Source organism: Amyelois transitella, chromosome 26 (genome assembly GCF_032362555.1).
Source record: "Amyelois transitella isolate CPQ chromosome 26, ilAmyTran1.1, whole genome shotgun sequence".
Classification (NCBI taxonomy): Eukaryota; Metazoa; Arthropoda; class Insecta; order Lepidoptera; family Pyralidae; genus Amyelois; species Amyelois transitella.
The window spans coordinates 4,378,825-4,450,913 of record NC_083529.1 but is presented as its reverse complement, the minus strand read 5'-3'; the positions used below and the strand labels follow the sequence as shown (position 1 = coordinate 4,450,913).

The following is a 72,089-nucleotide window of genomic DNA, read 5'->3' as shown; positions in this document are numbered from 1 at the left end:
CTAAATTTCATCTTTATCGGTTCAGTAGTTTTTGCATGAAAGAGTAACAAACATCCATACTGACATCCTGACATACAAACTTTCGCATTTAAATATTAGTAGGATTTATTATCGAGCAAAGATAATATATAAAATGTAAATGAAGTAGGTTCCTTACAAACACTGTCTTTCCCGTGTTTACATACTAATATAAAATCACGTCTTTATCCCTAACGCAGTAGACAGAGTCTTGAAAATACTCATGGGATCACAGGCAGTTGTATGAGCAAATGATTGAATTGAGATCCAAAAAAGTGACAGCTTGCAAGCCCATCGCCTACAAAAAGTATCTCAAGCTTATCAGTCTTTTCCTTAATCGCCTTTTACAACATCCTGAAAGATGTAGTAGTCCTATTGTAAAGTGCCGGAAACCACGCGGCACAAACAACAAAAATACCTACTATTTATCCCGAAATTCCCATGGAAGTAAGCCCCGGGATGCAGTTATTTATAAAAATAAAGGTACATACTTAAGGCGAGCAAAATAAACTTTATTATTACTATTATTTATTAGAAACGTTCCTTAGGAAGCCCTTAAATTATAATCTGTAGAATATATACATATATACATATGGTCAAGTCCATATCCCTTACGGGGTAGACAGAGCCAACAGTCTTGAAAAGACTGAATGACCACGTTCAGCTATTTGGCTTAACGATAGAATTGAGATCCAACTAGTGACAGGTTGCTAGCCTATCGCCTAAAAAAGAATCTCAAGTTTGTAAGCCTATCCCTTAGTCGCCTTTTACGACATCCATGGGAAAGAGATGGAGTGGTCCTATTCTTTTTTGTATTGGTGCCGGGAACCACACGGCCATAGAATACACTTGTTTCCATATCAACCCGCCTCCGCGGAGCACCACAGATCGTCGGCCTAAGGTCGTCTAGAGGTCTCATAAACTTAGGGTCTGTCCTCATTGAAGCTACGATCGATCAGTCACAATTAAATTACATGTATCTATATATGTACTTGATCTATACTTGAAAGATATTGGCCAAAATCAATAAAGAGGATTTATATATGAAAAGTAGCCAAAAATGTGTTTTTCAGAAATTCTGTCTGTCTGTGTTTTTACATTACATAACATACATATAATGACGTCTGTATCTCTTGCGGGGTAGACTGAGCCAACAGGTAGGTAGGTTGGTCTCGAAAAGACCAATAGGCCACGTTCAGCTGTTTTTGTTTGATTAAAAAGGTGGAAATTAAAAACAGACATACAAAAGTTCTCTCCGCACCCCTCTTAGGAAGTAATACAAGGTCAATATAATTTTCTTCTTTCAATTGACATTGTCAGTGAATTATTAATCACACAATTTTTTTATTAGTTGACAAATGAGCTGAATAACCATATCATCAGATTCAATATGAACGCACCCTTATGTTGAACCCCTATAAGGCTGTATATATGTACTGTAATTGCACTTCTAAAGTAATCTTGTACTTTGATCTTAGAAATTAATCGTACTTTCGATTAAAACGGCTTCAGAGTTATTAGCGTACGATTTCAGAAAATTATAAGCGTAAGTAATAGCGTAAGTTATGCCTTTTGAATTGTCTAAGCTAAGTACGTAGAATAAAAAATACATACCTATATACATAATTACGTCTACATCCCTCGCGGGGTAGATAGAGACAACAGTATTTTTAAAAACTGAATAGCTACGCTCAGCAGTATGGCTTAATGATGGAATTGAGATTCAAATAGAAAAATGTTTTCTAGCCGGTTTCCTCACGATGTTGTCCCTCGCCGTAAGAGCATCGGTTAGTTTTTAAACTAATGTAGGTACATTACTTCGAAAATAGTTATAGGTAAACATGGCCGGGGTGGAATTCGAATACGTGCTTTTTTGCGCCACACACATTTTAAAAGGGCACCTTACTATATACTATTCGATCACGGACGCTCCGATTGTTATACATACATATGTATATAGCCGAAATTTTCCATCACTTTATTCTCAAACTTAACTTAACATTACGAAGTTTAAAATTCATAGCCAATTTGGTTGAGTTTAAACAATAACCCGTGTCAAATAATAATAAAGGAAGCTCTTCATTGTACCTAATCCAACATCACAATATTTCGGATTCAAAACTTGGTTTTGCAACAATTTCACAAATTGAATAAAACGCTTAGCTTGTTGGGGCGAAGCGACTTTCAATTGTTTGGAATATATTTAGGTAACTAAAGGATGCCCGCTCCGCCCACGTTAAAGGAAAAATCACCATAATTCCCGTTCCCGAGGGAATTTCGGGAAATCCACTCTTACTGCACTCCTAGACCACATAAAGAACCTGCACGCCAAATTTGAAGTTTCTAGACCGAAATAAGAAAAAGGAATTGATCAACCCCCCGTAGCATCGCGCGACGCCGTTTTTATCGCGTAAAAAACGATTGCTTTGCCGTTTCACATTGCGCGATAAACACGACGTCGCGCGTGTTATGCTTTCAGTTGTATTTAATAATGGCTCTAGATCTATAGCAAATTTAGCTCTAATACTTTCTTTAAGTCTACCTGATTGACATAATTATGTATATATCAACACGCAACGCAATGATATGAATTCTCGCAATTCCCGTTGGAACGGGAATTAACGTATTTTTTCATTTTACACGGACGGAACCGCGGGCGTTCTTTGGTAATTAATTAATCAGCTCTATAGAGAAATTAGCTCGAACGCTTTCCTTGAGCTTAAAGATTAATATTGCAAATGAGATACTCATGAATATGCAGGTTTGTTTGGCCTTCTTACTTCGGTGATGAACCTTTGTCGGGAAAAATTATTGTTCCGGTAAATTTATGACCGGGATCGTGCCAAGTGAAAATATGGAGTCTGCCTACCCCTCTCAGAAAGAGGACGTGTGCAAACGTATGTATGTATGTATTAATTAAGTGCCGTGTTGTTCTCGGCACTATTAGAAAAGAGATATGATCACTCCATATTCTTCCAATGGATGTCGTAAAAGGCGACTAAGGGACAGGCTCACATACTTGGGATTTTTCTTTTAGCCAATGGGCTAGCAACCAACAAGACTGATATACCACGTAAAGCTGTTTGGCTTAATGATGGTATTGAGATTAAATTAGTGACAGGTTGTGAGCCCAACGCCTAAAATATTACCAAGTTTAAAGGTAAAAAATATAATGTTAAAAAAATGAAGCATTGTTATTATAGAGATGCTAGATGGTAAGTACCTGTGTCAATATTTTAATTTCTGTAAAATTTAAAAATATTAGATTTGACAATGTCATGGACTTTCCGTGATTTTTATTTTACAGTTGTAACCGCAGAATAAGAAGAAAAAAATAACAAAAACAAAAAACTGGTGGACGGATTAGATTGTAATCTTGAGATTCGTTTCTAAGGCGATGCCTTTCTCCATTATTAAGCTTATTAATATACCTATTGCCTGAAACTCCTGACTTTAGTACCTTTTTTCGTAAAACTCCCAAGAATTACTTTTTCTGAAATTTTCGCTTCAAAATAGGAAGAGATATTCAAAATAAGAACTCTAGTCGAAACTAATCAACATCAGCGCACCTGAACACACCCTGTATTCCTGCCTTAGTTCTACAATTTGCGTCTAACCCAACGGAGACCATTGTGCTATACGCTTGACTGCATACAAGTACTTGTAGTGATGTAACGCAGACCTGGATTAAGAAATGTCGACAAAATAGGTCGATGAGTTTACGGTTTTTGTATTGGATTATTTTTTTCTGACATATTCTAACAATGATGCTATTTAACACTAATACTTTGTAAATGGAAAGGCTAATAAACTTGAAGTACTTTTTTGAGGTTATTGGCTAGCAACATAGTTACTATCTAAATTCCATTATTGTGGCATCCAAGCAGACATTGATCTTTGCGATTTTTTCGAGACCACTGGCTCTGACTTCCTCATAAGGAATAAAAATAGGCTATACGTATGATTGTTATCTAAGTGTATCTACTTGTTGTAAGTACTTTGAGAAAATATTCGATTATAGATATCTGAAAGCGTTTGCAAGGGGTGGGTTAGTCAGGTAATTACAAGAAACAAATTTCATCAAATTTTCGTGACTTTCAACTTTAATCATGATTCTTCTTTATCTTATGCTTATTACAGAGCAGTCGTCGCCAGGCGTGTTGTTTGGAGGTTTGAAGAACGTTCTCGCCAGAATGATCATTCATTCATTACTCCCTTATTACTTCCTCTACTAAAATATCCACGGGAAAGATGGATGAAAGAGAATCACACGGCACAGTTTACTCGATATCGATAAACCTTTATCCACTTTACCCTATAGTCTTCATCCCGCAGACGACACGTTAATGGCGCGCCACTTCGCTCATTTTCCACTGCGCCCGCGTTATTTTATCTTCGTGTCAAGCGCCCTCCGCCATTGTGGTTTTATTTTTATTTTATCGTTGTCGCGTTCGAAATACAAAATTTATAGTACTGCCAACGCTATCATTCAGGTGTTGAAACTTCATAAATTTCCTCGGTTTCTTGATGGCCAGTATTTATTATCTTTCTGTTGCATTAATTTTACTTATGAATATGACAGACAAATAGTTTAACAGTATTTTTACCGATATGTTTTAAGTATTAGAGGTATAATTATATTCTATTTAAAATAATTCTTAAAACAGACAGAGGCTTACTTATTTGAAAAAACACATAGTACAAACAATAATAGTAATTATAACAATAATATCAAAATTAAAATGCAATTTATTAAATAAATTATGAACCGTAAAGTACAAATAATTATTTCATTCCGCTTATATTGACTGGAATAGCAAAGGGTAATTTTGTTACCACGATCATTTCGTCTCTCCCTTTGAAGTGCGGACCCCTAAATTTGAGAATAACCTTTCCTCAAAGACCATTATGTAGCCTTCGCACTGCAAATTGCTTTTATCCATCTCTTGATCTAATGACAATTTAATGGGACAAAACCGCTAAGAAATCGGATTAGTGGGCCGATTGGATTAGAAACAGATAAACCGAGATAATTATTACGAAGGAAATAAATCAGGTAACAAGCCTACCGGAAAACAGGTTGAAACATGACGACTTTTCAATTTATCGGGTCTTTATTTGAATAAGTGTACCATAATTATGTTTGATAGACTTTTGTTTAAATTTATTTTGAAACCTATACATACATTAATATAATGCCTTCTTTCACGTGAACTTGTCAGTTTAGGATACTCTTTTTAAACCGAGTGGGTTTAAAATTCAATTAGTCTATACACTCTTGTGTCTAATTTCTGAATAGTCCATTAACATTTTTAAGAGCAGTACCTTAACTTGCTTTTAGATTAATTATTATTGTTTTACATAAGTACTAGCGACCCGCCCCGGGTTCGAAATTGCAACCGAATCCATTGTGCATTAGTCTTAAAGATCCAAGCATACATAAATACAGACACACTTTGCATGTAGTGATAGTGATATTCACTACTTTAATTATCTTCAAATTAATTTCAATTACATCCTTAACCTGTCCATTTAAACGTAGTCTTCTGTTCTCTTCCCTTACTGGATAGAGACGTGATCCTTTATGTATAAAGTCCTCCAAAACTTACTAACAAACTCTTCCAACCCATTGCATACTGCATCTCTTGTATACTTCACAAGTACATTGGCGTGTCGCAATAGATATTTGTTTACAAAAAGTCATAAAGATATATCAAAAACAACCGTAAAACTGTTGTCCCAGTCTTTCACAGGTGAAGTAACGACGTTTATGCAAACTCACACAAAGGATGCACTGTTCGGTTAAATTGCATGGATTTAGACTAGGAGCTAAGTTAAAACTTGGGTTAAAATCAAAGGAAAGGTACCTCGGGATTCTTTAAGACGATGGGCTAGCAACCTGTCATTTTTTGTAATCTCAGTTTCTCAGCTGAAGGACCTTTCAGTATTTTTGAGACTCTAGACTGCGTCCCGTAAGATTTCTAAATTTAGGATTCTTCTTCAAGGCGATAGGCATACTGTAACAATTGCTGTTTCTAGATAAGAATCAATGTCATTAATGTGTGACTTTGTTCACCTCGTCAGACAGTCTTTATAACCGTCACGTTTTCATCCTATCAATGAGTATTCAAGGTTCCTTGTAAAACATCAACGGCAAGATAGCTAATAAACAAAATTTATGAATTTTTGAATTTTGTAACGAAATAAAATTCCAAGTAATATTGAATTATCGTGACATTTTCTTACAATGTTCTTACAAGGACGCGTGACGCGCACGCATTTCCTAATTTGATATTATTTGTTTTTTTTTTTTATTTACTCGAACTTTTAATTCCATTAGTTAATTTTGAAACGGAATGGATATTGGATAATGATACACAAGACGAAAAAAAAGAAGAAGTAAATATTTTTATTGTATTATTTTAATATTTTTTATAAAGCATAGAAACCCTGACCCTTTTGAGAGATAAAATATTAAATTAATTTTTGCCCGCCAAACAGAATTCCAAAATCGAGAATAAATTAACCTCAAGTGGCGAAATGAATTGCTAATTACAGAATCTGTCTCTTAGTCTATGCGTAGAGAAAGTTCTAGAACGAACGGCAGACGGGCGACGCAATTTGTTACGTTTTGTTTTTGAAGTATACCAAGTTTCTTGTGCTTAGCATATACATATCTAGGATAAACTTTTAGATGACCTACTATCTATATGTTTTGAAATAATTTCATGCTGTTGTAAGTCCTAGTTACATGCTTACTTTTATGGAGAGGAGATAGATTGGGTGAGTCAGGTTTCTTGATGAAGCGACTCCCGTTTTATCTATGGGGGGAAAAAGAGATATAATTACATACATACATATAATCATGTCTATATCCCTTGCGGGGTAGACAGAGCCAACAGTCTTGTAAAGACTGATAGGCCACGTTCAGCTATTTGGCTTTAAGATAGAATTGAGATTCAAATAGTGACAAGTTGCTAGCCCATCGCCTAAAAGAAGAATCCCAAGTTTATAAGCCTAACCCTCAGTCGCCTATTACGTCATCAATGGGAGAGAGGTGGAGTGGTCCTATTCTTTTTTCTATTGGTGCCGGGATAGACTAGATAGAATTACATGATTCAGTTTTTTTAAAGAGATACGAAAATTCAAGTACTTGTGGATAATAGTAGGACGTAGATATTGTAAGAATGATACAGATAAAAATTATGATATGAACATACACCTTATCTCTTCCTTGATGTAAATTAGAACTACAAACAAGTTAGATGAAAATATTCAAATAGAATCCGCGCTTTAAATTCATCATTCGGATAAGAATTAATTCTACGGAGATAGATTATTCTGGAACTTTTCAAAGGATGTTGCAAGGAAATTAGAGAAGTACCTGAGACTCATTTAAATTTCATATCGGACTTGCATCCGCTTTTATTCTCACAAACTTTCCGAGTTTGCCCAAGTCACTCTCTTTCTGCGAATGTTTTTGCATAGTAATTGGCTTTACGCCCGCGTCTTCGATGCATTTAGTATGAAATTATCGCGATTATGCGGAAACTATTTAAAAAGCGGGGAATGGCGCGTCAAGTTTCATTGGCGTTAATTTTGTAAGGTGTTGAAGGAAGAATTAAAAGAATGAGTTTCCGTCGACCATGTATTTTTTATTTACTGTTATTTTTTTATACTTTTTTGCATTGTGGTTCCCGGCACTATATAATTGGACCACTTCATCTCTTTCTTATGAATGTCGTCTACAAGAAGAATCCCAAGTTTATAAGTCTATTCCTTAGTCGCCTTTATAATCTCAAAGTTTCAAGTCAAATTTTGAAGCTAAAATGGAGCTATTGCGCAACTTCATAAATGCATTTTGGACATGGTCATTTTAGTGTCATAGACAAATAAACAAGTGACAGTTGAGTGGAATTAGCACAACGAGCGGGATAGTTGAATCCTGCTGGCTGTTAATAGCCAGTGTTCAATTACAGCTGGAACACTGGTGCGTTGTGTGGTACAATTTGTAAGATTACGGCGAGACTTTTCTATATAATGTACCGTCGACTAATCATTGTCATTGTAACAAAATTGGGGCAAAATTTCTCTGTATGCATCAAGCCTCTTTGTCAGGCAAAAAACTTTTTTACTTTTGACTTGCCATGATTCCTGTACACTTATTTTTTAGGATAACTCCAGCTGATACATACATACATAAAATCACGCCCTTTTCCCGGAGGGCTAAGCAAAGACTACCTCTTTCCACTTGCCACGATCTCTGCACTCCAGCTGATTGAAATAAAAATTCTGATAAATTCAATGTATGTTCCTCTATGTTTTCTCCACTTTACTGATAGCGAGTTACTTGACTTAGTGAGGGCTGAAGTATTTCAAAGGGGAAGCCCCGGGGCACGCGCGCCTTTATATAGGACTACCGGGCTGTGAAAAGGGGCGCAGGGGAGACCGTAGACTTCACAGTCTCTATCCCTTAAATGGTAGACAGAACGCGAGTCACGACGCTCAAAGGCCACGTTCAGTTTGTAAAATTTGGATTCCGAAATTGAAAGTCAAATTATGCTAACGTTTATAACTTGGACCACCGCCTACAGTCCAGCTTCTCTTCCATTAGTCGAATGCGCAGTATTGTTCATGAAAATAACAAGTTTGCATTGAAACAGCCCTATTGTTCTGCCTGCATATGGGAAAAAAATGACAATTAATCAGCATGTACTCGAGAAATGAGCGTAAAATAAGTGCAGTAGGGTCGTAATATATTTTTAACCGTCCGTGAAGAAAAAGGTGTTATGATTTAAGGATATTAAGAAATAAAACAACTTAGTGCTGTATGGTTACCGGCACTTTAGAATAGGACCACTCCATTCCTTTTCTATGGATGTCGTAAAAGGCGAATAAGGGAATTTGCATTCGTCTTGTGCAGTTGTTTCTCTTCCCATGCAGTTTTTAAATGTCAAAGATAAAATCATTAATTTAACGAATAAAAATATAGTTAGAAGTACCTATGTTGTTTCCAGCTGTATCACAAAAATCCGAAAAGCGACCTTTAGCAAATGGGTAGCCTGGTTTTGCTTTTGAACTTATTTTTGTTGAAAAGAGTTTACTTTCCGAAGTGGATTTTAAAGTGGAAAGTTTACGGATTTTTGCAGCGAATGAAAGTGTTAGATTCTTAGTTCCGTAAATAAAGATCTTGTTCCTTGTTTGTCCGAGTTTCCTTCATGATTTACGAGTATTGAATCTGTTTTCTTTCATGAAATTATATTTTATCGTCCTTTTATTTAATTTTATTTTAATATGAAAAGAATTCTTGAATGTTGTTATAAAATAAATCTAATTATTATAGAAAATTTTAGATAAAATATAAAGTAATTATGTATGAACTGATTCAATAGCAACAAATTGTAATCAATTTAATAGTTTTTGCAAAATGAGCGTATAAACGACAATACAAAGTTATTTATCAAAGTTAATTAAAAAAAATATCGTTTTACAGCTTCGGCGCGGAGCTAAGATATAATTCTAATAATAAATCTCTAGAAGATTTTTTCTGTCTTTGTAACAAATGTTATTAGTATTGGTCCTGCAGTTAATAAATTTATTTGTTACTTACGGCCCGCCACGGCAATAATACTTTATACAGTTACCTTTTTGTGATCAAATGTATGTATGTTTGTATAAATGAGTATAGACAAACAAACTATATACATACATTTTCTCTTGAATAATATTAGTATGGACTATCGATAATGTTTTGAGTGGTTAATTAGCTATATTAGCCAAATATTTGAACATCAAACGCATAATCACAAGCAATTTATTTTAATTAGCTTTTCGGATGTACAATCCGACATAAATTTATTTAATTAACAAATTTGCGAAATGGTAAATAAATAATATTGAAACTGCGGTAATTTTAATATGAATTTATTATTGATAATTTGTATGCAAATCAGAAATTATCACATCAGATTAAACATAACTAGTAATTATAAAAAAAAACGCTGCAGCGATGCATTGGGTTTATCTTACGCCAAGTTTTATAATTACCTTAAATAAAAAAAAAGATTAGTCATTTTTTTAAGTACCACGTATTTTGTCATTTCTGACATGAAAGCGTCATAAAAACGTAAAAAAAAAACATTTTCAAGTAATAAACATGACAATGCATGTATTATGTAGGGCTACCTATATATATAATAATGGAGGGCTATCGCATACACTGACTGACGCTCATTAATCCACTCATTTCCAATACGTTTTTTAATCCATGTAATGTACTGTGATTTTATTTCTATGAAAATTAACTTATTTAATTACATATTTTTGAGTACCTTTTTATTGAATAACTAATTAACAACACAACATTGAAGTTTTTGTTATGTTTATCAAAATAATAAAAAAAAATTGATAATAATGTAGGACTTTTTAAACATCACTTAATAATTGTCACGTCTATTGCTTTCGCTACATTGAAATTGATCTGAATCTTAATCTTAAATCGTACAAGCTAAACGTGGCTAAATTGTGGCTAGTTCTGTCTACCTCGTATGTGATAATGACGTGATATGAATATTATTTATTCCAATAGAATTCATTATACGTACAAGTAAACTTCAAGCATAAACTGCGCTGTCTCACTCAGTCTCACCATTTTTTGCGCTCACCCAGTGATCTGTGCCTGCGCAATATCTTCTCACGTCAATACATTGTTATTTTGCAATCACAATGCATTTTGTTTAATTCTAGTTTTTGTCATATTTTATGGGAATAAAGATCCATCAACACTCAATTAGGTCATTAGTTATGCATGCATATGCTATGCTTTGAGAGCAAATAAATACGTATTTTGATGTTAAAATATAAGTCAGTTGATTTTTCAATTTAAAACCATTGGCAGGTATATTGCATCCAGACCAAAGTATGTCTCAAAGATCAGACAAAGTCCTGACGTTGCATCAAAATAATTTTTCATATCAGTTGCTTTAAATCGTAAAAATTCGACGCGACATCTTATTATAATTCTTGTTTAGATGCATGGAGTCGACACCCCAGTCGGCAATCTGAATACCAGATCCGCAGATCTTTCGCTATTTATGACACAGATTATGGAAAAGGGCGATATGGTAAGATATTCTAAGTACTTGTTAGGTATTGAAACGACCATAAAAATATTTAAAAAATCGATATTCATCCAGCCGATAAGACAGTATTTTATTTTTCAGTAAGGTCTTTGATTTTATAGTGGCTGAAACGAGAGACGATGAGAGACTTCATACTAAATACTTACTATACATACATATAAACACATATGGCATCTTTTCTTATCTTTTGTTACAAGATTTTAATGACAAGTTTAGCATAGGATTCTGAAACACTCAAAGTGATATATATTTTCTATTTCAAATCTTACCATAACTTGCCAACCTTTTTTATTCCGGAGTGGCAAATTGGCGAATCCTGAATTAAATAAGCTCGTGTCACTCAATTAAGTGAACGGACACGTTTTTCAGTTAAATAAACTTTGCAAGCTTTAGAAGATACTGCAAAAAAATTGGAGTGTTCCATATAAAGACGTGTTCGACAGCAGATAAGCCACATCTTCCTATTTTCATTATCTCACACTTTTGCATAGTTTTACGACTCAAAATGCAATATTTTCAATACATCAGTACCTGATTTATGTGTGACTTGTTGCCTCTACATTGTTGTTTTATTTTTGGTGCTCACATTTTGTGGCGCGAGGTAAAACTGAATATAAAACTGGTTACCTAGATTTTGGTCCAATTCAGAAATATGTAAAAATAAATTGAATTAAATTTTACCAAACAAGCAGGAAGACAAGTTATTAGCTCATTAGCTCAGGTAGTTTCAGGTTGGAACTGGTTCATTAAAGGTGCTTAAACTTTGAAAGAGTAATACATCACTGTGTTTGAATATTTTTATAGACAATGTTATGATTTAGCAAAGGTTCAGGATTCGATATATCTCCCATTGCGCCAAAAAGAAAAAAAAATTTTTAGTTTGAACTTGTGTTGGTCTTGGACTCGTATTCGTATACTATGTATTTGTAAAATAAAAAAATTAAGGTAAGTTTTGAGTTTTGTTGATATTCGACTAAACTTTTCTAAACTTTGCTAGTTTTGATCTTACCAAATTCCTTAATTTACTGCTTCTACCATTCACCAAAAAAAAAAACAATAATTAGTTTCCACAATCCATGTACATGGACAGAAACAAAACCTCGGGAAACACCAAGTCGCATATAAAAGCTTTACTCAGTCGACATCAGTAAGTTCCCCATAACAGAGTTAAACTTTACAATTACGACTAACACAACAAACTCTAACATTGCTGATATTATTAAAATAAAGTGTTCATTAGTACTCTTCTGTGTATAAACTTATGCGGAAGCAATTTCATGTAAAAGTGTCTAGTGTACAGTGCGAAATAGGGACGTTTTAACGAAAACTGTGTAATATCCTTAGGGAATGATTGTGGGTGTACCACGGTAACTCGATCGTGTTTCGTCTGAAATGGCGTCGCAAATTTTTGTCAAATTTTAGTGAGTAACTTGTTATTTTAGTGAGAAATCAGCCTAATTTTTGATTTCGAACTCTTTTCCAAAAAGTTAGTGTCACAACTGATAGAAATTTACGTAATAAACATAAATTAAACATGCCGTATCATAGGCTTAGCAAAGTCAGTAAATCATTTATGGGGAACTTTATGCGATTTTATAATATGTTGTCGGAGTTGGTTCTTGATATGCCTGACCAAAAATTCAAGGAATATGTAAAGAAAGTATTTTGTTAGAAGGCATATTATAGAACCAATGATTATCAGAATGAAAACAAAATATCTGGCTTGAGCTTGGCGTAGCAAACTCGTAAAGAATTGTAGATTTTTATTTGATCCTGAATAAAAATTCAGTACACTGTGTAGACGAGTATGTTTGTTATATCATTCTTGTACCATTTTGTGAGTAACAAAACATAGATAGAGATTGTATTTCGAGTTGTTAGCGAGAACCAACAGTAGCCCATGTAATATTACGATTGTCAAGCAACCACACCGCATTGTCTCCATACAAACGTGCTGGAGCGAGTATCGCAGGTGTTGCAATAGTTGCAAGTTGAAGCGAATTGTAAACTAATAACATTACAAATTCAATATAACACATCTGGTACATTTTGAACTAGCTTTTTCTGTAGCTGAAAGTCTATTTAATGTCTGTGCTACATTAAATCGAAATCGGTCCAGTAAGTTTAGAGTTTATTCGTTACAAACAAAAATACAAATCTTCCCCCTTTAGAGTATTATATAGCAAAGTATTTAAATTATTCTCTAAGTGCCGTGTGGTTCCCGGCACAATTAGAAAAAGAATAGGACCTCTCCATCTCTTTCCCATGCATGTCGTTAAAGGCGACTAAGGGATAGGTTTATAAACTTGGGATTCTTCTTTTAGGCGACAGGCTAGCAATCTGTCACTATTGGAATCTCAATTCTATCATTAAGCCAAACAGCTGAACGTGGCCTATCAGTCTTTTTAAGACAGTTGGCTCTGTCTACCTTAAGGGATAATTCAAAAATTCAAATGCTGGGAACCACACGGCACTTTACTGTTGTTGTAGAATGTTGTTTAAAACCGGTTAAAATTAAATTGAGTGCAAACGGAATAATGAAATGCGTCCCAAACATCAAATTTGCATTGGTACATATGCAAACATTTTAATTACATGACTTATCACAGCTTTATTTAAAACACTGTTTTCGTTTTAATGAGTACTGCTATATTTACTGGTTGTATAAATTAAAGAAATTACAGAAGATGTAATTTGTGTGCCGTGCGGTTCCCGGCACCAATACAAAAAAGAATAGGACCACTCCATTTCTTTCCCATGGATGTCGTAAAAGGCGACTAAGGGATAGGCTTACATACTTGTGATTCTTTTTAGGCGATGGGCTAGCAACCTGTCACTATTTGGATCGCAATTCCATCATTAAGCCGAGCAGCTGAATGTGGCCATTCAGTCTTTTCGGGACTATTGGCTCTGTCTGCCCCGTAAGGGATATAGACGTGACTATATCTATGTATGTAATTTGTGCGGGTGGTGTGTTTATCAAGAGGAAGGCCAAGACTGACACGTTTGCTGATTAATTCGGGGACGTCCTGACTCCACATCTTTACCTTTCATACATACATATATATGATCACGTCTATATCCCTAGCGGGGTAGACAGAGCCACCAGTTTTTAAAAAAAAGACTGATAGGCTACGCTCAGCTGATTGGCTTTGTGATAGAATTGAGAATTGAGATTCTTCATCCTTCACTCCTCGAGATTGTGGGCTCTGTCTACCGCGTAAGGGATAAAGACGTGATCATATATATGTATGTATGTAAAATGTCAATTGATCAAATTAGGTCTAGAGTACCATAATCCTTGGCTTGGATGAAGCGACGGAAGTGTGCAGGGATTTGGCAAGAGGAAAAGTGTTGTTTCTGCCTATTCCTCCGGGATAGAGATTTTATTTCTCTCTCATCTCTGCGTGCCCGGTTGCACCCTCCAGAGAAGTGTTTCGTGGCCCGGGGTCCGCCTTCCGACTTTTCTCTCTCCACGTGTTTCGGTTTACGGCGTCCTCTGATTTCAGTCCATTGGCTCGCATATCATCTTAAGTAAGGCGTGAATTTATTTATTTCTTTTTTTTAAAAAGTTGAACGGGCCGAGGGTCTATTAGGTCGTGTCTAAATAAAAACAGAATTTCGGCTCGTTCAAGATGTCTTATCGTCGTCTCATCTTAGTCTCGATTGTCCTTTTTTTCATAAGTCTGTCAGTCGGTTTTGGTCATCTAAAAAGTTAAGTCAAAGAGTCTATTTGTCCATGGAGGCTGAACGGCCGCTACAATAGTCAATAATTTATATAATTTATTTAGTTTATTTCAAAGAAAATTATTTTTATAGTTTGATCTAAAAGGATTGATACTTAAATCTCAAGTTCAGACAAATAAATGTTACTCCTGCTCCATATCACGGCGCGTGCGACACCTTTTTTATTGCGCTATCTTAACTATCGCTGTTTCGCCTTTTATTATGACATGAAACGGGACAGCGATAGTTTTTCGCGCGATAAAAACGGCGTCGCGCTTGTTATGCTACGGGGCTGTCTCAATAGACACGTCTTTACGGTAAAATGCAAATTGAACCGTAGGACAAGTTTAGTACATCGCACTTGCATCAAATTTGAATGCAACTTACCTCAAATTGGAATTGTTGGGAAGCCAGACAAAATTAACTTGCACTTGCAACACGTCGCATTTCATTTCAAATTGACACTATCTCTATATAGTTCCGGCTAATATGAGTTTCCGTTTCATACTTATTTTCTATTTTGACTCAAAGTTACTTCACTTAACTAAAATATAGACAGCTGCTTCACTTTTCGTGCAGATTGCAAAAGCCAATCAAGGGAAAGGCTTATGAACTTGGGATTTTTAGGCTTTGCCAGGCGAGACGTCTAGCAAGTTGTCACTATAATGTTGGCAAGTGTGAGTCTCAATTCCATCCATAAATCTAAACATGGTTTTCGAGATTTTTGGCTCCGTCTAACCAGTTAGGGATAACACGTAGTAATAAAGTAAGACTAAGGGATAGAATTATACACTAAGGATTTCAATTGTAGGCCATGGGCTAGCAACCTGTCGCTATTTAAATCTCAATTAATCATCATAAAGCCATACAGCTGAACGTGTTCCATCAGTATTTTCAAGTCTCTTGGCTCTGCCTACCTCGCAAAGGATGTCGACCTGACTAAATGTACGTGTATTGTATATATTTACGGGGTCGACACAGTTAATAGTTCCCAAATCCCTATCCTATCTTATGTACAATAGGTAGATTACTCGTAATGCTATAAGGCATTTTCAAGTAAAATATGCGGTAAATAATTCACAAGTACAAAGTACTATATTTCGGCCTGACATAGATTTGAATAATGCATTTTTTGCTTTCAAAACGATACTCACTTTCAAAATGCGGACGTGATTGATACGGTCTAGTGGACGCAATTTCTAAAATTTTGATCTTGACGACAAGTCTTTCAGTCTTTTCAAGATCGTTGGCTGTGTCTACTTTGTAAGGGATATAGACGTAAAAACATGTATGCACCTGTAACGCATGGGATTACATGAAGAGAATGATACATGTTAATAAACTGAAAGAAGTATTAAGGCAAGTAAGAAGATGAAGTCTGCCTACTGTCCTCCACCGTGAGAGAGTATCAAGTTTTTGACAAAATTTTACAATAACCTAACTAGACTAAAAGACGGGGAATTCCATAGTGCTACATTTACTTGACCCTTTATTGTTATTTAGCAATCTTATATTGACATTAAACGAACATTTTGCAATAGTTATCTGCCTCGGATCTGTTTCTATATAAGCTAATGTTTACATTAGGACAATCGCTGGCTTAGTACGCCAATTATTTGGACCAGTATTGTTAGATCTCCAAAAATACTACTTCTTGCGCTCCCTTGCGGGGTAGATAGAATTGAGATTAGTGACAGGTTGCTAGCCCGTCGCCTTAAAGAAGAATCCCAAGTTTATAAGCCTTTCCCTTAGTCGCCTTTTACGACATCCACTGGAACGATATGGATAGATCCTATTCTTTTTTTTTGCTGGAAGCCACACGGCACTTTATTTAATTATTTATTTTGCAAAATAAATAATCTGTTAAAATGTAAGCGTCTACCTGTTACTGTTATTAATATTAAATAAAAAAATATGAACAAAACACATACAATTGTATGGATACCATATTATATTTTTATTTTTGCGTTTTGTTATAACAGCAACAACGGGCATATATGTTTATACATAATTTGTAAAAAAATTCGGCGTTCTAGCTATAACGGTTTATGAGATACTAGATATAGGTTTATGAGTCTGGTGTCATGCGGACGGACGGACAGACAGACTGGGTTGTCTTAGTAATAGGGTATTTATATTTTTGGTACGGAACCCTAAAAAGTTAATTCTAGATACACAATTACTAATTAATTTTTTTACTACCTTGTCATCTTCAGGTCTAGGGATCATTATAAGCTCAATCGTTTCGCCTAGCGATATACAACGTGTATATAGTGATATAATATTATGCTAGCTCTTACCCATATCTACTTCTACTTTCTAGCTCAATTCATTGGCTCAATATGTTGGCCCAATGCATTGGCCCAACATATCAACCAGTAATTGTCCGATTGTACAATGGCCTAATGCAGTTCCATTGCGGTGAAGAAATAATGGTGATTTATTATCACTTTGTCATTGTAAAGAATTACCTATTAGTATGGGGTTTAGTAATAAGTATTATTGTTATTGAACATCAAAGATTAAAACAATATAATATATTTTTCGTATAAAAAGAATTCGCCAAAATAAGTTAGTAAAAAAATGCCGTGTGGTTCCCGGCACCATTACAAAAGAATAGGACCACTCCATCTCTTTCCCACGGATGTCGTAAGAGCCGACTAAGGGATAGACTTGGGATTCCTCTTTAATGTAAATCCCTGCCAATCTAAGGTCTGCCGCGCCGATGGATGCATGGCTAGGGGCGAGCCTAGTCTCGAGCGTGCCACTTCCGCCATGGGGTTGGGCGACCCCCAGGTAATGGCTAGCCTTACCCTGGCATGCGGGGCTCTGCTGGGGCGGACAAAATTTTTCCCTAGCGTCTCGTGGGAATCGCATGGATGCAAATTTTTTGAAAGAGCACCTAGATGGCGGCGATGGTGTCCGCACCCCATCACGTCTCGTTCCCGGCGGGAGCGGTATGCGGTCTGCTGAAAGCCGCTTTGCGACGATGAATGTAAGAGGAGGAATGAAGGATAAGATTGAGGAAGTATGCCAGATGATGGATGAAAGACGTTTGGATGTGTTGTGCGTGAATGAAACGAAGCGGAAAGGATGCGACGCGACGCAGCACGGCCCTTACACGGCGTATTGGTCTGGAATTTCCAGTACCAGCCGAGGCTGTCAAGGGGTCGGTCTAATTCTTTCTGCACGAATGGCTGAGTGCGTGAATGAGTATGAGTGTGTCAGCCCTCGTCTTCTATGGATTAGGCTGAAAGTTGGAATCACTCGGATCTTCGTTCTAGGTGTTTATGCACCTTGGGATGTGGGTTCGAGGGGTACAACATCAGCAAAAAGCGAAAACGAGGAGTTCTGGAATAGTGTAAGAGAAGTATTGAAAGTTACCAAGCCAAATGAGAAGATTATTATGTTAGGTGATTTTAATGGATGGGTGGGTGTAAAGCGTGATGGATATGAAAAGGTGCTTGGTGCGTTTGGTGACGAAAAGGTGAATGATAATGGAAGAAGTGTATTAGAAATTTGTCTAGAGTGGGATCTTTTTGTGTCGAACTCAATGTTTCAACATAAAGAGATCCACACCTACACAAGAGTGGAAGGTATTTTAAAAAGTATGATAGACTTTGTGATTGTAGATGAAAGATTGAAGAACAAAGTGCTGGATACCCGTGCATATCGCGGTGCTGGCATTGACTCGGACCATTTACTGGTGATATCCCGGATAAGGGGTATCTTCAATCGCTGGCGGCACAGGGTAAGGGAGCAAACCAGCGCTTTGGAAAGAGTAAAAGTAGAAAATTTGCAAGATATGGATGTAGGTAAGAAGTATATTAATAGACTGAAGGATGAATTTGAAGATTTAGAGGAAATGAGCGATATTGAAGATGGATGGAAGGAATTTAAAGAAAGAATTGTGAAAGTAGCTGTTGAAGTGTGTGGTGTAAGTAGAAGAAGGAAAGGAAAAAATCACAAAAATGCGTGGATGAGTAAAGATGTGCAAGAACTTGTGCGATTAAAGAAGAAAGCATGGCTGGATTTGTTAGCAGCAAAAGCTAACTTAAGAATGCAAGAGGTTATAGATGAAGATGTGAATGAAGCACGTAAGGAATATAAGAAAATGAAAGATTTGGTTAAGAAAGCTGTGATTAGAAAGAAAGAAGAGTATAAAGAGGATTTTGATAAAAGGCTATCAGAAGACTTTCAGTCAAATCTGAAAGTATTCTGGAAATCCGTAAGGTCAGCCCGAGGAAATACTATAACCAGAGAGCTGACTAGGATCAGATGCCAGGATGGTAGCGTTGTGAAAGGAGAAGAATGTGTACTAAAGATATGGAAGGACTATTTTGAAAGTTTATTTGAAAAAAAGGAAGGAAATAAGAAAGATTTCTGCTATAGCGAAGAAAAAGAGAATGAGATGGAAGGCGAAATTGAAATGTTCGAAATTGTGGAAGCACTTAAGAGTATGAAAGCGGGAAAGGCTGCTGGGTGTGATAGAGTGTCGGTCGAGATGCTTAAAGCAGGAAAAGGCGTAGTAGCTAGTCAGTTGTACTGCCTTTTCAATTTGTGTTGGAGAAGCGGCCGAGTACCAAAAGATTGGTGTAAGGCTGTTATCGTGCCACTTTACAAAGGAAAAGGGTCACAGCTGGACTGCAAAAATTATCGTGGTATAAGCCTGCTTAGCGTCGTCGGCAAATTGTATGCTAAGGTATTGATTAATAGAGTCAGGAATGAAACTGATGACAAAATATGGGATGCTCAAGCGGGATTTCGAAAGGGAATGGGATGTACTGATCAGGTCTTTTCCTTGCGGTGCATAGCCGAAAAGTTTTTGGCCAAGAGTCAAAAAGTCTATTGCACATTCGTAGATCTGGAAAAGGCCTATGACAGAGTTGAGAGGAATGAATTGTGGTCAGCACTTTCTATGCATGGGGTGAGCAGTCTCTTAATACGAGCACTGAAATCCTTATATGAGGATTCGAGTGCTTGTGTCAGGATAAACGGAGCGCACACTGAGTGGTTTAAGATTGAGAAAGGCGTTAGGCAAGGATGTGTTGCGTCACCGTGGCTGTTCAACCTATTTATGGATAGCTGTTTGACAGATTTGAAAGAGTCTAAAAGTGGATTAAGGATGAATGAGTTACTCGTCAAATGTCTGCTCTATGCCGACGATCAGGTTATACTGGCGTCATCAGCGGAGGAGTTACAGGAGATGGTAAACTGTATGCATGAAGCTTTAAAAGAGAAAGGAATGAAAGTGAACGTAAGTAAAACTAAAACACTGGTTTTTGAAATGGAGAAAGAAATGACAGCATGTAATATTTTGATTGGAGGAGAAAAAGTGGAGCAAGTGAAAGAGTTTGTATATCTAGGATCAAAGTTTACATCAGATGGCAAGTATGATAGTGATATTGAAAGGAGAGTGAACGCGGGGAACATGGTGAATGGAGCTTTGCATGCCTTTATGAGCAGTCAGAAACTATCCAAAAAGGCTCGACTGGCTGTGCACAGGGGCGTGTTGGTCCCGACATTAATGTATGGGAGTGAAAGTTGGGTATGGCAAAAGAAGCATGAAAGCAGAATAAATGCAGTGGAAATGAGAGCGTTAAGGAGTATGATGGGTGTGAAATTGAGTGACAGGATAAGGAACAGCGTGATAAGGGAATGTTGTGATGTGAAAGAAGATGTAGTTACAGGAATAGAAAAGGTATGTTAAGATGGTTCGGTCATGTGGAGAGGATGAATGAAAGCAGGTTGACTAAGCAGATATACAAGGAGAGTGTGGAGGGAAAGGTCGGAGTGGGAAGACCTAGACGAACGTATCTTGATCAAATTAAGGACGTCCTGGTAAAGGGTCAGGTCAAAAGTACCCGAAACCGCCGAGCTTGTATGAAGAGAGTTATGAATGTGGACGAAGCGAAAGAAGTATGCAGAGATCGTGGCAAGTGGAAAGAGGTAGTCTCTGCCTACCCCTCCGGGAAAGAGGCGTGATTTTATGTATGTATGTATGTAAGTTAGTAAAAAAAAATATGTAAAATAGTTACACCTGTTTCAAAACAGGTATATGGACAGCAAAAATCATCGATATATTTTTTTTTGTCGCTATGTCGACAAATCCCATCACTACATCTCTAACTGCAAATGCTACGGTTACGTCCGGACTCGCTCAGTTAACCATGGTTATGGTCAAACTGTAATTGAATGCCGATGTTATTAGCGTTACGATAATTGATATAACTAGATAATACTTATGGTATAATTAGGTAAGGCTAAGCTGTTACTTATCTCGCAATTATTTTTAATATATTGAGGAATGTACAAGCGATTTTAATTTAAGGGTGGTCTGAACATCGCATCTTTTTAAAACCCATACAGCTGAACGTGGGCTTTAAGTCTTGTCATTATTGGCTCTGTCTACAACAAAGGAAAATAAAGACGGTTAGTTATTAAATCTATATAAATAAAAGCTTTTCCTATTTTTTGCCTTAAAACAGAGCCCTAATAATGAATAGTTCGTTTGTTTGTCTCTATGAAATAATCGGTTTACTTGGAGACTAAGCGCACCACAGATATAAAATTATTATGCGTACGATACAGGTAATAAGTCACTGCAAAACCTTTCAGTTCCTTGTTCTTATTTTGAAAAATTTTAATTACTTAGCGTAGTTCATACATTTAAATGAGGGAATATTTTTTTATTTATTGGTATCTATTGCCGCTTTATAATTTGTATTAAAGTAGTTAAAACAGTTTTTTACTCAATATTTTGCGAAAAATAGCAAAATGTCTAGTCTACGTCTTACTATTTACATGCAGTGAAAAATTGTTGGGAAAAAAATAGTTATAACAAATGAAACAAACTTATTAGCGTAAACAAAAGCAAATATGAGATAACTTTGGTGGAAAAAAAGTTATTATTTATTAAAACTTTATTGTACAAAATACAATTGTGTAGCACTATTTGCGGACTTAATGCTAGAAGCATTATCTACCAGTCAACCATTGGGTCTGACAGAGAACTATATTTGTTAAAATTTCGTTTTACTTCATGCGCGATTCAGAGTCACATTTGGGTAGGATATTTCCTTGTAAGAAAACATGATAACAATGTATTTATCGTTATATCATAACTGTTTATCTGTCTGCACGTTTTCTCCATTACACGCACGATCTCTCACGATGCATTATCGGCATTTGTTGAATATTCACGAGTACATCCGTGTAATGTAACTTGTTCATTCTTGTTGAAAAGGCGTGAAAGGTTATGTAAAAATGAAATTGGAAATCTGATTGATTATTTATAATCATGATGAGGAACTTAAAACTTGTGCCGCGTGGTTTAATCCATTCGATATCCTGAGTCATCTAATCCAGGGTAATGGTCAAAGGCTTTCCAGAAAGGTGAGGAATAACAGGGACTATAATCAGGTAAAAGAAGAAGAAGACTTACATACCTACCTATAATCACGTCTTTATCCCTGTCCCTTACGTGGTAGACAGAGCCAATAATACTAGCGCCTTTTTATTTTGTTTTATCCCAATTAGTATCATAAATGCAAAAGTAAGTTTGTTTATTTGTTTGACACCTCTACACGGATTATATACTAAAATAGTGTTCTGGAAATTTTGCGTCTATTATAATATTAAGAGTCTGTAGAACATTAGGGTACTTTTCATTGATTGTTGATAATGTGGATGAAGCGAACGAAGTACGTAGGTTCGTGATATCTCTGCCTACCCCTCTGAGATAGAGGCATGATTTTATGTATCTACGTTAACTTACACATGCAGGAGAGAATATAGAAATGCCTTGTATTCAACCTTGATACATTAAACTTGGGCAATAGGCATTCGAGTGTGACCTTATCGCAATTTTGATTAGACACTAAATGGTAACCTGGTCGATTAGTTATAATGAGACACCACAGAGCATCCTTCACAAAATACTAATTAAAACAGCCAAGTACCTAGCTTGTTACGAAGTAGGAAAAGTGGAGTAATGTTGTAATCGTTAAAAAAATATTTCGGTAAATTATTGCATATATGATCTTAATCCAAATAGCTGAACGTGGTCATTCAGTCCGTTCAAGACTGATGGCTCTGTCTACCCCGCAAGGGATATAGACGTGACCATATGTATGTATGTATGATCTTCTTCCTCTTGCTATTAGTCCCGGTTATATCATTGCACTCTGGAGAGGCCCAGGATTCGTCTTTTGACCTTGGATCGTGTATTGGTTTAGTAAGGTTTTTATACGAAGCGACTCCATATTGCATCATGGTTATTGTCAAAATAATACCATTAAAGACTGAACAAAAATTAAAACAGTTTATTGAAAAGTTAAGGTATACATTGGCGGGAAGGAGCGTAAGTAAAAAGTCGACGGGTGGCGCCACAATCGGGCCACAGATAAAATAGACTGGTACAGGCATGGGCGTTGTTTGCATTATTCCAACAGTTATACATCTAATTGCCTGAATGTGCAGGTTTCCTCGCGATGTTTTCTCTCAAATACCCGAAACCGCCGAGCTTGTATGAAGAGAGTTATGAATGTGGATGAAGCGAAGGAAGTATGCAGAGATCGTGGCAAGTGGAAAGAGGTAGTCTCTGCCTACCCCTCCGGGAAAGAGACGTGATTTTATGTATGTATGTATGTATGTTTTCTCTCACCGTAAGAGCATCGGTAAGGTGCCGGGTTGCGTGATGCACATTAAAGGTACAGGTTCATATCCCATCTCGGCCATGCACCAGTGACTATTTTCGAAGATATGTTCATTAGTTTGATATTAACTGACGCTATTAATATCGCGAGGAAACCTGCCCATTGCCATGCCTATGCCCAAATCCGATATTCTTTTTCTAAGCCTTCTTATTATAAAGCCACGCGATGAATTTTCACTGTATTTAAAAGATAATTTAAAAATTTCGTTTAAATCATGCGAAAATCTATCGCTGTCACGTTTCACGCCATAATAAAAAGCGAAACAGCGTTAGTTTTTCGCGCGATAAAAGCGGCGTCGCGCGTGGCATGTTACGAGGGCTGTAGAGTCATAAAGGGACATCGTGCGAAGCTGGGCTAAATCGCTAGTTTAGGATATATATAATAAAGAATATTGAATTATCATTCAACCATTGAACGAGAATCAGTAATTTGCGAAATAATTATAATTTTATTCGACGTTATTGCATGTGAAATTAATTAAAATTAATGATCGCAATGTTTATGATTTTAACAATGTAATTTATTATAGGATATAAAACAAAGTGCATATTTTTTATTTCATTTAATTTATTTTAGCAAGTAAAAAATGAGAAATAAAACCTATTTATCGTAGAATTTCGGATATCGTACAATTGTTTTGGATACTTCTGTTATTATTTTTTTTTTTATCTTTCGTACAATTTACAGAATGCTACAAAAAGGTTGATCTTTTTATTTAATCTGATGTTTCTAAATTGTTTTGTGTGATATCATTTTCTGTTTAAATCTATAAATAAGCAAGAATTTTTTCACAATGAAATATCACGGCAAAATTAAAATGCGTTTAAATTAGACGTGGTTAATTTTAAGATCTATTTAAAACCTTCATGGCTAGACCTTACAATTCGCAACAGTGTTAAATAAAAAAATCGGAACACTACAAAAGGCATTTATTCCGTTTTAATTGTATCTCTTGTACGTACGGAAACAATCACTTTTGAGCCATTGTTGTGGCGCAGCTCTGAAGTACAGCACGCTTGTAAGACAATGTTCGCGTAAAGTGCTCTGAAAAAAGTGGTCGAGTGCGGTTACCTAGTGATACCAGTGTACACAAGATGTCAACTACTTGGCTCCCCCCGGACATATCAGAAGCGTGTGCCAACCAAAACGCTCCCTTAACGCAATGTTCCCAAACGGGGCTCATGTATTTAGCGTTACTGACTCAGTTGTTCGGGAAATCAGTGGATAACAAATACTCTTTACCAACAAATCCGTACGTTCAAGATCAATTCAATGATTTCAGATTAAATTCAGGATACAACGGGGTTTTCAAAACACCTTTGGGACCGTTGGAACCGTTGCAAGATTTCAACCCTATATCGGCATTGGACACGAATATTGGTGAACCGGTCAAATTTGAAACTAAATTCCACAGTTTCGGACCAAAAGGCAGCGTTGGAGTGACGAAAACTTCATTCAGTATAAAACATGATCCGTTTAAACCTGATCATTCGAGTACTGTGCCGAAATTCGAAAGCGTTCCACCTGTTTTTGATTACAACTTTATAAACAGGAGAAGTTTATTCGACTCTGAAACTGCTGATTCTGAGAAAGTGACTGTGAAAGAGAAGAAGAAAGGTGTTAAGAGTAGAAAGAAGAGACAAGCGATAGAGGAATATGATTTTATTGTCGTTGGAGCGGGCTCGGCAGGATGCGTTGTTGCGAATCGACTTTCTGAAGTCAAAAAGTGGAAGGTAAGTTTTTCAATTATGATACAATAGATGTTAACTCGGGATTCTTTTTTTTGACGATTGGCTAGCAACCTGTCACTATTTGAATCTCAATTCTATCAGTAAGCCAAATAGCTGAACGTGGCCTATCAGTCTTTTTAAGACTGTTGGCTTTGTCTACCCCACAATATAGACGTGACCGTATGTATGTAGATGGAAGCACTATATCCGGAAAATTATTCAGGGAATAAATAAATTAGTTCAGACACCAGCTACCTACGGCATTCTGGTTAATTGTTTTTTAAGTTCTGTAATTAAAGATAACCGGCTGTAAAATAATTAGTATCTTAGAAGCTTCATTAAATATAGTTCAATATTATATTAATATTATATATAAAATTTTTTTTTAAACTTTAATCTGGGTTAAACAAGTTTCTGACTATTTTTAATGATTAGCGCTAGCGCGCGATCAAATACTCTTATAGTTAATGTAATGTGACGTGTATTTTATTCCTGACTGTTCAATTATTAATTTATTATGACACAAGTTTCTTTGTAAAAGTGGTAGCGGTCAGATGAGTGATGAATCCAGGACAACTTTACAAAGATAAAATTTACAGGATACCATTGAGATAATAATGTATTTAATATGTATATGATACCAATAAGTTTACGTCGAGTTATTATTTTAGGTACTTAACGTTAATACCTCTTATAACACTAATGAACAAGAAAATTGCCACATTCAATTTCCTCATAATTATTATGTAAAACCCATACACAACTAGACAATGGTATATATTTTCTTGTGAATTAGGTTCACAATGCATGGGAAACATAGTCTTTGGGTTTTAGTAAAAAGATAAAGTGTATCTGAGTAATTGTTAGGTGTTTTAGTGTAAGATACAGGTGACCTAACTCGATATTTTGTTAAGTTCTACATACATACAGCTGTTTGGCTTACTGATAGAATTGAGATTCAAATAGTGACAGGTTGCTAGCCTGTCGCCTAAAAGAAGAATCTCAAGTTTATAAGCCTTTTCTTAGTCTTAGTCGCCATGAGAAAGAGATGGAGTGGTTCTATTCTTTTTTCTAATGATGCCGGGAACCACACGGCACCAATAAAAAAGTTCTATTTGATTTTTATAATAAGATCGCGAGACCTCATGTGTAAAAGCAAAAATACGGTCGGAAATTTTAAATAAATAAACTAGCGACTCGTCCTGGCGTCGCACGGACAGCATTCATAGAAATAAACTTTTGCTCAGAAACGACATTTCAAACAAGAACAAAATCCGTCTGCATCTTTCTGAGATAAGCACAGATACAATAATTTGGGGATTTTATAATATGTAGTGATAGTGATGACGATCGTAATAAATATATACAATAACACATATTGGGTTAGTCTCAAAGTAAGTTCGAAACTTTTGTGTTGTTAGATTTTGAGAAAAGCTTCGAATGAATTTATCGTTATAATTTTATGCGTTTTAAAGCGTATTCTATATATCTATCTTAATTTCAGCTTCCCAAACCAAGTAGTCGTAATAAATGAAAATCATTTAAATATGTCAAAGATAAACAAAGGTACAAAAATTGTGTCAACAAAATTGTTTTCGCGGTTCAACGTTCTGACAAGGTCATGGACTCATGGTCCAAAATTGAGGACAATAAGAAATGATCGGTTGATTGAGTCTAAGATTAATTGTTTTGCGATAATAATATTTGCCCCTAAAATTGGTTCAAGGTTATGAATGCGATAACAGGTCAGCGAGAAAATAAAAAAATAAAAATGTGAAACTCTTTTCTGAATTTGAATTTAAACTTGAACTGCTTCCATGCTGATCCCGGGAATGCCGTTTCCATCGCGTAAAAAACTATCGCTGTCCCGTTTCACATCATGATAAAAAGCGAAATAGCAATAGTTTTTCAGCGCGATAAAAACGGCGTCGCGCGGCAGGTCTAGTAGGGAAGAAAAACATTGTATGTGCGAGCTGCATTTATTGCAGGAGTCAAAAATTCTTGTTTTAGGCGATTGGCTAGCAACCTGACTTTCTCTCATACGTCACTAAACCAACTAAACGTGGTAAAAAGGTAATGGTATATAAAAATCTAGATTCTAATAATTCGTGTCATGAAATCGATGTTAGTGACATTGACAAAGTTAGCAACTTCAGGTTATAGTAGAGACGGTAATCACATCAAAAATCCACCAAATTTAATGCTACCATATTGACTATAAAATGTGTTTTTAAGGGTACAATGTCGATGGATATTATCGACTATGCATCCTTTTAACACGCTTTATCATAAAATCACATCTGTTTCCTCTACGAGGTAGACAGAGTCAACGGTCTTGAAAAGACTGAAAAGGCACATTCTGCTTTATTGGTTTAGTAATTGAATAAATATTAATACAGACAGATAAATCAACTCTTACATAGTACTGCAATATTTGCATAGTAAGAACACAATAGCTATTTTTCATTGGGTCAACGATCCCAGAAGGTTACGAGTATCGGGGACAATTGAGAAATGTCAGGTTGATTGGCCCCAGGTCAGTCAGGTGACCTGGAAAAAAGGGTTCGTATTGAATTAGTCATTTTTACGTCTGCACAAAAATTTACAGTTTCTTTTGTACTGACATAATATGACGTTTCTTTTTTTTTGAGCAGACGAAATAAAATGACAGGAGTTTTGGCTACTGTACATACATATATACATAAAACCATGCCTCTTCCCCGAAGCGGTAGGCATAGACTATATTTTTTCACTTCTCACGATCCCTGAGTACTTTTTTCGCTGCATCTACATTTATAACTTTCTTCATACAAGCGCCTGTCTGCGCCTTAAAAGAAAAATCTTTAATTTATAGAATACCCTTGATTGATATTTAAATAGTTGAAATAAAAATTCATTGTCTTTTGTATTTAGACTTCACAAAACAACTTTATTTCCAACGGTGTATTATGCTTAGAATAAATTTATTATTAATAACTTTTGAGAATTGTTTTTTTTTCAAGTGATTAAAGTTAAGATTTTCTCGGAATACTAACTGATTGCTATTTATTATAGCCAACTAGTTTGTAAAGAAAATACAAGGGAACCGGCGAGTGCGATTGTGAAACTTTTTCGCTTTGGGAATTTCAGACTCATTGTTTTAGTTTTATGATAAAACATGGAACTATTAGGATCTAAAAGTGACACTTATCATTGTAATTTAGGGACGGCGTTATCTTAGAGAATACAAGAAATAAAGGAAAATATTTTTTCTTTCTATTATTCATTCTAAGTGTCCCTCTATCAATTTCAGTCAAAAATACGAAATGTACAGACAAAATATTTTTACGGTTTTATTATATGTATAGATAATAAAATTCGTTACTGACTGAATTTAGAGCAAAACTTGCGATATATTTACGTTTGTCAAAATGTCTTGTAAAATAACATAATCTTTGCTCGATGTTAAATGGATAGCCATAGATATAGACATAACGTTTTAACGTTGTGAAAACACATCATATTTAAGAATAAATAAACTTATTGAAACAATTAACGAAATAACTGAAACTAATGGTGTGTATGGAATCTTCCAAAAATGATGAGCAGAAATAATAAAAACATTCTTCTTTCCCGTAGAAAAGACGAAATTTCTTCTAGACTAGACTTTCCATGATTTTTGCCAACTTAGCTTCAACCACGTTCATAACTCCATTCATGCAATCTCATCAGTTTAGGTCTCTCTTGAGCTGACCTATCTATAGGACGTCACAGACCTATAAAGCGATTAATTCTTAATTAACATTTATAATCACTGTGACTCTTCCATTGGATTTTATACTAGCACTCTATGTATCGTCCATTTCAACTTTTTGTAAGGAGATACTAATTTAAGACGATCGTTGTAAGCGATATTCGTAGAGTACAATAGTTTTTCGCATAGATGTTATTTCTCTTTTATGGAACTTCTTAAAGTAGAGTTTTTTAAGGTTATCCCTAATGCTTTGCCGCGTGCTGGCGTTGCAATGAAAGTTTTTTATGTTTTCTCAATTGATAATAGAATGAGGGGTCTTTGTTTATTTCTATGTCTCTCGTTATTTTTGTTTGCATTTACAATGGTATCTGGTTATGCTAAGGGCATATATATTATCACGTCTTTATCCCTTACGGGGTTGTCAGAGCGAACAGTCTCGCAAAGATTGAAATGCCACGTTCAGCTGTATTACTAAATGATGGAATTGAGATCACTATTTCACAGGTTCCTAGCCTATAACAAGAATCTAAAGATTTTAGTTCATCCCTTAGTCGCCGTTGTTTGCTAAACACAGCATTGTTAAGTACAACATCAGCTGTGATGTGCAAATCATTTCGAGACGCTGTCTACCCCTTCAAAGTAAGCTACGCTTGTCAGAAAGTCGCTATTTTTTGTTCGAACCACGTGATTTTTGTATGAAACAAATTCTTCGAGAGGTAAATAATTAAAGCCTTAAAAAATCATTAACTTATTTAAGTTTATACATACACAAATAACGTCTATAAATTACGCAATTCACATCTCGATGAATTTGTTTCGTGCAAAAATGACGTGGCTCGAACAATAAAAAAGACACTTTCTGACAAGCGTGAAGAGTTTAAATCCGTTTACGCAACGTTTGATAATGAAAACTATTGTCGGTTATGTCAAGGGCAAGAGAGTAATTGATTTTGATTTATTCTGATCTGGTTCATTGTCCCATTTTATTTTCGATGCTAGGATTGGGCTGTTCATATAAAATAAAAAAGCCGGATATATTTTTTTTGACACAAATTTGTCGTACGCAAGTAGGAAGATGTAGTTTCTGTAGTTTCTGTCTACCCCTCTTGGAAATGTATGCATGTACTAGTAGCTCGCTAAAATATCTTCAGATAAGGTACTATATATTTTTAAGATAGACAACCCTAATAGATTTATTCTAAGCTTATGTTAAGGTAATGTACAAAAGGCGTCCTTATCGCATTATGCAATTTCTTCCAAAAACATTTTAAAAACAATACCAAGATTTTTTTCTGTTAAGGCTTCTACATACTTTATGCTTTCATCACACCTAGCCAAAGGTCAGGTCAAGAGTACCCGAAACCGACGAGCTTGCATGAAGAAAGTTATGAATGTGGATGAAGCGAAAGAAGTTTTCACGAAAGATGTAACCTTTTTCTATCAATCCTTTTGCATGGGAAGACTTCATCATCATGGTTATTAAATGAACTATATAGCTATTGCCCGGGGCTCCGCCCCCGTAAAGGTCGCTTTTCACTTTACCTATTGAAACTATAATTATGAATTATATAGATGTGACTTGTATCTATTTATTTAAATAATGATCAAATTGCGGGTAGATATTATAATAACGTCAACGGTTCACAACGTTCGATATTCGAAAATGATTTCCCGATAGGTTTACCGTCAAATTTGGAACTCCGAAGTTCCGGGGAATTTACAGGCGAACACCGCCTGAAATCGTCGAGACAAGTTTGACGGATAGTTGGCGATTGATAAGAGACCGGATAGAGTTTTGAATCAATGGTTTCCCTTCTATTACATAAGGACTATCATTTCTTGATTTTGTGTAAAATTTATATGAACGCATGTAATGTTAATTATAGTGTATATAAAACATAATGCCCAAACTTTTCAGTTATACAGGGTGACTTTTAATTCAACTGCATAAATTTAACTGTTAAGTGTACTCATCTAAAGGATATTTAAAAACGTTAAAAGAAAAATATCGGTTCATATTTCAGAAAGTACGAAAAAAAATAAAAGTATAAAAATCCACGATCCTAAATACGTAATATCACCCCGGCCGGCGGAAAAGCGACGCGTAAGATTCAGAGGTCAACGACACAATTCATTCAGCTGAGTGATCTCGACAACTCTGTACTTTACTTGATCTTGATACTAGAAAAATTATTTATTTTTCACACATTTATTTACAGGTTTAGTTTTAATTTCTTTTTGTAGTATTGGTCTTTAATAAAGCGTGTGACGAAGTTTTTGAGGGTTTTTAAATGTGAAAATGATGACGTTTAATTTAAATAAAAATAGGCTCAAACGGCTCAGAAGCATAGGTATAGTCTATGTTTAAAAGGATGCAGTTGTTTTAAATGTCACCCTGTATGTATTTGGATTACCTAGTATGTACTAGGACGCACGGGCAATATAACATATAATCCGCGCTGTTTCGACCACTCTTCAGCAATATCGAAAAATTATAGCCACTAGTTACCACCGAGCGCTGTAGAGGATTTCAGAAATAAATTTATCAGCTGTTTGACATCGACTTCTTAAAATACTAGACTTTTTGTTATAAATACACTATATAATATTCTATCTATCATATGGCCTGTCACCAATGAATAAAATAATAGGTCCACTCCTACTCTTTCCCAAGAATGTCGTAAAAGACGATTAAGGCATTAGGCTTATAAACTTGGGATTTTTCTTTTAGGCGATGGGTTAGCAATCTGCCACTATTTGAATCTCAATTCTTTCATTAAACCAAACAGCTTAACGTGGCTTTGTCTACCCCGCCAGGGATAAAGCTATCTTTTCACATGCCACGATCCCTGCATAAGTACTTCTCTTCATCTACATTAATTACTGATTACATTCTCACCTCTAAAAGGGGGTCTTTTGACCACAGATCCTGTATTGGAAAAGTCGGGTTTTTACTCGAAGCGACTTCCGTCTGACCTCCGCAATCTTTGCTGGGGAATAACTTATATTGGACCATGGTTTCTATATGAACATATATTTCATTATAGACCAAGCGGTTAGATACATAGTTTAAACAAATCTATTTTTAAATTGAAGTCTGTGAGCGTTTGCAAAGTTTCCGATTAATTTAAATCTGATAGTTTAGAGCCAATTAAACTTTGAGAGGATTTGATTTCCAACGGATTTTATGCTGCAATATTTTTTAGCTACATTTTGTTTATTTCATTGAATTTTCGTGTATAATAATGTATGTGATTGGTTTTATAATGATTTGTATAACTTTGTCATATTAACATAAATCTAATTTATGAACTTAATTGTTTCTTGTTACATCATTTTTAAATGTGTGTAGTTGAAATTTCTATAATTAAAAGAATATTAAATCAGTGTTGGGCTTAAAAAATGGGAGGGACCTGACTTTTATGATTCATACATTTAATCACGTCTCTATCCCTAATGAAGTAGACAGAGCCATCGTTTTCGAAAAGACTGAAAAACCACATTTTGCTGTGTGACTTAATGATGCTGTTGAGTTGAGTCTAGCTTTTATCATAATGAGTTTATTAAATTGTTGAAGTAATCATAACACCTGTGTTGATTATATTGCTTACAAGCTTACAAAATACTCTTGATACAAACAAAACATCAATGAGGAAAAACAATGAATTTGCATTAGCAAAATGTAAGGGCTGCTCTACGATTTTTAAAATGAGAGTTTCTTAATTTTCTTTTTACGAACACCAATCTAATCTGCCTGCTCTTATCCTGTTATATTCTAAGATACTAAATGAAGACCTAAATAATAATATTTTTAACTGTCACAGGTACTCCTTCTAGAAGCCGGTCCAGAGGAACCTGATGTCACCAGCGTGCCAGCCTTCGCCCCAACCCTGGCTGGCTCCTCAATAGACTGGATGTACAGGACCCAACCTGAAGAATTGTCTTGCCGGGCGCAAGTCGGCCAGACGTGCCGATGGGTGAGGTAAGTAATTAGTTTTAATAGTGAACTAGGTGTTCCTCGCGGCTCCGCGTGGTCATACCTTTTGTCTTCTTCCATAATCCACACTATATGTATGCAAATGTCATAAATATCAGTTCAGTGGTTTAACGGTAAAGAGGTAACAAATTTACTTTTGCATTAAATTTTTAATATAAAGAAAGATAAAAAATAAATAGGAATTCCAAACTTAGTTGAACTCTTGAAATGGAACAGACAGAGAAGGAAGATAGGACCTTCAATCAAGTTCAAGATCAAAAAGAAAAACAAAGAAATTAAAATTACTTAAGCGAAGCAAGTTATAAAAATAAGATCAGGAAAAAAAAGGTAGAAATGAACAGTTTGATAGTTATGTTAAAACGTAAACGCAAGAAGGTAGAAATTAACCATATTATGATAGTATTATTTAGTATTTATTTCCAAATTGTGCGAACCAATAAAGAGTCTAGCTTGACAAATGTGATCTTTTTAGTTATAAACTTAATATTGGCATAAAAATATCCAGTCTAGGTTTCTTATTTATTTATATTCCTTTCCATTAGCCGTCCAATTTCAACAAAAATCAATGGATATGTTTATTTATTTATGAATTGATAAATTTTTTTATATTACTTTGAATACAGTTTGCACAAAATTCTTATAAGGTTGACTTATCTATTTTACAGTGGAAGAGTTATGGGTGGTTCAAGTGCAATAAATTATATGGTGTACATGAGAGGGAATAAGAAAGACTACGATGGTTGGGCTGATCTTGGCAATTATGGCTGGAGTTACTCTGAAGTAATTATAACACCTTATCAATAAAATTCTTATTATTTCATTGTTGAATTATACATTTTATTTAACGTTATGTTACAGGTTCTACCATATTTTAAGAAATCTGAAAATAATAGAGATATTGAAGCAAAAGATATGTATTATCATGGAACTGGTGGCCCTCTTAACGTAGAAAGGTTTGAATATGTTGATAAGAATGCGTTAATGTTAATTGAGGCTTTCAAAGAAACTGGATTACCTCTAGTAGATTTTAATAGTAAAAATCAACTAGGCACGATGGCTGCTCAAACGACCTCAAAAGAAGGTCGTAGAATGTCTACCAACGCAGCTTTTATACGACCTATAAGAGAAAGCAGACCTAATCTAACGATCAGAACTAATGCTGAAGTAACAAAGATACTGATTGATCCTGATAATAAAGTAGCATATGGTGTGAAATATCTCCAAGATGGTAAATGGTGTGAAGCCTACGCAAAGAAAGAAGTTATAATAAGCTCCGGGTCTTTGAACTCTCCCAAGATATTAATGCTGTCTGGCATCGGACCAAGAAAGGATTTAGAAGAACTCAATATACCAGTTTTGCAGGATCTCAAAGTTGGACATAACCTTCACGACCATGTTACAACAGAAGCTATGTTGATGGGTTTAACTAACAAATCTTCTACGTTGTTGAACGGAGAACAATTAATACATGAAGTACAAGAGTTTTCTAATGTGAGATACAAAAAAGGTCCTCTAACATCCACAGGTCCTGTGCATGTCACAGCGTTTATTAAAACTAGATACGCTAATTTTGGATTGGACGTGCCTGATATACAATTTCACTTTGATGGAAGAAATCTTAAGGAGTTTTACTCGGATTCACCAAATTATTTAGCTTCCCGAATATTTCCGTTTTCTTACTACGACAGTATAAATGTGCGGCCTATTTTATTATTGCCTCAAAGTAGAGGTTACTTGACTTTGAACAAAACGAATCCTGTATTTGCACAGCCACTAATTTATCCAAGATTCTTCACAGTTAGACGGGATATTGAAACTTTGATAGCAGCACTTGAATTTATTACTAAGTTGGAGAATACGCAAGCATTTAAAGAATATGGAGTTAAATTCATAAGACGTCCAGTTGATGCATGCACTAATTATGAATGGGGAACATATGACTATTTCTTCTGTATCATAACAAGGTATACAGGTACTATTTTCCATCCAACTGGAACTTGTAAAATGGGACCACATTGGGATGAGGATGCCGTAGTTGATCCAAGACTAAAAGTATATGGTATTGCTCATTTGAGAGTTGCAGACGCTTCAGTAATGCCTAATATATCTCGTGGTAATACCAATGCCCCAGTTATCATGATTGCAGAAAAATTGTCTGATATGATTAAAGAAGAATGGAAAGATGGAAGTTAATTAATATAAGTGTTTATTATTTTAATTAATATGTAGTTTGGTAGTAATTTATTATAAAGAATAGTTTTTTTATAAAAATGTAAACCAAAATAATGAAGTATTTCTCTTCAATCACCCTTGATCCTAAAATTTGCTCCATTTTACAAAACATTAAACAGAAAATATCAACACACGATGGTGAGTCAAAAATAAGAGAAATCCTCTTTTATTGTGATCTAACAGCACCAAACATACAATTAGCTACACAAAAATCTCTAACATCATTTCATTAAAAACTTACATTAATTATTTCTTAAAATAAATTAATTTAATATGCAATCATACCACCAAGCTATATTAACGTCACACATGAAAATGTTGAAATGTTACTGCTATTTATCATACATTAAATACATACATTATTATTTGTTTGTAAGCTCTTTATTGGACGTAAAAAAAGAAAATAATGATGCTATTAGTATTAAGTACAATTGAGAAAAAATCAATAAATAAATAAAAGTCATTGGATTTTAATGAATATGTACAATGGCGGACATTATTGTAATTTTTTCACTCAAACAAAAATAAAAAAGAAAATCCATAATCAAATAATCATAAACGAAATATAAAACCATTATTGTGGTAAAATAAATCTCCTCACGGATCTATGACATACACAATCATATCGTAAGTGACTGTGTTAAATATAGCTTTAATACGTTTCAGAGTTACCTTTTTAATATTTTCAAGTTATTTCTACGTTCAAATCTCACTTGTGTGTGTAGAAACTCTTTGTCTATTTAGATGCTTCACATGTGTCACAGTAGTTTCGAAACTGGAAATACTAGACAGAAGTGTAATTATTTTTTATGTGTATAATATAAAGCTGACAACAAAAAAGATTATGCACTTGTGATTTCTACGTAGTTGAGCGCTGTTGTTTTAACCATATGCGTCACAGTTATAGCATTTTTTAAAGTGTTAATTGAAAACATTAAAAAAAAATTACGTACTTTCTGTTACGACATTTACTAAAATCATACAATTTTACGACTTGAAAAGAAATATGCTTAGATGTCAGAACGACAAATACATTTTATTCGATAATATCTGTTTGGATGAAAAAGATTCTTAAGGATCGATAACACTCGAGATATGTCAGTTTCAATCGTTTTTTCTCAGAATAGTTACCTTTTATAGTGAATAAACACTAATACGTGTTTGAGAATAATGTTCTACCATTGCCATTGTTTATTTAACTTTAGTAAAAATAAATCTGTGAATCTTGTACACATTATAATGAAATGAGTATTGTATTAAAAGATAGTATATAGCTGACTATTATTTCTGAACACCTGTATTATTACCTATTCTATATTGAAAGGTTTATTAATCTGTTAAAGTCTTACAAAGATACAAGAAAAACTTTAGATCTTAGGGTGATTCACGAACGTTGATCTTTCCGCTCTCTCTCTCTTTTTAACTCTAGATGGAGAACGTTCGTTACCCCGCAGACCTTTGAATTAATTTTGTTTTGAAGTCTACACATGCCTGAATTGTTAACGCAGATAATTTTTGTGAACCCAGAGGGTTCTTAGGTTCAATTCGAATAGTTTTATTTTTGTCGCTAGTTATTTGTGTCTGTCTGTACCCATTAAATCCGTAGCGTAATCTTAGAGCTTTATGTGTCTATCTATGTGTTTTATCGATTAATTTACCTATTTGAGATTTCTTTTTTTTTTCAGAGGAAGAACAATGGGTGGATGTAGCGCAGTTAACTACATGGTCTATATGAGAGGCAACAGACTGGACTACGATGAATGGGCTAGTTTAGGAAACCATGGATGGAGTTTTTCTGAGGTATGTTAGTATTAACTTTTGATAGTTATTTATAAGAGAAGAACTTCCTGTTTGATAACACAAATTTAGCTCAGTATCAATTAACAACTTATTTCATCATATTCCACCCCTGGCATAAATTAAAATGATTAAAATGGTTTTGCAGGTATTGCCATACTTCAAGAAAGCAGAGGATAATCAAGACATTGAATCTCATAATTTGTACTATCATGCAAAGAAAGGACCTCTTAACGTTGAAAGGTTCCCTTACATTGATTACAATAGTATGATGTTAGTTCAGGCATTTAAGGAACGTGGGTTACCTATAACTGATCTCAATGGTGAATATCAGATTGGTACAGATATAGTTCAGTCAACGTCTAAGGCTGGTCGTAGATTTTCTGCTAACGTTGCTTACATCAGACCTATTCGCAACCAAAGACCCAATTTAAAAGTAAAAACTAATGCATTTGTTACTAAGGTTTTGATTGATTCTTTTACTAAAACTGCAATAGGAGTACAATATATTTTAAATGGTATAATATATGAAGCTAAGGCGAGAAAGGAAGTAATTTTAAGTGGCGGTACAATCAACTCACCTAAGTTACTTATGCTTTCCGGTATAGGTCCTAAACATCATTTAGAAAGTTTGAATATACCAGTACATGTAGATTTAAAGGGAGTAGGACAAAATCTTCAAGATCACATTACAACAGATGCTCTTATAATTGGGTTGTCTAATATCACATCTACGGCAGTAGATCCACCGACATTACAACAAGAAATTTTAAGGTATTACAATCAAATCCCAAAGAAAAATGGTCCTTTAGCATCAACCGGCACATTAACTGCTTCAGCATTCTGGAAATCAGAATTTGCATTAGAAAACGCTCCTGATATTCAGTTTCATTTTGATGGTCGTAATGTTAGAGAATTTTATTCTGATCCTACAACTTATATTGCTACAAACGTTTTTCCTTTATCTTTTTACGATGGTCTTGCAGCGAGGCCTTTATTATTAAAGCCGAAAAGTAGAGGTTATATTTTACTTAATAATACTGATCCGTTATTTGGTACTCCTTTGATTTACAGTAGATTCTTCTCAGTCAAAGAAGATTTAGATGTTTTAGTTGCTGGCATGCGTTTTGCTGTTAGTTTAGAGAATACAGAGGCATTTAGAGCTAGTGGTGCGCAATTCACAAAAGTTCCAGTTCATGCTTGTGCCAACCATCTTTGGGGTTCTTATGAATATTTTGCCTGTCTTCTTATCGAATATACGTCAACAATATATCACCCTGTTGGCACCTGTAAAATGGGGCCAAAATGGGATAAGAGTTCCGTTGTAGATCCAAGGTTAAAAGTGTATGGTATCAATAATTTAAGAGTAATAGATGCTTCCATAATGCCAGTAATTGTAAGAGGTAACACAAATGCACCGACAATAATGATAGCTGAAAAAGCTACAGATATGATCAAAGAAGATCATTTGTCAACGACACTATTTTAAGTTAATAATTTATCATAAATGTTGTTAAAAGTTACCATAAAAGTGATAGTAATTTTATTTAAAATGATGCGTGTTATAATAAAACTAATTTAATGTTATGGCAATAAAAAGGTATACTATTTATGATGATGCAGATTCTCGAACTGGAAAGCGTATTATGTAAGCTGAGGTAATTGTTAAAAATGTGGTAAAGTAAAAATAACATAGATATAAAGAGACTAAAAAAATGTGAAAAGTATTTACCTAAATGAACATTGTTGCGCAATTTTGCAAGATTAGTGTATGAAAACCACAAACAACGTTGTATGGCGACCTCATAAAAATTGTAATTAAACGTCGCTTCTGACCGGTAAACGTAGATTATTTTCACAAAAACCTAGGGCCTAGGGCTAACAGTGGACCTGTTACAGTTCAGAAGATGATAACTTTTCATGTGGAACGAAAAGAAAAAAAATCAAAGGAATTTGCTTGGTCATAGTCATAGCCCTGACATAAAAATAAGGAGAAGGCTGGAAATATTCTGAAAGTATTTTAAAAATTCGATTTTTCTTACAATATTGCTTGTATTGCAATAAAAGTCGAATTAGATGAAGCTGTTTTAACAGGAAGACTTAATGTGATAGGACTACTACCACCTCCGTAATATTAGATCTTTTATACTTACATTCATCCTCAACCTTGATATGAGTATGTAAATTTAAAAAAAGGTTTAATTTTACAAAATTATATAATTCAATAAACATCTTATGAACATAGTTACTACTTTATATTTAAGACTGTTTTGCTAATTTCGTTTAACTACCATTTTCTACAATTTTTGTATTAAAATAATTTGTGAAAACCAAGCTTTTTTATTTAACTTCCTAAGGGTATACTTCTACATATATCTGGAAAGATTTCCCATAAATCTGTTGTCTGATTATTGTTAAGACTAATTAATGTATTTTTATATAAGATTTATATAAGAGCGTTTTATTAGATAAATATATACAATAGATATACATATATTTGGAGAGAGAAAGAGACGGGATAGAGAAGAGGGAAGGGGAGAAAGAGAGAAGAAACAATTTGACACAGCTGGACATACATAACATGCATACAATACATATAAACCGCTAGAAAGGCACATTCAGAATCGTAGATTTATCAGCAAAGCGAAGTAAAACAAGAAACTTTCAGACAAAGACCAACAGAATAACATCTAGCGTGGAGTCATCTACGAGCAACGAGTGTGGCCACAAAAACTGCGATTTATTAATATTGAAAATTTTTAATTTTGAGCTTGATACAGCCCAAGCTGTAAATGAAATCCCATTTCGTTCGGTAGTTTCCAGAGAAGAGCATTTTCAATAATTCAATTTTTTTATAAAATATTTTCTTTCTCCACTTATCGCTTGCAATATTTGGAAAAATATATTATATTATTTTCAACAGTCAAATTACCTACTAGAGATACCTTGCTATAAAAAAGTCGTCTATTTCCGTTCTTATGGGAACTCCGGAAAATTCTCTCTCAGTATACGTCATATTTTTAACGGACTATAATTTTATAAACCAGTCAATCATGCATTCAGCTGTAATTTCCATATCATTAAATTAAATTTATTTGCATGTTAATAAAATTGTATAACCTTTATAATTCCATCAAAGAACACATTCAAACGTTGTCTTTAAATCTAAAATTGATTCATAGAATAATGTATCTCTGGCCTCTGTGGCGCAGCGGTAGTACGCTTGTCTGTGACACCGGAGGTCCCGGGTTTGAATCCCGGCCAGGGCATGATAAGAAAAAAAACTTTTTCTGATTGACCTGGGTCTTGGATGTTTATCTATATAAGTATTTATTATAAAATATAGTATCGTTGAGTTGGTATCTCGTAACACAAGTCTCGAACTTACTTCGAGGCTAACTCAATATGTGTAATTTGTCCTGTTTGCCGATGGTCCGGCAAGGAGATGTAGTGAAACACGTAATGGTTTTAAGTGTGTCTATTTTACATATATCGGTTGCTTATATACTAATAAAGGACGTGCGTTTTGCTATCTAACTTAATCTCTAAACTTTATCTTATAGTGTGCCTTATCTGGTTATGTGCTGATTGTATGTACGACGATGTCGCTACATCCTGTATATATTTTATTTATTTATATTAAATGTACAGACGTGTGGATTATAACCGCTCACTTCTTGGCCTCTACCAAGCCACATCTGTCGTTCCTACACCCCCATTATCTGCCTCCATAAACCGCTGAGATGCAAACAATCTGCACCCAGCCCGTGTTCTCGATTCAAAGCAACCATTCAATACAAGAAACCATCAAAATTTAAGTTTAAGAAGATATTTGAGGCTGTATTCATTAAACATAATCCCAAATTTGAAAATCACAGTTCTATTCACGGTTCTCGCCACTTTAGAATAACCCACCCACATAAGGCCCACTCCACATCCGCCCCATGGATGTAGTAAAAGGTGAGTAAGGGAAAGGCTTAAAATCCAAAATTATTAACCTTTTCTTGATGGACTTACAGAATTATGCGCAGGAAATAAGCAGTTAAACCATACAAGTTCGATTCTATATTACAACTTATATTTTTAATAAGATAATATCCATACTTATATTGTTAACGGGAAAGTTTGTTTATCACCACAGTCAAACTCCTGCATCGATTTCCATTAAATTTTGCTTGATATAATTTAGAGCATGGAAAATAAAAAAAGGGTATTTTCACGAGAAGAAACCGCGGGTTGAAATGACATAAAATTTTACAAATCAGCCCCAAAATTTAAGATTAGGCAGATATTTAAGGCTGCATTCATTTATCATAATCCACAACTTACCAAAATTAATTTAAACATGGAAAACCACTTTTATCTTCATTGTTGTGTTTCAACGCTCAGTTTTCTCAAAATGACTTTCGCAAAAATGAGATTCTGCAGAATATCTTGTTTTGTTATAATTTAAAAAAAAAACTCATCTTAGAATTATGGAATTAGTTGGTCAGTTTAAATTTCATTCTTTCATATAATTACGTCTATATCCTCTGCGGGGTAGACAGATCTAGCAGTCTTGAAAGACTGCCCGGTCACGTACAGCTGTTAGGCGTTATGATGGAATTGAGATTCAAATAGTGACAGGTTGCTAGCCCATTACCTAAAAGAAGAATCCCAAGTTTATATATCCCTTAGCCCCCTTTTACGATATCCATGGGAAAGGGATAGAGTGGTCGTATTTTTTTGCATATTAGTGTCGGGATCCACATGGCATAGCATACGTAATTATGTTAGCTAAAATTAGATTTTGAATCCTTACATAACAAAATAGGTTCCTAGGTTGCATTGTATATTTATTTTGAACAAAGCATGACCTCGTAATGGTTTTGATTTCTATGCACCAGTGGTCATAGTTAAGTAGTTTTTGAGATTATTAGTCACAAACAAAGAATCATATTATCTTTATAATGTAAGTAATGATATGTAAGTAAGTAGGTTTGTTTGTAATATCTTTATTGGACAGAAAATTACACAGTTACAACAAAAAATAATCGTTGAATATGCAAGAATAGAGTAATGAGTGTGGAGGAAGCGGGAGAGGTCTGTAAGGATCGTGGCAAGTGGAAATCCGTAGTCTCTGCCTACCCTAATGGGGAACAAGCGTGATGGTATGTACAACAAATAGTACGTAGTTATAAAATAACTAGTCGTGCCTGCGACTTCGTCCGCGTGGAATAGTTATTTTGGGCATTGTTGAAAACCTCAAAGAGGAATAATTTTCCCCGTTTTTTTTTTACATTTTCCATTATTTCTTCGCTCCTAATAGTTGTAGCGTGATGATAAAAAGAGCCTAAAGCCTTCCTCGATAAATGGTTTTTCATAGTGGAATTTTTCAATTAGAACCAGTAGTTCCTGAGATTAGCGCGTTCAAACAAACAAACTCTTCAGCTTTATAATATACTAGCGGCCCGCCCCGGCTTCGCACGGGTGGACATATTTTTGTGTTTTATATTTTGAAATAAACAAAGAGTAAAAACAAATTTATGCCTATGTCACTTTTGAAGGTCTATTCTATATCTGTGCCAAATTTTATCAAAATCGGACCAGTAGTTTTTGAGTTAATTCCACACAAACATACAAAAATACAAATCTTTCCTCTTTATTATTAGTGTGGATTAGTATAGATTAAATCACTTACACTTAGGATTTAAAAGCTGGATTTTAAATTCGGTAGCATTATAAATTTTACAACGCTGTTGAGTTTAAACTTCACCAAAGAGTGATTAATAAACTGTACACATTGCTTTTGCTATTTATTAAGGAGAAATACTCGTTAAAGAGAAAATATTCGCTGTGATATCATTATGTTCTTTGAATATCGAACGAATGATAATGGATAGGTACTGAAGGTTATTAGACACCAAACCGGTTGATATTGGATTAAGAGAAGGAGATTTAAGAAACTTAGATTGTAAAAGATTTTGTGGAAGTGACAGGACTGATTCCTCGTCCAGGGTATCAAAATAAGCATTATTTTGGTACAGTCAGTAAGATAATATTTATTTGGTGAATAAAGTTGACAAAATATGACTATAATGTAACAAAATATATTTACAATTTCTAAACTATACTATAAATAAATCTACCTCATTAAAAGATAATATTTGTACTGGATAATTTCTTGAACATGCAATGTTAAATAGTCGGCTATTTTAAGGTTATAATATTTTTATACAATCTAATCTAAAGAAATTATACATATATACTTACATATAATCAAGTCTATATCTCTTGCGGGGTAGACAGAGTCAATATTCTTGAAAAAGACTCTTAGGCCGTTCAGCCGTTTAGCTTAATGATTATGTAAATGAAATTCTGAATAAGAAGAAAATACGTCAATGTAAGAAGTTTATAGGCATCTATTTTGTCATTATGTTAAGCTTTATGCATCATTATCATAAGTTTAGTTCTTTAAATAACATTTGTGTATTTTTAGATAAAGTACACATCGGATTTGTTGAGGTTGACTGATAAGGAATGCTTTAAGTATTAAGTTCACCTTTAAGTACCCGTAAGCCTCAATAAGTTTTTTAATATACAAATAAACAAATTTAGAATGAGTGAGTGAGTGGATAGGTGAATGGGTAATTACTGAATGAACGAATGAATGAGTGAATGGGTAATGACTGAATGAACGAATGAGTGAATGCGTGAACGAATTAATGAATAAATAAACGCAATATTATCTTCTCCACATCTCAAATTCCCTCTTAAGTCATAGCTTACTTTAATACTCGTTGCTCAGATTAAACGGTGATAAAGCCAGAAACTTTTTCTCGTCGTAAAATTGAATACTGTCGTGTTTTTATGTTTGTCGTAAATTATAAGGGATGTACTATTTGACTGCAGTGTCTTCAAACGAGTATTAAAAGTTCGTGCCTTTTGTTATGACTTTGTCAACTCCTTATGTTATGTAAGAATTTTCAGACCGCATAATAAAGTTTGCTTAGAAAGTCTAATAATTCACATTAAGAAGTACGAACTTAACGCTCAAAAAGTACCTGATAATTTTCCTTTTTGTAATAAAGCCTAAGACTGTCATGACTTAATATATTCTTGGTAGATTGATGTTTTATTATAAATCGTCGATAAGAATTAGGATTTTTTTTTCAATATTATATCATAAGAATATCGTGATAACAGCTGAAGGTGGTTTTTCAGTGTTTTTGCGAATGTTGGTTCTGTCTACCCCGCAAGGGATCATCGTCACTTCTAATTTTCATCGTCACTTACCATCAGGTGGGATGGAAGACAAATGCCTAATTCAATATTGTTTATAAAAACGTTAAATAGAAGTCATTACGAGTATATATGTACATATGTTATGTATGCAAAAGAACACCGTTACTAAAAATTCAAGTAAATAAAAAAAACATAAAAATATTCTTAACTATTAACTTTATTAAACTTAAATATCAAGGTATACTTTTATCAATATTCAATTTTTAAAACTTTCTTAGGAGAAAAAGATGAATAAACTAAAAAGAATACAAAATGAAAATGTAGGAACTTCCAACGCGGCTGGCTGTGACACGCTTGCAACTTTGAGGAAGTGGGACGCTTGATAAAAAAAAGGTCTCGCGCGAATCGGACTTGTGCCCGAAGGGTTTCGTACCATTTGTAAAATGGCGACTACAGGAATAGGCATCATCATCATCATCATCCAGTGTAAGTACCTGATGGTGGGGTAGCGATGGTAGTGATTGACGACTCGCTAAAAGAAGAATCCCGCGTTATTTCAATCTCAATTACAGCATGAAGCCATATAGCTGAACGTGGAATTTCAGTCTTTTCGAGGTTCTGTCTGTTCGGCAAGGCATGTATGTATGTATGTGTATAAAAAAAATTCTCGAAATTACTGAAATGTGCCTGAATTATACACTATTTTGATTATTTTTATCTTTTAAACTAGTGAGTATTTCGTTGATCACATCTTTTATAAATTTAAGCATGTTCATGATTTACTATGTCCTTCAATACGTAACGCGATTTACCAGACTTCCTGTTTATAGATATGAATCAATACCTCTATTTTATTTACCTTTGAAATCAATTTCCGATATAAGAGACTTATTTTTTTCTCGGGACCTTATGTACATATATAAAATTTTCAGAAACTAAATATTATAAGGTTCCGGTGTTTCGTACCGAACCCTAAGAATGTTCATTTAGTTGGTGACTAGTACGGTGGCGTTAAGAAAATATGCATGTAAAGTGAAGATTTTAATAAGTAACTGTACAAAATTTTAATTAAATCTTGTTTAAAAAGACTAGTTAATCTGCATAACGCTGTAATGAAATTTTAAAAACCTTTTTTAATACAGGCATTTAGGTAAATTATATTAAATAAATAAATATATATTAAAAAAAAATTATATAGCAGAAAAAGTTTAAGTCAAAGGGTATTTTTTAACAACTAGGGCTAGAGGCTAGAAATTTGATTTGTTGATTCCTTATGTAAGTAGTTAAGGGACGCACTGACAAAGGATATCCCAAAAATCCCACGGGAATGTCAACAGGATTTGTCGTTTTACGTGAAAAAAGTCTTGAGCGCTTTTGTATATAAAATCTAACAAATAATTTGCGAAATAATCTCAAAAGCTAAGATCTTTAGGAGTTTAACCTTAAGATTTCGGCATCATAAGTCATCAAGTTGACTTGCAAGTCAGCAAGATAAAGCGACACAACAAAGAAAAGGCACGATCCCTTGCGACCCATTAATGAAGTTTCTATCAAACTTCGCCTTATAAATTTCGATCTCATCGAATCACGTTAGGTTGACGGAGGACCAAGTTTGTGTAAAATATTATTTAGGTTTTCAAAGAAATGAAAATAATAAAGACCTACTGTGAATGTGTGATTCAATACTATTGTGAATTTTTATTGTTGTGTGGTTCCCGGCACTTCAGAATAGGACCACTTTTCCTATGCATGTCGTTAAAGGTAAGGAAGGGCTACGCTTATAAATTTTAGATTCTTTTTCAAGGCGATGGGCATTTATATTTCAAATTTCAACAAAATCGTTAATCCGGTTTTCGAAAAACGCGAGGTCAAATATCGCTCGATTAATAGTATGGAAATTCAAATTTATATCCTTTGCGGGGTAAACAGAGGTAAAAGTCTCGACAAAAAAAGTGAAAGGCAAATCGAGATTCAAATAGTGAAAAATTATCATCTCCTGAAAGCAGAGTTCCTAGCTCATTCGCCTGTCCTTTAGTCACCTTATATGACATCCCTGGAAAAGGCATGCAGTGATTAACCATCGGGAACCACGCGATTCTTTAATATTCTATAAATCAAAAGCAATTAAAAACACTCAGAACGAAGGTTATTAAATATCAGTTCTATTATGACTTGAATAACAAAAATAAACAATTGCAAACATATCTGCGCCATTATTTTTGCAGTTGCAATTCCGATCGCAACTTCACATATCTGGTCTTAATAAAACCGTAAATCCTGGTCCCGACACCTAACTAGATAAAACAAAATACAATGGCGAGCTCTCTTCTAATTGTCTGTTGTTAAAGTTTAGCGAAGATTTATCGATACTGGATAGCGTTCCAATGAACTTCAGTTTTTAAACTTTACAGCGCACTAGCAAATTTTGTAAAAAAAAAAATTTTGTTTCAGTTACATAAGTATTGTGATGCCGTGTGGTTCCCGGCACCAAAACAAAAAAGGATAGGACCATTTCATCTCTTTCCCATGGATGTCGTAAAAGGCAATATACCCAAAAAGGGATATAGACGTGACATATATACAAACATACATATGATCACGTCTTTATCCCTTACGGGGTAGACAGAGCCAGCAGTCTTGAAAAGACTGATAGGCCACGTTCAGCTGTTTAGCTTAATGATAGAATTGAGATTCAAATAGTGACGGGTTGCTAGCCCATCGCCCAAAAGAAGAATCCCAAGTCACATCCATGGGAACGAGATGGAGTAATCCTATTCCTTTTTTTATTGGTGCCGGGAACCACACGGCATAGACGTGACTATATATATAATAGTACACATAGAAATCACTACAATCGTATTGAATGTCCTGTATGCGGTAGTTCCTTCTAGTAAATAACCCGATAAAATCAACATTGTATTGTGCTCAGGCAGTGTGTGATTTATATTGCTGTGTGTCACATGACTCGAGTGGAATTGTGTTATGTTTTAGGTTTGTATACTGAGTAGGAATTCTTTAATTACTATAAACATTCATTAGAAAAATTGCATGATAGTACAGTCGCTACGGAAGTGAGTGAGAGACAACAGCGCCTTCGATGTCAACAAAAGGAAACTATTTTTTTTTTAAATTAATTACAGACACATTTAGGTAGATAGAGTTGGAAGTAGAAAGATTTTTTTAATTGAAGAACATGTAATGATGATCATTACATGTTCTTCAATTAAAAAAATCTTCTTTATATATATATGTGGGAATGGGGCTCAACTTGATGCAAACACTTTTCAAAAACTCACAATCTTTATTTTTTCTTCTTGACAAACCAACAACGACAAATCTTTCTTTCAGATCCTCCTTTGACATTGACATCTAGTCAGATGTCAATAGACATAATCATATCCGACATTGACAATTAACTTTAGTGTTGCTATACAAACTACTTAAGAATTACTACAAAAAATAACAAAAATAAATCATAATTATTCCCACACGGTCATCCTGTTATTCATCTGACTCAGATGAATCATCTTCCAGTGAGATCCAGGGCTTCATGTAATCTGCTGAGGAAGTTGTATTAAACGGACCTTCACTGTTGCCAATCTTCCTCACAGAATAGCGATCGTTTTGATTGCTTTTAACAATCTCATACGGTCCTAAGTATTTTGGATATAGTTTACTTCCTTGTGCGAATTGGGTCCTCTTAATCGCGACCAAATCGCCTGGTTTATAGGTATTGGCTTTCTTTCGCTTCTTATTAAATGATTTCACATTTTCTTCCTGCGTTTTTCCAATGGATTCTTTTGCCTTCTGTCTGAGCTCTTGTCTTTTCTCGTTAAATATTTCTATATCTTCTTCATCTATTAATTTTTGCAGTTCTATGTCTTTATCCTTCATTTTTGTACCAAAAAGTAATTCGAAAGGCGTCATTTTAATAGCTCTTTGATATGTTCCATTTAGACATCTTTGAACATTGGAGACATGGCGATACCATTTATTAGGATCATCAACACTTAGTTTGCTTAATACCGCTATTATGATCTGGTGTATACGCTCAACTTGACCGTTTCCTCTGGGTTGTCCAGTAGTAATCGTATAAAGTGCAATATTCTCTCTTCTGCAATATTATTGGAAATCTTTTGATGTAAAAGCAGCGTTTCGATCCGTAATAATTCTTTCAGGTGCACCAAACGTTTGTTGTTGCAGCCTTAGTTTCTCTAGAGTCTCTTCAGTAGTCAGCGTCTTGACAGGATAAATCCATGTGAACTTCGTATACGCATCTACGACAGTTAAGATGTATTTATAATTTTTGGAAGTGGATGTCATTGGCCCCAAATGATCTACGTGATACGTCGACAATGGGACGTCTCCTTTGTCGATCGGATGTAAATACCCTTCCTTTTTACCAGCTTTATGTGATAGAATAATGCATTCAACGCAATTATTTATTGTCTTTTTAACCTTTTCTGTTAAGTTATCTATAAAATATTCTCTTTTAATCAATTCTTCTGTTTTTACAGTTCCAAAGTGTCCTCTTTCATGATTCTTCCTTATTATTTCATATTGCATTTTCTTTGGCACAACAATCAGTCTGTTTCCATCTTTAATCTTATATAAAATTTCGTTTTGTAAAATATAGTCTTCGTAATTCTGTGTCTCTAAGATATTTTTTATTAGTCTTATCTGGGCATCTTCATTCTGAGCTTTTCTAATACGGGCTGTAGTTTCAGTGAGTATAAGGCAAACAGGATTTCTGCTTAGGGCATCTGCATGTTTCATCCTTGTTCCTGGTCGGTGTTCAATCTTGTAGTCATATTCTTCTAAAAGGAGCGCCCAGCGAGCAACTCTCAGAGGTAAGTCCTTTACGTGTAGGAAGCCGTTTTTGAGGTCGAGGGAAGTGAAAACCTTTGCTTCCTTTAACTTATCAATCTGATCTTCTATTGTTGGTAGTGGAAATCGTTCTTTAATCACTTTCTTATTTAATCTTCGGTAATCAATACACATTCGTCGAGAACCATCTTTCTTATCAGCCAAAACCACGGGACTGGCAAAATCAGATTTGCTAGGTTTGGTTATGCAACCATCTAGCCATTCTTTCACTTGCGCGTTAACAGCAGTCATCTCCAAAGGTGATAGTCGTCGAGGATTTTGATATACTGGATCTTCATTTGTTAATATTATTTTTAATTCAACTTTACTTTCTTTCTTCATTTCATTTGGTCTATATTCTTCATACATCTTATGAACTTTTTCTTTATATTTAGAATCTTCTATGTCGTAAATCCGGTCAGTATGTTTTTCTTCTGTTAAAAGCGTAAGGTGGGTTATCTTTTCCATGAAAATTCCTTCTGGGGTAAAGCAGACTTCAAAATCATGTAAAATAGGGTTTCCAATTATTATGTTTACTGGTATATCATTATCCTTGACCACGTGAAACTTGATGTCTGTAAAGTATTGATCAATCTGTATATTAGCTACAAACATTCCTTCGGTATAAACTTCGTTTTTTGCTATTCCAGTTATGCACGTAGATTCAATCTTATAGTCTTTAACATCTTCTTTAATTTTCTCAAATTCTGATTCTTTAATTAGGTTTATGTCACTTCCGGTATCAATAAGGGCTATAACGTCTTTGCCATTGATCTTTATATTTTTGTACGGAACTTTATCTTCTTTTTTATTTTGAATATTAAGAGTCTTTGTCTGTTTAGGGCATTCAGTAAATTTGTGGCCAAAGTTATTACATTTAAAACATTTTACTCCTTTCGAGCAATTGGATGACACATGATCTAAATCACCACAGTTATAGCATCTATGAACGCGAGTCTTCTTTCGAAATGAAGTATTTCCAGATGATTGGACAGTATTAGTTGAATTTACTGGCTTATTAGAACTCTTTTTTTTAAAGTCACTGTAAATTTCCAACTTCTTGCGAAATTCTTTTATGTCCGAGGCTCCATACAAAATAGCTTTATTAGTATCCAAGTCACGAATACCATCAATCACATATTCGATCAATGCGGCATCTTCAACCTTGCCATGAAGCGCCAATTCTTTCATAGACAGAAAGTACTGCTGATATGTCTCCTCATTTTTCATTTTCCGCGAAGCAAGTTTTTTATGCACCACTGCGCTATTAATCTTTGGGCCAAATTCTTCTTTGAGTGCCTTCTTTAAACCTGGATAATCTTTAACTCGTCCCAAAGAGCGTAAAAACAACTTCGCTGTTCCATCTAAAAGCCGCTTCGCATAGATTAACTTTTCAACTTTAGTCCACTTCATAATCTGTGCAGTATCTTCAAACTCATCAATAAATGTCTCAATCGGGTAGGTGTCATCTCCGGTAAAAATAGTCATAGATTTCTCCAAGTCCTTAAATGAAATCTTAACTTCATACTCCTGTTCTTCATCTTCACTTTCGTACTTATCATCTTTCTTCGGCGGCATTGTTGCTATCAAGCTAGAACTCTTCAAACTTGAATTGCTCTTTAAATTGCGTCTTCTCTTGGTAGTCGTGCAAAATGATGGCTTATTTGGACTCATTTAGTCTTTCGTCTTAAATAAATCTTTAATCCAAATTCCAAAAAAAACTACCATTTTAGTATAATTATTTTGTAGCTTGCAACATTTTGTTTGAAGTGAAGTCTGAACAGTTCGTAGGGTCGGTAAAACAGTACAGGTGTGATTCGTACCTATGTTCAGTCCGGACCGGCAAAATTGTCGGTAAAACAGTCCGCGTCCACGGCGTGGCTTGCAATTTTTTAATCTCGTCTTGCGTCTTCGGCTAGCATCAAATTTAACACCATCCCGGACGAGCCCCCAAAAAAGATGTGGGAATGGGGCTCAACTTGATGCAAACACTTTTCAAAAACTCACAATCTTTATTTTTTCTTCTTGACAAACCAACAACGACAAATCTTTCTTTCAGATCCTCCTTTGACATTGACATCTAGTCAGATGTCAATAGACATAATCATATCCGACATTGACAATTAACTTTAGTGTTGCTATACAAACTACTTAAGAATTACTACAAAAAATAACAAAAATAAATCATAATTATTCCCACATATATATATACATATATTCATATTAGCCTATTTGGAGCACGGTTCTACTAGCAATCTGTCACTATATAAACCTTACCACCTTTGTAATCCGGTAAAATGACTTGCTCGCGAACCTACCAATAATAGTTTCATAATAGGTACCTATGACCTTTTAACTTTCATGTCATTCTGAACAGAAACAGCCAACTTTATCACACATTTTGATGTACATTCCAAAGGGACTATCCATATAATCAATACCAACTTAGGTAAACTGTCAGTGCTATTTTTAGTTTACCGTTGTCTATGTGACATTATCACATTACTCATGTATGACTTTACCCTTATGTTCCAAAGTAGCTTTGGACCTTCTTGAACACTAACCGATGACGTGTGTACATAGAAACTACCCTTTCTGAAAGCTGAGACAAATATTAACTAAGTCTACTAGTTGCTCTTATTTCAGTATGGTGCAAGTTAGAGGAGATGAGTGGGAGGAGCGTCGATGGTCGAATCAGTAAAATACCCGGTTAAAATGCGTATTGCGCATAAAGAAAGAAAGAAAGAAAGAAAGAAAGAAAGAAAGAAAGAAAGAAAGAAAGAAAAATATTTTATCTGAAATCACAAACTTAACTATACTACATAAGTAATAGGATTTATATAAAGGCATCGTCATGTACCAATGACTATTTTCAAAGTTATGTAGGTACATTACTTTGAATATTAATCGATGCTCTAACTGTGAGGGAAAACATCGTGAGGCTACACATTCAAGGTGTGTAACCATTTTCGATCCAATATGGATCAGGTTAAGCAGCAAAGTTTGCGGTGGTGATGGGAGTTGCTTCGCGCAAAAATCTGATTCACCTAATCCATGATCCATGGTCAAAGCATACCCCGTGCTATTACGACTAAAGCCAGGAGGAAGAAGAACATGTCGGATTGAAAATTAGGTTATATATTTTGCCACATAGAGGGACAGACTAGGATAATTATGATAAACGAACTTTTTCTATATGTTATTATGTAGATATTTATATTAATGTAGTATCATTGAGTTGATATTCCATAAGTTTCTAACTTTATTTGGGGCTAGCTTAATCGGTGTAATTTGTCCCGTATAAATTGTTTGGATCTCCCAAAAAACCAAATTATCCACCTGGTGCTTATCTGTTATATGTTCACAATTTGTATTAATATGTAAAATTAAAGTTTATATCCCGAAGCGTCTGCCGTGTTACTCTCGAAATTTCCGGTAACAGGAAACCTAATTCAGCTATTGTCATGTTTGTTGCAATAAATAAAATTAAAGGTTATTATAATATTAAAAAAAAAAAAGTTATTGTCCTTACCCAGAATGCCATGCGATGCATCTGGAAAAGAGTGAATTCATAGGTGCGTTGGATACAGGCACAGAGGGAAATCGAAACATGGTCCAAAGAACTGAGAGCATTCATTTGAAGAAAGTCAAAGAATATTGGTATGTGAAGAACGGACAAGAAGAGACTATTTCTCTGCGTACAATGGGAAGTAACTGACTAAATAATAAAATAAAATCCTTTATAGTTGAACACAGGTATTAAAGTGTCGATTATTACAAAATACCACAATGCACTGTCCTTAGTCGGACATAAAAAAGAATCAAATAATATTATCTTCCCGCGTCCGCTTATGATTCACGCCACACTCCTCCCACATACGAACCGCAAAGTTAGGCCTCTAACGACCAAATTGCTTGGAAGTCCTCGCTTAACTTAGCTGAATACAAACCTAATGGATTACTTGTTTTACTTTATGACTGTTACCTTTGTGAGGTTTTGGGCACGCTCTCGAAATTTGTTCCTAAGGATGGTGAAAATGAGATATAGTAGGTAGAATTGTTTTTACCTCTTGAACCTTTTTCGAATCAGGGACGTCCTGGCAAAAGGTAAGGTTGACTTGCCAATTGTACCCAAAAACGACAAGCTTGCACGCATATTGTTATGAATGTGGATGAAGTGATTTTATGTATGTGTTATTGTTATTTTTAGAAGATTGTAAAATTCAATCAAGGGATAGGCTAAATAACTTGTTATTTTTCTTTAAAGCGATGGGCACCCTGTCACAATTTGAATCACGATCACATCATTAAGCCACACAGTTGCAGTTGAATGTGGCGTTTCAGTCTTTTCAAGACTATTGGCTTTTTCTACCCTTGTCTACTCTTTGTAATTATTGTTCTTAAATATTTCACTTTAATAATTAAGTAAAATAGTCTTAAAAATGTCTAGAGTTAGTACAAAATCTGTTATACCGAGGTCGAAGAAGTTTCGACTCGGAAATTTTAGGGTGTAAGCGTCTTACAAGTTATTTAATAGTTTGACAAGTCCATTATAACGAAACGACGGCAAAATTCGAAAGTAGCCCTCATTAAAGAGTAATAAGCAAGTTTCAGAGACTTGATGAAAATTAAAGAGAGTTACAGATATATCCAAGGATATATGGAATAGGTTCCTTTGAAAAGGTTGCGGAATGATTAGCTACGTGTTAAAACGCTGACTTACCCAAATCTAAGGTCATGGTAACAACGTTTTCGCCTATTAAGGCAAACTCTGGCTCCTCTCCAGAGAGATGACGCCATTTTGAACTATCACCAGAGAGATTACTTTTTTAAGTGCTGGGCCTGGCATATTAACTTTATCTTTAAATCTCGATGCCATCATAAAACCATGCAGTTTGACGTAGCCTTCGTGTATTTTTTCATAATTGACTCTTTAAATGATAAAGACGTTATGACTTTCAAAACTTGTGGATCAAAAAAATACAACAAAATGCTACTCTTTCTTTTAATTCATCGGAATGAAATCACAGACAATATTCTAATATACGAGTAATCAATCAATAAATGCCGGTTTGTCTGTAAACCCTATACGCTTCAGTGCTTAGAATACCAAACAATATAATCTATGTCCCCGTTATCAGATAGCACAACTATTTTCTCGGTACCAGTGTATGCTAATGCTAGGCTGCGGTCTGTTTGAAGCTCAAAATTGTAGCAATAGGTACTCTTACACAGAGCTCGGTTGAAACAAAACAGTAATCATTGCCATATAATTTAAATAAGGAAGCAAACTTATTATTATTTTTTAATTTTGATGAAGTCATGGTGCTTATTCATAAAAAATTATGAAGGCATGTCTTATCTTTCCTTTCTATCTTCCATTATATTAACTGAATGAAGACCACCAACCCACCTGCGCAGCGTCAGCGTCGTCAAATCCCTCCATTTCTGCAACTAAGGTACGGTATTTCTTTCATCTGCACCAACAAAAGCTAGCCCTAAGAAGATGTAGCATTCATTTATTTTCTGACCAATATTTCCACGCTCTCGTCCAAGCCTCGGCCTTATGTAATCGCCGTCGGAATGGGATTGCATGTCTGGTAAAATAGCTCGCGAATCGCAATTGCGCGACTATAAGCTATTATTAGGTCGTATCGGCAGACTTCGAGCTATAAAAGCAGTGGGAATAGCTTCAAAGTAATGTATGGAAGCGAGTTTTAGTTAAATGAGGTGGGAAAGATTTTCTCGGCGCAATCTTCATTAAATATCTAACCTTATGATCGTTTAAAGAACCTGAAGGATCGCAAATAAAGCTTCTCTTTGCATGTCGTATATTGTTAAAGGACAAAGACACTTACAGTGCGTCAAATATTTACAAAGAGGATTTGTATCAATTCGATAGCCAAATAGTGCCGTGTGGTTTCCGATACCAATAAAAAATAGGACCACTTCATCTCGTTCCCAAGGATGTCGTAAAAGACGACTAAAGGATAGGCTTATTAACTTGGGATTCTTCTTTAAGGCGATGCTAGTAACCTGTCACTATTTGAATTTCAATTCCATCAGAAAGCCAAAAAACTGAACGTGGCCTTTCAGTCTTTTCCAGACTGTTTTTTTACGACAATTTCAGTTCGCAAAATCAACTTACTATTGCAATAAAATATACAATTATCATTTCCTATGAATGCATTGAAATGCTAAGCATGTTAAGTCAAGGTAATACTTAAAAGTGCACAAATTTTGTCACGAAGTGATAGTAACAATTACAAGGCTGTATAACCCATAAGTCGTTTTAAATGTGACCATATCTAATAGATTGTTTTAATGACCTTGGTAACTTCCTATTAGAAATGAATGATGAATGTGATTTAAAAAAAAATTTGGTTGTCAACCAATTTGTATCAAGTTTTGAACTTATATTATGAACGAAAAAATGCTAGTAAATCTTATGACCAGCTCTTGTACGTGGGAATTCCCATAAAGTAGCCTTCATTCTGATGATTTTTGTCAGTTACAGGGACAAATATTATTAAACTAGATCCAGTAATTTTCAGTTTATTCGTTACATAATAAGAAATGTAAAATAATGTAATTATTTTTCTTTAAAATATTTGATAAATGGACGATTACATTTTTTATATACATAGATATAGACAGTATGCTTCTAAACCTTAGATTATCGACTTATTTAAAAATATCTTCTAAAGAAGCTTTATCTTCACATTTTTATCAATATCAACATTCAAATGAAACAAATAATCACTCGGAAATTGCACATTGTTAATAAAAAAGGGGAGAAAAAGAAATAATGAATTCGTCACTCTTCTAGAAAATTTTGTAAATTGACAAAACTTTCATATAATTTTTAATAAGAAGAATATAATCGCCTTGCCAATGACTTTTCAAAGCAGTCTTGTTTGTATAATTTCTATTTGCCCATCACATTTTATTGTTGATGTCTTTTTTGTCTGGAAAAGTTAAACAAAACCTTTCAGAAAACTTTAATATTTTTAACTGTTTGAGATACCACGTTAAGCGGTCGTTCACCTTTAGACTGAATGCTAGATACATTTAGTCTGGGAGCTAATGTTGACTAAACATGCAAGCATTGTAAGAGATTAAAGCATGTTTGTCGTCTTTTTAATTCATGAAATATTAAGCTTAAATACAACGTGTTGTGTACGTATTATATACATCACTTTGAATACTAACCGATTACAACCTGTCACTATTTGAATCTCAATTCTTTCATAAAGCCAAACAGCTGAACGTGGCCTATCAGTCTCTTCAAAACTTTTGGCTCTGTCTACCCCGCAAGCGATATAGACGTGACTATATGAATGAATGAATGTCTAACCGATACTTTTACGGTGAGGGTAAAAATTTTTGAGGTTACCTACACATTCAGGCAACTGGATGTGTAACCATGATCGATCCGATACGGGTAAGGTTCCCCTGCAAAGGTTGCAGAGGTGAAATGGGAGTCGCGTTTGTGTAAAAATTTCAGTCACCCAATCCCATGGTCAAAGGCATATCCCGGGCTCCTTTCCAGAGTGGTGAGGATGCAACTGGGACTAAAGCCAGGAGAAAGAAGATGACAATGTTCTGTGTACTTCTTACAAGGAAATGTTTCTTCTGGAAGTCACTTTTAACGTAGGCAGACTCAACAGTCCCGAAAAGACTGAAATCCCACGCTCAGCTGTATGGCTTTATGATGGAATTGAGATTCAAATAGTATCTGATATAGTATCTGAAAGGCCACGTTCACCTGGTTGGCTTACTGATAGAATTGAGATTTTGAGAGACAGATTGCTAGCCCGTTGCCCAAACGAGGAATCCTAAGTTTATAAGCCTATCCTATAGTCGCCTTTTCTGACCTCCATGGGAAAGATTTGGAGGGGTTCTTTTCTAAGGACCGGAAACCAAACGGCTCACAGCTTCTGGATGTAAAATAAAGTCATTTTCTCTTTAGCAAAATGGCAGCTTTCGTATATGGCTTGGCTTTTAAACCTTCACTGTCAAACCGTTCCGTGATTTTTGCCTGATAGAGAAGGTAACAAACGTACAATAATTTCCTCAAACTGTTTATTTTTACTATTAGTTTGAAACATGATGATAAGTTGTTACCAATTTCAAGAACAATGTCTTTAGCGTACCTAGTATATCTCCCGGATTACCTAATCCTACCTACCTAGGTCAGGTTTTTACTCAAAGCGACTCCCGTCTGACCTCCGCAACCTTTTTAGGGAAACCTAACTTATATTAGAACAAAGTAAGCACTGAATACTAGTGCCAATTCCCGAAGGCGTCTTTCACGACATCCATGGGAAAGAGCTAGATGTATTAAGTCCCGGAAACCACACGGCAGGCAAAAGCTGGTGTATCAATAAAAGCTTAACAATGTACAGCTTGCACTCGTCACCCGACCGGTCAAAGCACGGTCCCAGCGGATTGTGAAACGGAAAGCTGTAATTAAATGGAATCGTGACTCCGTGTGACACTGTTGTGCACGCTTTGGATTCTATGTTAGGAGATTTAGCGGGAATCTATTAAAAAAAATATACTTTACTACTCACTTACTTACAAATACTAACATTAGTACGAGTACTGTGTGGTTCCTGGCAACAATAGAAAAAATGTGAAAACTGTAATTGCTTAAATATGCATTGTTCATAAGTTTTTTGTTTCCTAGTTTGGTTTAGTAGCTTTTATTCTATACTCATATTGTGAAGAGAAATAAACATACATATATTATAATTATAAAAAAATAATAATATCATCCAGAGATCAGACGTCAGACGGGAGTCGCTTCGTGTGAAAACCTGACTCACCCAATCCATGGTCAAAGGCATACCCTGGGCTCCTCTCCAGAGCGGTGAGGATACAATCGGGACTTAAGCCAGGAAGAGGAAGAAAAAGTATAGTCTTCAATCATCAACACAGGACCACTCCATCTTTTTCCCATCGATGTCGTAAAAAGCGACTAAGGATTAGGCTTACAAACATGGGATTCTTTTTAGGCGATGGGCTAGCACCCTGACACTAATTTAATCTCAATTATATCATTAAGCCAAATAGCTGAACATGGCCATTCAGTCTTTTTTATTTGGCTCTGTCTACCCCGCAAGGGATATAGACGTGATCATATGTATGTATGTACCAACTCAGTTCAGCTTGTAACTTGCACTGTATTGCAAATGACGTCTGCACTAAACTGATAATTGCAGCGGTAATCGACGTATTTATTAAAGGTTTCAACTTCGCTGGATGTTTTTATTGAATTCTCTTTCTGTTTTCATTATATCTGTTTTATTGTTCACGGGATTTGGAGTGGAAGCCTGTTTTTAATCATATCAAGGTGTATTCAGAGTATAACGTAGGTATACATACAAATGTAACGGAATGTTATCTTAATGATATTATATTTTTTTTTTTCATAATTATAACTGTGCCGTGTGGTCCCCGGCAGTGCCGTGTGGTTCCGGGCATCAATACAAAAAAGAATAGGACCACTCCGTCTCTTTCCCATTGATGTCGTAAAAGGCGACTAAGGGGTAGGCTCACAAACTTGGGATTCTTTTTTAGGCGGTAGGCTAGCAACCTGTCACTATTCGAATCTCAATTCTATCATTAAGCCAAATAGCTGAACGTGGCCATTCAGTCTTTTCCAGACTGTTGGCTCTGTCTACCCCGCAAGGGTTATAGACGTGACTATATGTATGTTTTTTAATAATTATAACTAGTTGCCGCCAGCAACTCCGTTTGCGTGTTATTGGGAATACGAAGGTTTGGGTTATTCAATTTACTCTAATTTCGGTACATATTAAAGAGTAGCTGGTCCCTTATGCTTCTTCTTCTTCTTCATCACATGATCCAGTACTTTCTTTTTCGCCAAAAGAATATGCTAATCAGGTTGAACAACTTTTGTTAAGACGTCTTTTCCATAAATCGGTTGAATTAGCTGGTTACCTGAGTTGTTATGGTTCGATATCAGCTGTATCAGATTCCAAAATAAATTATACCCTAAATGTAGACCAGGCGTAAGAGCTATACAACAAAAAAAGATTCATTCAAATCCGTTCAGTAGTTCTGGAGATTAGCGTGTACAAATAAATAATCAAACAGACAGACATTTTTTCGAATTCATGATCGGTTACTATTTTTATAACGTTATAAATTATTTTTTTGAAAATATACTCAATGTACAGACAAAATTTTTCTACTGTTTTATTATAATTATTGATATACATATGTTTATTTCTCTTCACAATATGAGTATAGAAAAAAAGCTTCTAAACCATACTAGGAAACAAAGAAACTTATAAATAATGCATATTTAAGCAATGACAGTGAACTCGTATACTTTGTGATGAAACTAGTTTCTGAAATAGGTTTTTAAGAGACCTGTACTACAGGTGACTAGGCTTTTCCCCAGAAATACTAGTAAGTTATAAGCCTATCCCATAGTCGCCTTTTACCCCAGCTATGGGAAAAATATGGAGTCGTTCTATTCTCATTTGTCAGAAACCACACGGCATTTTCATTAAAATCATATTATAAAGAATCTTGCATGTCATATTTTCCATAATAGAATTTTCCAACGCTAACTCTAGTTGCACAAGGTACATTAATTTGTTCTGAATTTCACTCAATTACGAATTCATTAGAACTTAGTTGATACCCAAACAAATGAGTACATAGAAGTAGGAACTCGTTAGGAAGTTTTAGACGAATACATACATACATATTAGGTATCACGGCTATATTTCTTACGGGATAGACTTAGATCCCATGAATGTCATAAAAGGTGACCAAGGGATAGGCTTATGTACTTGGGATTCCACTTTTTTGATTCACATTTAGGCGATGGGCTAGCAACCTGACACTATTTGAATCTCAATTCTATCATTAAGACAGTTGGCTATGTGCATGCAAGGGATATAGACGTAAGCAAATGTTTGCTGCAAGTCAATAATATTTATTAAGTAGATTTTACTCTGTAGTTTCTTTATTTTGCACCTAATACATGTGCTTTTCATATCAATTTACAAGCAATTTACATAGTATAATTCTAAGGTATAACTTGAGCGTTTGAATTCAAAATGATGAATTTGTTTGATGAATTGTATACTTGGTATTTTGTGAATAGGACACATTAACTTGTCGTTCAAAAATAAGTCAAATTTTATCCGATTTCTGAAATCTATACAGTACAAGTAAAACTCATATTTGTTCCTTCTTCCTGGGTTTAGTCCCGGTTGCATCCTCACCACTCTATACTATAGATCCTGGATTGGGTGAGTCAGATTTTTACACAAAGCGACTTCCGTCTGACCTTTGCAGAGGAACCTAACCCGTATTAGATCATGATTACAATTCAAATTGCCTGAATGTGCAGGTTTTCTCACGATGTTTTCCCTCACCGTAAGAGCATCGATTAGTTTTCAAACAAATGTACATAAACTAATGTACATCAGTTCTAAAATAGTCATTGGGACATGACCCAGATGGGATTTGAACCTGTTCTCCTGTAGGTATATCTGTACTCTACAGACCCTTATTCCCGAAGAGGTAGGCAGAGACATATTTTCACTTATCACGTTCCCTGCATACTTCTTTTATTTCATCCACATTAATCCGAATTGCATCTTTTACTCCTATCTCAACCAAGTCTTACAAATTACATTCAATTTCACCTCATTACATTTATGGAAAGCATTAAAGTAAAATTCCTCCAATATCGGAGTAAGTTGGGAATTCCCGACTCCTGAAACGAGATGGAGCAAGTTTGGACATGTTTATTTATGGTATTATGTGTTTGATGCGTGAACTTTATATTGAAGTGTGAAAATTCAGATTCACCCTATATAAGAAAAGTTTTTAACTTATTTTATTAAGGAACTCACCCGTCCATATTGTCTGCAATACCTGTATGAAAATAAACATAAACGTCTCTCTCTCTCTCTCTATTACATTTCCAGTCTTTAAACGACTGATAGGCCACGTTAAGCTATGTGGCTTAATGATAGAATTGAGATTCAAAAGTGACAGGTTACTTGATTAGGCCCATCGCCTAAATGAAGGATTCCAATCCCAATTTATCCCTTAGTCGGCTTTTACGACATCCATGGGAAAGAAATGGCGTGGTCCTATTCGGTTTTCTATTGGTGCCGGGAACAACACGGAACCCACACGGATATGAAGGAGACTTTACTTAAATGAGTTGAATAATATTTACTAAGATATAAACAGATTTCTCTTACTTACTTTTTTTATATTTTATTACACTTTTTATTCATTTCCGAAGATAACTGGCAAACGCTGAAAAACACATACATGCATATAATCACGTCTTTATCCCTTAAGGTAGTGGACAAAGAGTGAAAGGCCACGTTCAGCTGTAAAGGTGAAAAATAAATAAGAAAATTTAGGTATTAAATTTAGCCAGGTCTATTCCCTAGCAGACAGTAATTCCATCCAGGTCATACATCATCAGGAGTCATGAATAACAGATGACTAACGTGTAATCTACAGGAATACAGGCTATAATTCAATAATTATCCGAGACTAAGCTGTGTTCTGACCACAGACATGTATCTAGCTAGATACAACCAGTTCATCATGTTTTTAGTTAATTGCACATACTCTAAATAAGATTGTTCACTATAGGTTAAAATTATTACTAACCGTTTGATTACCGGCTATAAAAAAAAGGATCACTTCATTTCTTTTCCATAGATGTAGTAAAAGGCGACTAAGGGAATAGGATCACATTCATCCCGTGTAAGCTACAGGCTAAAATATACTTGGGATTCTTTTAATTCATATTAAATCTGTATCTTGATTATTTCCCGTTACAGATAGAGCATTACGGACGACATAATATTAAATGAAACTTTCGAAAAATGGTCCCTAATTTCTGACTATTTTGACACATTATGCACTCGTATGGTCTAGCCAAATCTATGTCTATGGTTTTAAGCTATCTGGTGACTGAATCTAAACCGCTTCATTAGTAAGACTCAATCATCAAATTAGAATGTTGCTTGACTTATTTGCATTTTGACGGCCTGGTATGATGGTCTGTTTGACGCAGTGGTAACCCGAAAGCGATCTCAAGATAGAGAATTATTTTTCAAGAATATATATGAAACAGTTTGCTATTTGTACCGTTATATTTGATAAACTGAGCGTTGAGTTTAGTATACCATAACAGGAGTGTCCAAATATAAGGTTAGTTTATGCATACATTTATATACCTTACGGGGTGAACAGAGTCTATATTCTCTAAAATACACGGAGGTGACGCTCAGCTCATGCTTGTTCATTGAAATTGAAATAATTTTTACTCCAGTTAATTGTCTTAGTGTACTTTACGTACATTGTTATATTCAAAAGCTAAAATTCTATCTTAAATTGACATTTGCTTTCATATGTTTGTTTTTGTTCAATTTAAATTCAATTTTATTTGCAGTTAATATGGTTTACAATATGTTCTTAATTATTATTATCACACAAATCTTAATTAGCTAATTTTTAGCATGCAAATATCAATCTTTGTTAATATAAATATATTACCAATATAATCATCAATTAATTAGTGTCATTAAAAATAAAATAAAAAATCACCTTTACTTGTTTTACATGAACAAATTTGCTGGTTTGCTCTTTTCAGCTCAAAGAGAAAGTGTAAAAGAAGAATTAATTTAAGCAACGCGTCTCATCATGAAGAAAAGACATGGGCGATAAACAAAATTCGAACCGCGCCTCGCATTCGTAAAAAGCTAACTTAATATCCCGAGTTGACGCGAAATCTCTTGAGATAATAAAATATTTAACAATCACGCCGCATAGGCGTAAACCTTGGAATAGCTAATAATACTGTAGAGCACCCTTTTTCTGACGGTGCCGTGCGGTTCCCGGCACATAAGGGCATTACCACTCCATCTCTTCGCTCGTAAAAGAGACTATGGGATAGACTAATAAATATGAGGAACTTTTCATAGGCGATAGGTAGAAACCTGTCAATATTTGAATCTTATTTCCATCTTTAAGACATCCAGCTGAACGTAGACCTTCAGTCTTTGTGAGACTACGTATTGGCTCTGTCTACCCAGTAAGGGATAAAGACGTACACTTTCAGGATATGTATATAATATTTTAATCGCCAAATGTATTAAATTTGCAAAGAAATTTTCTTATTATTTTAAAATAATGTTGCTTGTTAACGTTCTATAGCCAAAAAGGCGGCTATATTAACTCTATGGCGTAAACGTTTTATTTCTTGCCATTCGTCGCATTGCGGCTTGAGCATATTGGCTTAATCTTTGCACACATTGGACGATACGACACGACGCGACTTTGAATGTAAAATATGGTATATAAGCCATCTCGCTCACAAAAAATCTGGCCTGCGGGTGAAACGTCAACTTATCAAAATAGGTATATCCGAACCAACTGGAGTGTGACCAGTGGCCCAAAGGGTTCCGTGTTTGGTCACGCTAATGGACAAAGACATACATACACATATAATCACGTCTAATCCTCTGCGGGCTAATAGAGCCAACAGTCGTGTAAATACTAATAGGACACGTTCATCCGTTTGCCTTGATGACAAAATTGATATTCAAATAGTTACAAGTAGCTGGCCCTTCCCCTACAATAAGAATACGAAGTTTATAAGCTTATTATTTAGTCATATTGTACGCCAGACAAAGACACTATCAACTTAAGATATTTAGAATAAATATTGCATATAAGTTGGGACACAGTAGGTACACACAACAGCTTAAATTTTTCTTTTAAACTTTTTTAACATAACAATAATAAAATATTCTATCATTTTATTTATAAGATTTGGCTAGTAATAATAAAAAGTTTACAATAAACACATGGTTTAAGTATAAAGTGAAGTCTGATCCTATAGGACGCGGAATTTTATCGCAGATAACTATCCTAATCGAAAACAGGACATGATGAGAATAATAAAGATTGAGAAAGATGTCGTATCACAGAATCAAATAGAATAATCAACTGCACATCAAGTTATTGTACGGAATTCTATGGCGTTGTAACAGAGGCAAATTCACGGCGAATTTGGGCATCTTTACGTGCTTTTCACTGTACATAACGCGTATTCTTTGACAGATATAATATGGTCGCATCGTGTCGCGTCGTACAAATCTTGTCGCTAAATGCGAACATAAAAAAAGTCTGCGTGAATTCGAAGATAAACATATATTCTCAAAGAAACAGTCATAACTTCTACTAGAGACTTCTGGGGATCTTGTTTGGTCATTAATCAAAAGTTATTATAATAGATGGATCTGAATACAAGAAAAATCTGTCCGTAATTGTCTGATGTTTACTACTCTTTTGAAAATAAATGAGGTTATAATAATTCAAAGGACAAATATTAAGCAACCACTTGACGTTTTCATAAGCAAAATTATTTCTCATTTTGTACCTTGTTATTTTTAACAGAAACTAGCTTTTACAAGCAGCTATGCTCGAGCAAACCTTCAAAAAGAATACAGGATTTCTCAAATTCCACAGGAACTATAGTTCAATTAAATTATAATTCAATCCAATATTGTTTTACCGGGATGAAAGTGCCGTGTGGTTCCCGGCATCATTACAAAAAAGAATAGGACCACTCCATCTCTTTCCCATGGATGTCGTAAAAGGCGACTAGAGGATAGGCTTATAACTTGGGATTCCTCTTTTAGGCGATGGGCTAGCAACCTGTCACTATTTGAATCTCAATTCTATCATTAAGCCAAATAGCTGAACGTGGCCATTTAGTCTTTTCAAGACTGTTGGCACTGTCTACCCCGCAAGGGATATAGACGTGACCATATGTATGTATGTATGAAAGTACCCTATGTCCTTCTCTAGACCTTTAGTTATATGTACAAGTATATACGGAAAAATTAAAGCAGATTGGTTCAGCATATAACTCGTGAAGAGATAACAAACAAACTAATGAACGAACGCCCGAACAAACAAATAAATTAACTGTCGCGTTTATTTTAATTGATGGAACATCAACCACAAAAATCAGCAACACTCAATCTGAACCCATCTAAACGTAGTGTGAGTCTTGTCCATAATAATGCTATCAGGAACCTTCACTTTTCTTCAATTTAATTGATTATAAAATACAAAGTACCTATTGTCATGCGGGTATTCTGTGGATCATTGCTGTTAAGTGTTAGTAACGTATGTTAAGAAAGAGTAGGTATCTCTGACACAAGCATTTTTTGCTTACTAGAGAGTCCTAAAAATGTATCTTTATACACTTTGTGGTATATGAAATTAACGAATTTTTTTATTGCTTTGACTTCAAATATTCACCAATCAATTTAAAAAGACCGACATTAGCATTATCATCAATACATATAATAAAACAGTAAATATCGAGAGTCTGTACATTATATATTTTTGTTAAAAACTGAAAAGCGATTAGAGAAGAATAACAGATACCAAAACAATTTTTGTTTTTAAATTTTGTCTGTCTGGTAAATTATAACTTCGAAATTACTTATCGGATTTGAACGCGGTTTTCACAGGTGGATAACATATAGGTAATTAGAAGAGTTGTCAAAACTTTGTCACGTCAAAATTGGTCATGGGTAATAATGACATCTTTTGGTAAATTGAAAATTTACTACAAGGATGTAGGTACTGCTTCAAAATTTTAAACAGCGTTGAATTCGGTTTTCATAAACGTATTTAGGTAATTGAGCTAGGTTTATACTTTGTTTTATCGATATCAATAAAGACAAAAACACACTGCAGTCTCTTTGAATTTCAATAAAATAATCCTATAGGTAATTTATTTATTTATGTCTTCACAAAATTACAATTGTTTGCATAGAATTTCATGAAACTTATTACTAGGCACTTATTATACAACGAAATTTGTGAAGACTGGTGCTTGGCTTAAAAAGCCTGTGACAGACTAGTGATCCTGTAATATGCTGCGTCTACTTTTTTAAAGAAAAAAATATGATATAAGTATATGTAGTAACTTTTAGTATCATATCTTAGCAATGTAATGCCTATAAAATTGGCACGGTAATAGGATACTATAGAATTAACTACTTTATATTTTAGTGTAGTCAATTGTGGGAACAATTCATCTCTTTGTTATGGATGTCGTAAAAGTAGAATAAAGAATAGGCGTATCAACTTAAAGTGATTATTTTAGGCGACGGGCTAGTAATATGCGACTATCTCGATTCTATCATTAAGCCAAACAGCTGAACGTGGCTTATAAGTTTTTTCAAGACTGTTGGCTCTGTCTACACCGGAAGGAATATAGACGTGATAATATATATGTAATTATAGTTTCCAAACGGTTACTCGTAAAGTAACATACACGCGAACACAGTCGCTGGCAACAGCCATTCGCAAACAAAATCTGTAAATACATTCATGAATAATGTCAATCAATCTGGAACGCGTATTGCATAAAATGTTCATTTTTGCCACATTATTTTGCGCCAATCAAACAAATGGAAACAGACATTACTGCTGGCCGAATGTGATTACCATATCGATAAAATTTACGAAACCAACGTATGACAATGAGACGAATTAACCAAACGTGCGCTGGAATATCGACGCACATTGATAACTTACACAATAGATACTAACATGTTACCTACATGCAAGTGCCGTGTGGTTCCCGGCACCAATAGAAAAAAAGGATAGGACCACTTCAACTTTTTCCCATGGATGTCGTTAAAGGCGACTAACTTGGTAACAATTTGAATAAAATGATTCTTGTAACAAATAAGTAAGTAAGAAATGTAAGGTGTAAGCAAAAATATTGATCGAAAACCAAATAGTTATCACAAATAATATTATAAATGTGAAAAAAAGTTTATTTGTTTGTTGCCTCTTCATGCGTTTTCTTTACTGAACCAATTTCGATGTTGTGTAGGAATATAATAATTAATAGTCTGAAGTAGGACATACTTTTCATTCCGGTAAATCTGATTTTTTTCGCAAATTTGCGAAAAAAAATCTGTATTTTTTGTAGGTGGCGCTATTTTCACGCGTGTAGGTGGCGCTAAATTCGCGCGTGCGAAGCTGCGGGTAGAATCTAGTAATTTATAAAAGACAAGCCACATCAACTGAAAAGAGGGAAAAGGAAAGTACCTTAGAGACAATAAAATTTTGACGGCCTCTGTAGCGCAGCGGTAGTGCGCTTGTCTGTGTCACCGGAGGTCCCGGGTTCGAATCCCGGCCAGGGCATGATGAGAAACGAACTTTCTCTGATTGGCCTGGGTCTTGGATGTTTATCTATATACGTATTTATTATAGAATATAGTATCCTTGAGTTAGTATCTCGTAACACAAGTTTCGAACTTACTTCGAGGCTAACTCAATCTATGTAATTTATCCTGTACATATTTATTTATTTATTTTAGCTTAGAAAATAAACAATACACGCATGTAGTTCGCGCAGATCCGAAAATAGTTTGTGAAGTTGTTAGTCTAAATCAATAAGTAGTCAAAGTCACAAGCGTGTGGACAAATTGCACCGTGTACAGTCTACGCCATTAATAATTGATGTGGGCTGACTTGGGTTACGCCAAATTTTGTATTGAATTTATTCGCCCAAAACCTTTTCGTTCCTGTATCGGCATACAGAATTGGTAACCAAAAAGGTATAGGTCAAATGTAGGTTAGGCATAATGGATTTAAGCTTAACGATACGGTTTTAGAGAATGTTATGATACTTATTTTGACTATTCTTTTTTTTAAGCTATGACAATATTTCTCACTTTCGTATCTAAAGTGTCACAAGTTGGCAGGACAGCTGTTTTAAATTTGTTGCTATTATGTTTTTATAACTTTTATTTAGGTTTAACAAATAAAAATTAAAATGAACTCAAATTAAAACTTAAGCTTAAACTACTTATAAGAAAGAAAGAAAAAAAAACATGATTACAAACTAAAATTTAATTTACAAATTCTACAGTCCCTGCATCAACATGTGGGAGTGTGCCCGGAAGGCTGGCAGCATTGCCAATTTGAATGGCAATGCTGATTCTCTGAGCCCTCCGGTCACGAGATACCTCAATTAGCATTTTCGAACTTTTTTTATGTTTTTATTAAGTGGTTTAATTTTTGTCAATGCAATTAGTTTTTTTTTGTTATTTTACACACATAGAATCAAGTTTATGTTCCTCGCGGTTCCTCATAGACAGAGCCATTAATCTTGAAAATACTGATAGACCACGTTAATTTTTTTAATGTTTAATTTTGAGTTCAATGAAAGAGATCTTAGATCTTTTTTGTTATATTTACACTGTTTTAATTATTTTTGTAGTTATATTAAAATACAAAAACATATTTAATATATTTGACAATAAAACTAATTCATTTAAAATCTTTTTGACAAACATGGCATTTTACGTAAGTATAATAACCATAATCAACACAATGTTTCCCGTTAATAAATTCATACATTCGATTGGCATAATTAATTAATGATATTAATTATGCGAAATTAAATAAAAACCTGGCTTCACGGCATGTCGCATGTGGCTGAATGAGCAATGGGGTAATCAGTTAATGCCTTGGATTCAAGGCTTGATGGTTGAACAGTACTCGAAATAAATAATTCAAAAGATTTATTTGTTTGTTTAAATTTTGTTGAATTTAACGGGCGTAGTGGCTGGCGGGCTTTTTTGTAGGGCGACTCTTTTTCCTCCTGGCATTAGTCCCGATTACATCCCCACTTCTGGAGGGAAGAGATGTACGTCTCCGACCATGATCATGGGTTGGGTAAGTCAGGTTTTAAACAAAGCGACTCCTGTCTTAACTCTGCAACTTCTGCAGGTCCTTACCCTTGGATCATGGTTACACATGTGATTGCTTGAATATGCAGGTTTTATCGTGATGTTTCAATTAATTGAAAGTGCATCGGTGTAAACCAGTATTTAAACCATAACGATATTGTGATAAAACTAAGTCTTGTGTATACGAGTAAGGTTGACTTTTGTCACGTTCTGATTATTTTCGTTAAAATGCGAATGATTGGTTTGTACGCCATCTATTGTCAAAAATTGGTATTACAGAAATCTATTGTACTCACAAAAGAGCACTATTGCTATTACAAATTACGATTACAAAAAACAATTTTAACTCCATCTCGCGGTAGAAAGCCGCAAACTGTATTTTTATAAAAAAAATTAGGTCGATTCGTTTTTTTTTATAATGCCATTGTGAAGAAGTTGCGCAAGAAACTAAACGAAAATTGGACATAAATTGAGTTTCAGTACCTCGACCTATTTTACACTTCATTGATTCGAAATTAGAACCTTATTTCTTTTTTTTTTAAATGAGTATCTTCAAATTCCTAGCTTCCAGTAATCTTTGTGTGTTATAATGAGATCGAATTATTATGACCAAATGAAATTACCATCAAATTTGCAAAACTAGCTTCATGGCCCAATTATCGAAGTTTTCTCTAAGTAGTTCTAATTCTTTGCTTACTATTTAATTATGGAGTAATCATCTTCATTCTCTTGGTAATTTTTCTATTTGTTACATTATCACTCTCTCTACTCCAGAAAGGAGTTCGGGGTACGCCTTTGAGTAAGTCTGGTTTTTACACGAAGCGATTTGCATCTAGTCTCCCTAATCTTTTAAATAAATATAAATGTTTAGAGAACAAATTTCATAGCATTTTTTGCAGGGAAATTTTACCAATAAATAGATTAGACATTTACCTATAGAATATAAATTTACCGTTTAACATCTACAAGATACAATGAAGCGATTTGCGTACTAAAACTCCCCTGAATTGAGTATTCCCGTAAAATTACGACATTCATTAATTACGCAGCGGACATTGTACGCCAAATATAACAATGTAATCGACAATAAAATTTTATGAAATCATAACTTATTCAGTTTTGGCCACACAGAGGTTCGGGCTTGCGTCTACGGATGTGGCAGTAAAAAACATAACCCTCTTTTGAGAGTTGAGTAAAAATATGAGTAAGGAAAGAGCAGTTCGAGAATTCCGTACAAAATTAGCTGAAGAAAGAAATGTGCCGTCGGGATATTTTGCATCGACTTATAAGTAAAGTAAAAATGTTTAATATTTTACATAGACGTGGCTGCAGTTAAAATTTTTTTTTCAATAATAAATAAAAAAAAGCCAGAGATTTATATCTGAGTAAATATTATGAGTCTGAGTACATACATACATACATATGGTCACTTGCGAGTCTGAGTCAGTTTTCCTACCTTTATGGCTGAAATACATACACACATACATAAAATCACGTCTTTATACCTTACGGGGTAGACAGAGCCAATGGTCTTGGAATGACTGGAAGACCACGTTCGTAGGTGTATGACTTATAAATAATAACTTATATACTCGTACATATACTTATAAATTATAACTTATATACATAAACTTGAATAGAAATTGAACTAGTGATAAGTTGCTCACCTACCAACATAAAGTAAAGAAAAAAATCTTTTATTTTGTCCAACAATCGTACATGAATGATACAAAAATAAAAATAGGTATATAATGATTTGTTGTTACCAACACCGAATGAAAGAGACTGGAGACTAATGAAGGCAGAGCCTGTTTTAAACTGCGCCAGGCTTTGGATGTGGCACTTACTAAGAAGAAGTTAACAAGCCTTTGTCTTAATCGGTGGTGCCGTGTGGTTCCCGGCACCAATAAAAAAAAAGAAAAAACCACTCCGTCTCATTCCCACGGATGTCGTAAAAGGCGACCAAAGGATAGGCTTATCAACTTGGGATCCTCTTTTAGGCGATGGGCTACCAACCTGTCACTATTTGAATCTCAATTCTATCATTTAGCCAAACAGCTGAACGTGGCCTATCATCAGTCTCTTCAAGACTGTTGGCTCTGTCTACCCCGCAAGGGATATAAACGTGATTATATGTATATGTATATGTCTTGATCGGCTTTTACAATCTGCACGGCATCAGCTGACATACACTTTGTTTTTGTTTCTTTTCTATCAGAATTTAGAAAGTTGGGTTTCTTTACTGTAGTGATGAGATACGGACTCCTAAATATATGCAATTGATGTCTTGGATCGTATAATATAGAAAAAGGATTTATTATCACATTTTCTTATAAATTACGGTTTACTGTATTTCATTGTTTTGGGAAGTATAGCTGTGTTTTTATGTTCAACTTTAGATTATATTACAGAAATGTAATATATTGAGCATACATATTTTATAATATCTAACTTTTCCTGATATCAGAGGTAAACAATACAGTTTTCAAGGGACATTTGAAATTAATAATATATAACTTTGTACTTCATTTGACAATGTGCATTCGTCCACGATTTAGATTTAAGAGATCTACATATATTTGTAAATTGATGTCCGATGAAAATGCTTCAGTATAGTTTGTTCCACTGCTTCTTCTACACATGCGCTTTGGAAGTGGTAATAGTTATAATTAGATTTAAGTGATGTGACGTCAATAAGTGATACCTTGATTCCAATTTTAAAAATAAATCTATTCTATTCTATTTTTTTATTAGCACCAATATCCTGATTAATCGAGCTATCTTAAGGTTTAAATTTAAGAATATTATGTTTTATTATATTTTGAAAATAGTGAACACGTAAAATCGGGTTTATTTGTTTATCTACATATGCGGTGAATAAACGCAATAACTCAGGCATATGTATATAACATCTGGAAGAGATCGCTCTTAGTGATAAGGTCGCCTTTTGCTGCTATGTTTTAATAAATGATTGTAAATTTACTGTAATTAATTGTAGTGCAATAGAAAGTATTGTATGGTAATAACTCTTTAATTTGGCACAGACATAGACAAGAATAACATATAGAAGAGACAGGTTTTTTTTTTAAAT

General features: G+C 34.7%; 2 protein-coding genes across 2 annotated transcripts; one reads left to right on the top strand and one right to left on the bottom strand.

Moving 5' to 3' along the window:
- Positions 1–24,606: 24,606 nt before the first annotated feature.
- On the top strand, positions 24,607–39,276 carry LOC106131952 (glucose dehydrogenase [FAD, quinone]). Its single transcript, XM_060951821.1, has 4 exons — positions 24,607–25,335; positions 32,890–33,047; positions 36,980–37,094; positions 37,240–39,276. Exons 1-4 carry the CDS (start codon positions 24,697–24,699, stop codon positions 38,578–38,580), a joined length of 2,253 nt encoding a protein of 750 aa, XP_060807804.1. The 5' UTR covers positions 24,607–24,696; the 3' UTR covers positions 38,581–39,276.
- Positions 39,277–47,590: 8,314 nt separating this feature from the next.
- LOC132903458 (uncharacterized) lies at positions 47,591–48,244 on the bottom strand. The gene has a single exon (XM_060951879.1). It carries the CDS (start codon positions 48,240–48,242, stop codon positions 47,817–47,819), a length of 426 nt encoding a protein of 141 aa, XP_060807862.1. The 5' UTR covers positions 48,243–48,244; the 3' UTR covers positions 47,591–47,816.
- Positions 48,245–72,089: the final 23,845 nt, after the last annotated feature.

What these genes read in the sequence shown, in the direction of transcription:
- LOC132903458 (XM_060951879.1), bottom strand. Translation starts at nt 48,242, where the DNA reads ATGACGCCTTTCGAATTACTTTTTGGTACAAAAATGAAGGATAAAGAC.
- LOC106131952 (XM_060951821.1), top strand. Translation starts at nt 24,697, where the DNA reads ATGTCAACTACTTGGCTCCCCCCGGACATATCAGAAGCGTGTGCCAAC. An exon ending in CTGAAGTCAAAAAGTGGAAG is followed by an intron (nt 25,336 to 32,889) that starts GTAAGTTTTTCA and finishes TAACTGTCACAG; the next exon opens with GTACTCCTTCTAGAAGCCGG. An exon ending in ATGGATGGAGTTTTTCTGAG is followed by an intron (nt 37,095 to 37,239) that starts GTATGTTAGTAT and finishes ATGGTTTTGCAG; the next exon opens with GTATTGCCATACTTCAAGAA.